The following is a 71625-nucleotide window of genomic DNA, read 5'->3' on the forward strand; positions in this document are numbered from 1 at the left end:
ATGCCGAATTTACCAGAAGACCTGCCGATAAGCAAGGCAGCATTAAATTGCCAGATTTTTCAACGGGATTCGGCGTGCTCTCTATAAAAGAGCCCAAATCCGGGCTAGCTAATACCTCATCCCAAGATTTCTGCCTCTTAGCATCCATTGCAGCAGAGGCACCAACAACAAAGCTCCTAAACACTTTGATTATATGAAGATGCAAATGGCTCAATCAATTCACAATTCTCATGCATGCAGAGGATTTTCACTGTCATTGACTGTTTAATGTGTCTTGTTTGTGTCTGTACTGAGGTAGCTTGACTGCCCACAGTAGCACTATGATTCCTAGTGTGGAAATTCAGATACCATTGGCAGTCTACTGGGAGCGTGGTACTTGTCATCTGCTGCTAACTCCGACTTCCAAGGAATCTGACTTTCTACTCTCATGTCACATCAATTGCAAGGCTATTGCCAAATGGATAACAAGGCAGAAACTGATCTTTGCCCTTGTTTGCGTTCCAGTGTCATGTGCTGAGTCCCCTCCGAGCCCTCCCTTTTCTTTCCAAGCCCTCCCTTTTCTGGCCTGTCTAGAGAAAAAAGTGACCAAAGAGGGACCAGCGTTTCTTTTGGAAAGATCTGTCAACCCTGCCAGTCACTCTGGAGTAAGACGCTTTGCCTGTCTTACCTTAAGTCACCTAAATAGACTTACGGCTTTGTCTTGTGTAAAACATTATGGAATGAATTTCCAGTAGCACTTTATTTTATGAATGAATGAACACATATATGAGTCAATGACAAAATGATAAAGGACTAAATGAATGAATTAGGCTTCTCCTGATTTGTTTTATAGGCCGTTGGTGCAGAAACGGAAGAGGACAGTGAGCAGCGGTAGTGGTCAGGTGGAGGGAACCATCTCTGCAGGTAAGATACTTGATGTTCTCTTTCAAATCTATAGAACTGTATCCATAGTCTGTTGGAGGTCATAGTCATAGTTTAGAAATAGGTTTGTCCTTTTATGAAACATGACACTGGTTCAGACACCTAATACACATATCTGTACTAATTGTAGTTGATTCTTGTCTTCATATGTCTGCAGTGTGAATTATTGCGTTATGGTAAACAACTCGACTTCCCCAATCTATAAGTTGAAGAATAACAAATTGCATTCATACATCACAATAATTCACCGCAGCCCAACATTGTCAAATAAGATATCGTAATAGGATCCTTTTATTTTTTTATTTCAGTAAAACCACTACATAATTTATGCTTCCCTGCAGCAGATGGTACAGCCAGGCTCTGCCTATCAGGCATTTTATGAATTTCTCTGACTTTTCACAGGGAGCCTCATCCCTCTTAATTATACAAACTAAAATGATAAGTTTGGACAAGGCATCTTCTTGATATAAAAGTGTGTTATTTCAAAAGTTCAGCATATAAAGAGACATATTTTTTCATAGATCAGCTGTCTAGTTGCTCTCCTCCGGGCAAATTCAGGGGTATTTAAATGGGACAGTGTCTCTGCGGTTGGCTGATAAGGAACTGAGGACACCTCCTTGTGTCCCTCCCTGCTCCCCATTATCATTGGACTCTTACCTCTCTCAAAGAGAAATGCAGACATTTATCAGACTGACCAGCCTCGTGTCAGCAGGGCAAGGGCAGCAGTTGTGTCTCCAAGGCCAGACACAAAGCTATTTTGTATCCTACTTGGAACATAAATCGCTCTATGAATGCCTGGCTTGTGCCAGCCAATAATAATAAAGCACTGTATTGTAGTTTACTAACAAAATATGGTCTTATGATGAATGTATCATCATTGTCTGTGTGATTGAAGGATAATGAGGCCTGTTCTGAAGGCCTAAAGCAAAACTGCACATGATTCATGAATTATTGAACTGAGTCGACTGATAAATGTGATCTTAGTAGTTTAGTATTGGTAAGACCATGATTGAATCAGTTGTACAGTTAGTTTGACAAGGCACCAACCCTTTGCTTGAAATGTCAAACTCCTGTACTCACATGACGATGATTATGACAAGCTAATTGAAATTATAGACCATTGCGCAAGAATTAGGTGGTATAGGGAATCCCATTTCTACTGCGATAAATCGCGCCATTGTGGTCCCAGACAGAAAGCTGGGTTGCAAGGTTCACACTCATCAAGAAATTTCTGGAATATCATTGAATTTGAGGAGGTGTATTCCAGACACGAGTATAGCAGAATGTTTACACCTGGTGTCACACATTCATTAGATGGTTTTCTGCCCAACTGGAGTGGAAACCAGACTGTTCATCCCTTTAGAAAAACAACATGAACAGACTTAGTTGTGGGAAATCCTGGAAAAGTCATGGATTTCTACATCAGGGCCACAGTGGGAACCCTGGATTTGACTTGAATGACTGTCCGCCTGGCTAAGTGGCAGGCTGACCAGGCGGCTAACCTCTCTCTCCCCGCTGCCGGCCAGCCGAGGGGGAAGCTGGGATGTGGGACGGAGCCATGGAGCCGCCGGAGGATGACGAGGGCCGCACCTTCATGGAGGTGATCAGCGAGAAGTACAGCCCAGAGAACTTCCCGTACCGCAGAGGGCCCGGCATGGGGGTGGTGGTGGTGCCCACCGCCGGCCCTCAAGGCTCCCCCATGAAAGGTGAGCTGTAGTGCAGGGATTGTTGAATTGATGGATGGATATGGGCATGTTGTGCTTCTTCGCTTGCTCCCTCCTTCCCTACACTTTTAAAAGAAAATTCCCCCCCTCACATACTTTTACATTGTTATCATCAGGGTCAGTTGCACAAACTTAGTCACTAGTCTTAGACTCTCAGGTTAGGCTAGTCTAATTAAGGCTGTTGGATAAATATTAAGACTGACATATTTGGCTAAGCTTGAGTTAAGAACTTTGTTGAGTTGGCCTAACCTTCAGAGTGGACAATTTAGATACTGTAGCTATTTCATACAAGATGGCAATCTTTGGTTTTGGAAAGAGAGAGAGTCTTTAGAGACAGAAACAACCCATTAGAGATCTACAACAATCAAGAAGAAGTGGAGAAAAAACATCCTTATGCTTAAATCTGACTTAAAGTCTGATTTAAGTCTAAGACTAGGTCTATCTTTATGCAACTGGCCCCAGTTTGTGATGGTCAGTGAATTCCAGGAGTTACTTTGTGGTTTTTTTGTACCCACTTTCCCTCAACCTGCCTCGTCTACTTCTACTTCAGTTAGTGATTTCCTATACATTTCCCAGAATGACTTTCTATAACCCCCAGAGAAGGGGCGCAAACTTGTTGCATCTAGCTGCTGTTTATATGTGTAGGTGGAGAGAGTGATAGTAAGAGCACAAGAGCGAGAGTTTTTCCAGTTGACTTTGCCCCGTATTCAAAACATGTCTTGTGGCTGCATTGCATTCTGGTCTATTGAGGCTACTGTCGGTAGAAATTGGTATCTTCTTGCCATCCTCTTCCTCCTCCCCTCCAGACCGTCTGAACCTCCCCAGTGTGCTGGTGTTGAACGGCTGTGGGATCAGCAGGGCAGGAGACCAGGCTGAGATCGCCGCCTTCTGTGCCCATGTCATGGAGCTGGACCTGTCCCATAACAAGCTGCAGGACTGGCACGAGGTGCTGTTTCTGCATCTATTAGGTCATTCCCAATAGGGGTCACCAGATAAATGTAGCAAACACTGAAGGAAAACAAGTAGTCCCATGGTGTATTTATGGTGAAGACATATAGACCTTAAACATCAGTCATCAGTCATATAGATCATTAAAGGTCCATGGCCATGAACGTGGACCATGACCACATCAGGGTAAAAAGAGCAGAGGATCAAGCTTTTTTGGTTTTCTGTTGAAATTTGTGGTTCCAAAGTGTTTTGGCTTGACCATACTTCTAGCTTGATTGGTTTAATTTTATTTTATTTTTCTCCATTGGCTTCGGTCACATTGTTGTTTTCAGATTAGTAAGATCGTGTCCAACATCCCCAACTTGGACTTCCTCAACCTGAGCTCCAACCCCCTGGCAGGAGTGGCCCCGGAGCCTCGATGTGCCGAAGCCTTTTCCCGGGTCCGACGCCTCGTCCTCAACAACACGCAAGTGTCCTGGGACACCGTGCGGCTGCTCACACGGGAGATGCCTGAGTAAGACGGATAGTTACCCTAGATCAGTGCTTCTCAACTCCTCCAGGGGCTCGTGAGGTGATTCATGAGATACCAAACTGGACAAAAGTGAAACTAAACTGTGTGATAGGTAGATTCAAATGAGCTGCTGTGCGACAGGGAGATTGAATGTGCGTGCGCAGGGTGGTTCCAAATTACGGCCTTGAAGGAATGAGCATGTGTCACATGCAGGACAAGATCAATGACCACACACATGTGTGAGTGGCCACGCAGAGTGGATCCAAATGCCAAATGCTGCGCAGAGCCGGCAGCAGCAGGACATAGTTAATCAAAAATGGGATTCAAATTACCAAAATTCTGATTTACATTTAATTTTAGTCTGTGTGCTTTCAAAGGTTTCTTGCACTATTACCAACAAATGAAATGCAATAACAGGAAGCTGTTTTCAATTTTCAGCAACAAAACTAGGGATAGCTGATAATGGTATTTTAGATTGATTGATTGGCCTTGCAGTTTGGTTGATTACCTATTTATTGTAAAATTGATCAATACACTGGTTGTGTATGGGCCGGTTGTTCGAAATTGACTGTAATGTGATATTTTGATCAGATTCCACACAAGAATATGCACAAATATGTTTTTCTTGTTCTTAAAACTCTGTGGGAAACACTGAATACTTTTTGGCATGAAAATGTTCAAATATAAATTGTTGAATGCAAAATTTCTGCTATCGGCAGCTTTAGTCCAAAAATATCGGCGTCAGCCTTCAAAAACCCACAGCGGTCGAACCCTAACAAAAACACAGGCGTAAAAATATATTGAGTGTCCTCAGAGGAGTGAGATTAATGTCTTAAAGTCTGTGAGCTTCCCTTTCCCCTTCTACACACTACCTTCCTCTGCATTGTCCACACTGCTTTATTCTGTGTTGTACTGCAGGCTGGAGGAGCTGTTCCTGTGCCTTAATGAGTACAGCAGTGTGTCAGCGTCCAGCGCGGCCTGCCCCACCCTGCGCCTGCTGCACATCACCGACAATAGCCTCCAGGACTGGGCCGAGGTCCGCAAGTTTGGTTCCTTGTTCCCCAGTCTGGACACCCTGGTCATGGCCAACAACAATTTGGCCTCCATCCAGGACGGCGAGGATATCCTGCAACGGCTCTTCCCCAACCTACGCAGCATCAACCTGCACAACTCAGGTCAGGACGTTTGCCTCTTGGCTTGCTGGCTGTGTGTGTGCATGCGTGTTGGGATTTGACTGATATTGCGTTTACCTTATTAAAAATCGGATATTGGTCAGTCAGTTTTGTCCATGATGGAGATTCCTCCCTTTACCTAACAGCTTCAGGGGTGACAGTGCGTAAAACCTTCAGAGAAACCTGCCTCACTCTGCTTTAAGCAGTAGGTAGCCCAATTAAATTTCATGTTAAACAATTTAAGTTTTAGTGTCCCATGATGGTCTACATGCTGTTTCAGAGGCTTTTCCAGTCTTACAAAAGTGAAATTCTGGGTGGAAACACTGAATACTTGATTGTAATTTTTTGGCATGAAAATTGCCAATTTTAAAGATAATGCATAGCGGTAAAAAAAAAAATCAGATATCGATAGCTTCAACCCAAACTATCAGTATGGGCCTTCAAAAACCTATATTAGTCGAACCCTAGTGTGTGTGTGTGTGTGTGTGTGTGAGTGCAGCTAATTATTTGCTTGTTGCCAGTGTTTGCATTTTATATACAGCTGTATCAGCATCAGCATGTATTGCCTTGATAATAGCTGATAAAGTTAGCACAAGCAAACATGTCATGGCAACCTAAAAGCTCAGTGTTGTTTGAAGAGCATTGCAATAGATAGTTCTCCAAGTCAGCTTTTATCTCTGGAATTATTGTTTCTATTTGGGGTGTATCAGCGGTGAATATATTTTTAGAATTCTGTTGGGACTAGAAGAGGGAACAATAATGATATGTCAAGACTACAGTTGTTCAGATTGCCTTCAATGCGTCCCTTTGTCACATCTGCTGCTTTAGAGGCATAGGTGAGGTATTAATTCTTGTAGATGTGTATTACAATAAAATGATAGGTGTAGTGTAGATTTTTTTTGCTCTTTTTTTTTAAAGATTTTTACAGAAAAAGTTGACTATGCATACTTAACACTCCCCTGCCTAGATTTTCCCAGCCAATTATATTACATTTTAAAATGGTACATAAATATGACAATTCCTCATTCCTCAAAAGATGTGCCACTTTAAACAGAGGTGCTCAGGAGACTTCAAAATCAGAACAATTTACTTTATAAATGTACAATGAAAAGCATAAGTAGTCAGACAGTGAAGTAAAATTGGTTATATTTACTGCATATTCATGAAATATGTATTTAAGATCACAATAATAGGAAACAAAAGTACAGAGTGTTAGCTTTTGTTTCTGGGTATTTTTTGCATACGTGTTAAACCAATGTCATATGTAGTGTTCAGTCCCCCAATCTCAGGTGTGCATAAGTATTGGGACAAATTAAAGTTGAGTAAAGTTAGTATTTGGTCGCATACCCCTTACATGCATTAACTGCTTCAAGTCTGCGACCCATCAACATTAGCAGACTCTTGATATCTTCCTTTGAAATACTCTGCCAAACCTTAACTGCAGAAATAAAAGCTGACCTTCTGTCTCATATTCATCTTTTGATTAGAAATACACATTTAGTATAGTAGTAGTAGAGTATGCAGCAAAAATAAATAAAAAATGATCTTTACTCTGATGCTTTTGACTGTACAAGACAGAAATAATGTCACACTATAGCATTGTAAAAGTATGAATGCTATGCTATGCTGAGAAATGATCTCGAAGTTGATTTAAAGGAGGAAACACTTCCGACAAATCATGCAAATAAACAATAACAGAAGTCAAAATTGTAGTTAATTTTATAGGAATCAATTCAATTCTAATTTTTCACTTGTCCATTTGTGGATGGATTCAGCAGATCATGGCTCAGTTTGGCTGCTCCTCTTGTGTTTGATCACTGCTGGCTCCTCTTGTGTTCCTCAACTTTTTCTGTTTCAGTTGTGTTTTTTTTTCTTTTTATTAGAGAACTACACTGACCTTTTCTGAATTTGTCCCTTACCCAATATCTGACGAGAGGATTAGCACCGGAATCATCTCTGTCTAGTGGTTAATACATGCTAACGTTTTAGCCAGGCTGTTCAGTAATCGTAGGTGATTAGCATTATCCAAAGTATGAAGTTAAACCTTTTAGTAATCCAAAGTTGGTATATTGGTTTTTCTCACTTTTAGGATAATGCTAGTCAGCTAGGTTTACTTAACATGCTGTATGCAAAATCGTTAGCATAGTACTCTTGCCTATGTATCAGGGACCAGCTTGCATTGCTACACCTGAGACCCTCTTCCTGTAAATGTCTACAGTCCCCCTTTTATCCTCCTATCTATTTGTAACTCTTCCTTTGTAATGCCTCCACATGTGCATGCATGTGTGTTCTCAGGTCTCAACCGGTGGGAGGACATTGAGAAGCTGAACTTCTTCCCCAAGCTGGAGGAGGTGCGACTGCAGGGCATTCCCCTACTGCAGACCTACACCAACACAGAGCGACGCAGCCTCATGATAGCACAGTGAGTAACAATAATGAGAGTGGACCTCCTTCATAGTAGGTCGAGAGGTTTTTTCTCCAAACGCTTAGGAGTGCTGGACATGGAACGAGAGGCGTAGCTCAGTCTTGTCCGCTGCTGAAGTGTAGCATCCAATAAGTTTCTACATTTCAGATACTCACTCTCAACCAATTCATAACATATACAACTCCACCCAGGACTTTCCCACGCAGTTCATTCGATCTAGAGCGAATATATCATGTAACACCAGCAAAAGAAGTCTGTGTGTGGTATCTGGTGGCAGGGATTCCCAGCCATTTGGAGCTGATGCACACTAAGGTAACCAAACCAATAGATATTGCTATTGCAATATCATTTTCAAAAGTATTTAGTTTTAGAGCACTTTTCCTTTTGATGTGCTTTCAAACATTTTCAGTAGCCCTACTGTAGAGGTATATTGTGGGAATACATTTGCCTGCTATGCTAATGTATCCCTGTGGCATCATGCTGTCTCCCATTGTATTTCCCTGTGGTGACCATTATCCTTATGTAGCCCTCCTATTTCAAAGCATGAATGAGGCACGCCTGCCAGACACTTCTCAATATTTCACTCACTGATTGATGTATAGTGAAAATGAATTTTAAAAAATGTCCATATTGCATCCTGTGAGCACGGCAGATATTGTGCTCTTTCACATTGCAATATGAAAACCTGTCACCTACAAATGATGCAGTTACCCTTTGGGCCAGTTTGTAACAAATGTCCGTTCTGTAACAATGCAAAAACATTTTGTAGGGCCATTTGCATTGTGTGCTAGTCTTTTCTTTTGGGAATTTGTGGCACCCCATATTGGTATATTGTACAAGTGATGAAGTCCACCCTTGGGCCAATCGGTAATAATAATAATAATGGATTTTATATATAATACTCTTTTCTAATACCCAAAGTGCTTCAAATCATCAAAGCACAGACAACAGGACAAGTACATGCACAGCCATACAACAATTTGAGGGACATACATCGACTGAGATACAAAGCATTAGCAGGTAAGCCATAAAAAAGACTAGTCAACGACAAAAGCATGGACTAGTCTCTCAGCCTCAGGTAGAGACAGAAGTGGTCTGATCATAGCAATATTAATTCGGAGGTGGAAAAATGAGGCTTTGGTTAATTTTTTTGATGTGTGTATCAAATGAAAGTTGACCGTCAAACATTACACCAAGGTTTCGTACCAGAGAGGATGGAGATACTACGGTATTGTGATGATAAGATTTAGGTGATTTGCTTTGTAGATGGATGAACCAGTGCCACTCAAAATAACCTCAGTTCTGGAGCAGTTAAGAAATGGTGCTGCAACCAATTAAATGAAAAAAAAACAAAAACGCAGGAGTGTGAAACTATTTTTCAAGAATGGTTGGAAGTCTAATATGGCGTACATTGATGGTCCTGGAGGCAAGTTTGTAGCACAAGGATAGCTGGACCAAATTTCATTGTGGGTGACAATGAATTCAATGTATTGAAGTTCTAAAACATACCTGAGCTCACTCCACAGCTCTGCAGTGTGCCTCAACCGCATGATATACTGTGTTTGACCCCACAGGCTTCCCTCAGTATCATCGCTAAACGGTAGTGTTGTGAGTGACAGCGAGAGAGAAGACGCCGAGAGGTTCTTCATCCGTTACCACTTAGACTATCCTGAGCAGGAGCTGCCTTACAGGTAGGCTGCACTTTCTGTGTCCACGCTGCCTGCGTGCAACACTATGAGTGTTTGTGTTGTATGTGCTGTGTGTAAAGCGGTGGCGAGAGAGTTCCTAAAAGGGCAAAAAATGACCATAAAATTACTCCACACGGCATAACCCAAGTGTTCTGAAGCCAAACCATTGCAGTGTTTTGGAGTAGAGTAGGACTAAAGTTTGACATCCCACTCTGCTCTTGTCCTCCTAAGATACCATTGCCTGGTGACCAAGTACGGGAAGCTGGAACCGCTGGCAGAGATTGACCTGCGACCCCGCTGCCACGCTCAGGTGGAGGTGCACTGTGAGGACAAGGTGGAACAGGTCCGTTCAACGGGTCTCATGTATGAAACGTGAGCAGAACGAATTTGTGCGTAAAACGTTTAGTAGAGGGAAATTGATGCACAAACCAATTTGTTCTTACCACCGAACAAAATTTACTCCTGACTCGGAAACTCCACAGTGCGTCTTTTACGTTGTCTTTCACTTTTATTGATGAAACTGGACGTTATTTAGGCTGCTTTGAATGTATGCCTGCTTTTTTCTCAAATTATTACGTAGCATAAAGAAAGCAATATTTTAAAGAAACAAACGATTTGTTGTAGATGCTGTTTCAGTTAATGACTGATCGATGTTCAGAAGTGAGTGGGCAGCGGGGGCAGAGATTTATTTTCCTACCCACAGTCCGACGAGGTCTGTCCCTTTCAATCCGTCGTCCGGTGAATAGTTTCAGCGCTGGGCATGATGTCACTGTCACTATCTGGAACAATGCCAGAGACCGACACATCCCCAATGATAACACCAATGCGCTCATCGATTTGGGAGAGCGCACCAGCAGCTGTTCTCTGGCCTCCTCCCACTTGAGGTTCCTTTGGTTGGCTGCGATGCGCTTTTTAGTGAACAGTTTAAAATCAAACCACTTTCTTTTAACTTCTTGCACGGTTCTCTGCGAGGATGTAACGGCGTTCACCTGTTGCATGATCTCATTCCATATGTCGTCTTTTTGTAGGCCGGTAATCCCACTGCTTCTGCTGCAGATTAGTCTTTGTTTGTTTTTTCAAAGGAGTCTTACTCCAATGTCTGCATCACTGAAGTTCTGTTGAGATAGCCAAGTTTCTCAACAGACTTGAAAAGGCATGGTTAAAGGAGTAGTTCACCCAAAAATGTCAAAAATTTTGTCCAGCTGAAAGTTTGTATCTCAATATAAGACACAATGGAGTGGAGAGTTAATGGAGACCGTTTCTTTAGAGTTCCTAAAAGGGCAAAAAATAATCCAAGTGTTCTGAAGCCAAATGATTGCAGTGTTTTGAGTAGAGACTAGGACTAAAGACAAGACAGTTTACTGTGTCACAGTAACCTACATTTGGAAACAAATCCACCTTATCACACTATTCACTTTTACTGAATTGACCTGACCCACACCATAGCATTTTTCAGGTATCATTCTTTTTCTTGACTGGTTGTGAGAGGGATCAGAAAAATTAAAACATGTTTTTTGAGATATTAACTGATATCTAGGTGTTGTTTGAGGTAGCTGACAGTAATTACCAGGCATTACCTCCACATATAGGTGCATATGTTGAACTGCCGATGTTTTAGACGCTAAATCCACAATTCTTTTTTTTCCGGGGTTAAAAATCCAAAGTAGGTGAACGTCATTGGATGTTTCATGGTGTCTTACTTTAGTTCAGCTCTATGTAATCAGATTGATTTGATAGCCGCTCCTCCTTCCCCCTCCCCCTCACTCTCCACGCCCATTTCATTGCATTTTTCAAACTAGTGGGATAGGCGGAGAGAGACTGAAACTGAGGGTCCCATCACCCTTTGAATATTTAACCATTATGTGAGCACAACCACTCATATCAGTTCTGAAAAATTGCACTCTTGTTGCTTGCAATGTTGGTGATCTCAGAATATCAGCTTATTTTACCGAGTGTTTCAAAAGTAGGTACGCTATACATGTTTATATACATTATTAATACTCACTGTATTATTTGTACACCTACGTTTTACAGACTATGGAATGTTGAATGTTAAAATTCGACAGCTTTTATTATTAAAAATTGTGTACCTACTTTTGAAACACTTTTGAAATACTGTACTTTTGCCCTCATTGTAATCCACTTAAGAGAGTCAGCTAACTGCCAGTCAGCTAAAATGTAGAAATGAATCTGTCTGTGTGTCAGGTGAACATCCGCTTGGACCAGACCGTAGCAGAGCTGAAGAAGCAGCTGAGAGCAGTGGTCCGGCTGTCCACCAACAACATGAGGCTCTATTACATCGACAAGGACGTGTGCAGCGCCTTCGGTCCGGAGGAGATGAAGTACAGCACCCGGGCCCTGCACTCCTACAGCATCCGAGACGGCGACGAGATCCTGGTGGTGCCCAAGACCAAGTGACCCGACTGGCTCCCAGCAGGCTGATTAAGATGACTGATTGATTGATTAATTGGATTATTTGTTGATTGGTTAACTGACTTTGTGAAACAATTTGAAAATGCATATAGGACAGCGTCGGTGGCACACATGTTGGAACTGAGAGACGAGAAAACGTAAGATCATGGCGACTGGTCAGTGGACTGCTGGGAGGCTCTGGCTGGAAATGGAGCCGCCAGTCTGGAGAGAGTTCTGTTTTTATTTATTTCCGATCAAGCTTTATTTGAGGGCGTCCACTGAGATCGATGGACAGATCTGTCGCAAACGGAGACCAGGCCAGGAAAGCAACAGCCAGTCAGCTGCAGGCTGAAGCAGAGGGCAGGACACTGCTGTACCAGCAAAGCTTTGTTGAAGCTCTATCTCTTAGTACACGGCATCCACCATAGCACCTGCATAGGCAAGTATTCTAAGATCACCGGCTTGCCCACCTGTTGCAAAACCTAACCCTGATCAGTCGTGGGGGCAACGATGCAGAGTGGAGCGCTAGCCTGCTGGCCTGGAAGTAGAAATACCCAACACTGGACAGGGACTACTGTTCCCTTCTGCACTTTTAGCATAGGCACAATATCAGGAAGAGCAGCGGTTCTTAAAGGAAACATGATCCACCCTGAAACACTTTAACACCGTCACAAAACAGCAGCTATCGTGTCATGTTATGTGCTGCCCTCTAAAGGCTGTGTCCCTCCATCTCCGTCCTCGCTATAATGTTGCCCTGCCACTGGCCTGCCACACTAGATGAGGCTGTTTGTTTGTGGAGAAGGAAGTCACACACACACACACACACACACACACCAGAGTACTTAAAGACAATCTGTCATTGCACACTGTGTAGGAACAGTATGAAGATAACGTCTACTTTATAAATATCATGTAAACGGGGATTTGATCAGAATCAGTTTGTCTCATTTAATTTAAACACATCATAGGAAGAGAGATGAGGGTTTTTTTTAAGTCCCATTAACTCATCTGTTCATAACCAATTTGATGGAATATGGTAGCAATGTGGTTTCGCCAAATCCCCTGCTTTTAAATCCTAAATTCGGTAAACACAACGGTGATGTGATTGTGCCGGTTCCTGCTGTCATCTTATTCTTCAGATTATGATGTGACAGCATTCACATTTTCCAAACTTGTTTAACGTGGCTTCACATTTCTTTCTTGTATAAATAATTTATTTCACTGCACCATTTGCTAATTTATTGGCCCACGTGATCTTGTATCTTGTTTTACGGGCTCTGCAATCATCAATATTCGTTATATATATTTTTTATTTGTTTTCAGGTATGTAATCAGTAATTCCCCCTTGAACAGTGACTGAGGATGTGAATCAAACTCTTGAAAGGTTTCGCGCATCCATATGCATCCACAGCGTTTTTCGGTGAAATATCCCTTTACTCCTCTACACCAGTCGCTTCATCCGCCACAAGCCAGTGTGTTGTATTTCAGTATTTCAGAAATACTTTCCCTCCACCAAAGATAGCTCACTAACATATTATTAGACATGTGGAATACATATGTATTGATTTCTATATGTTAATATATCCACCTCATATAAGAGAACCATTGATGCTTGGTGCTATATATGTTCCCACGGCAACCAACTTAGCAGAAGAAGGGAATCTCGTCGACGAGTGGTATTATAATGTGTGTGTGTGGCAGCAACTGATACGTCCAGGCCACAAAATGATCACTTTAAACTTATATTGAAATATTCATATTTAGCTGCTTGGTATTGTGTGAGCCAGATCTTTTGTTCATATGCTGATGATGAAAGAATTCCTTGAAACAGGGTATGACTGTGTTTTTAGAGGAGTGACACTAAATGGATAATAATTGGATAAATAATTGGATAAGTTTCCTCCTAGCTCAGCGTGGTTCGGCCTCTTCGTTCCGGTTTCTTTTTGCCCAAAGAAAACTGTCAGTATCTCAAGGACGTAGACGCTAGAATAGCCTCCTTCCTAACTTTGATCATCTCATAGTGTTTATTATTATATAACACTACTGCTATACTTGAATATTAGTTGATTTACTGGATGGTATCGTGATAGCGCAGACACTGTACAGCAAAAGGAATCGGTATAAAGGGGTTAGAAGGAAAGAGCGATGATATTGGCACCCGTTTCCCCGTTTTTGTTCCAGCTGTGGTGAGTAAGTGTAGTGTAGCATGAACCGCAGCCATAGGAACCTGCACAGAGAGGCAGCAGTGTCGTGCTGGCACCGACATCCAAGTCTGGACAGAAGTATTAGCTTCTGGTGTCTCTGCTAATCGGTGTGGGATTTGTTTGACGTGTGAAAATGTGTGTAGTGTGTAGTGGGTGATTTTAGGGTATGCATGTCATTTGTTGAGTTGATTTGTTTTTGCGATGGAAGTGTACACGATGCCTGTAGTTTTACAGAATAATACACTGGATGGTATACCGACTGTTTTACACTAAGCCCAATGTGAAGTAGTAGTCAGTCATGATTTCAATTTATTTATTTATTTATTTATTATGATATTTTCCTGTTGTGTTCATCCAGGTTTGTTTATTTATGAATAGTATTCACTCACCGTGTTATTTATTGTTATTGTAGCTCAGTGTCCAACCTGCCATAAGCCTAAAATGATCTCTAAGCCATGTTGCAGCCCTTAAAGGAAAATCCACCCTAAAACCCTTTAACACTGTTAAAAAACAAAACAAAAAAAAAACAGATATTGGTGATGTACCTTGCATTCCTGGGTCCATTTTGTTGTGTGGTGCATTTTTTACATCCAGTCATTTTCCAGCAGCTACAATGGCATTTGAGAGCAGAAACATTTTCAGCGATCTAAAACATCAACGGTAAACGTCAGGTTTTGGTGTCGGCTGCCATTTTGCACCGACGTCCAACAATCATACAGGAAGAAATCCATCGTAGAAGAGGAGAGAGACCAATTTATTCACTCACAGTAGCCTCGATATACCAGAATGCAATGCAGCCACATTGAGTTTTGAGTAAGGGGCACAAAAGCTCATTTTTCTTGACTGGAAAAACTCTTGTTTCGCAATCGCTATCGCTCTCTCCACTTATAACCCACAGCTGAATGCAACAAGTTCACGCCCGTTCTTGGGCTTGTCGAAAGTCATTCTGGGAAATGTAGGAAATCACTAACTGAAGTAGAAGTAGATGGCAGGTTGAGGGAAAGCGGGTACAACAAAACAGTAAATTATAACACTTGATCACAAAATAACTCCTGGAATGCATCGAATATCACAGATACAGTTTATAACGCTCTCAGAGTATTCAAGGGTGGATTTTCCCTTTAACACGATCAGGTATACCAATCATGAACCCATGATCTCCTTCTGTAGGTGTATTCTGTTCTATAACATAAAAGGACTGAACAGATAAAAAGTGAGTTGAGATACTGCACAAGCTTTTGCAAACGGGATTGACATCAGACTTGTTGGGAAAATAATCAAAACGCTATTGAGGAAACAGTTGAGACGATGAAAAACGCTTAAGACATACTCAATGTAACGCTAAAACGCTAGACCTCTGTCTACTGGCAATAAGAGCATTTCAGCCTGGAGAAACCTGGCAGCTTTAGTACAGCACATCCCAATTAGTTTGAATCCAAACACTCCCAGTAGATATTTGTTACCACGAAATACACTGCTTCCTAGTCGCCTGCCTCTTAAAGTAGTGTGTCACTTGGACCTAGTAAGGATATATTTGTCTTTGATTATATAGTGTTTCCCTTCTGGGTTGGAGTGCAGGAGACCCAGGTTTCATCCCTGTTCAGTCCTATTCACCAGTATTTAAGCTGATCAGTTCACTACATGACAAGGGACTGTTTAGAATCTGTGTGTGGAAAACGTATTCATAATCATTTTTTTGTAAGAGCTTATATGAGGTACTGAGTGCAATGATGGGGAATGTGTCGAGCAATGTCATTTCTCTCCTGTTAGTAACGTATGTAGAGAAGGATGCGTCCCAGAAAGGTAAATAAAATGGCAGTCTCCCTCCACGGTGTGTGCTGACTTCTTTTCATTCACAGCAGCATCTTCCATAGCTTCAGCTGGGTTTGAATGCGTCGAAAGCCAATGTATCGATGAATGAAAGGTTCGTATGTGTTGTGTGTTGGAGATGGTTGTTACCACCGTATGCATTTATGACTCATTCACTTTGATCCAGGCGCTTGCACACTCGAGCATGGAGAAACACTTGAGTGCTGGAGCCTGAAAATGATATTTAAAGAAAAAGATATTAGATAGAGAGGGTGCAGCTGAAAGCAAAGGGTCAGTCACTAATTGTCCCAAAGTTTGTTGCTCAGTCAAAGATGATATCTGTCTCTCACTCAGTCACCATTAAGGATTTTTGAGAGGATTGATCTCCTTTTATATTACTGTTGAAAAATGATCACAATTTAAAAAAAAAAAAAAAGAAAAATCAACAGTGAGAGATACATGAGAGGTCACAACGAAAATAAGAAAAATGCAGGAATATAAATAAAATACAGACAAAGACTAAAGTAAAATATGTTTTAATTTCTCACAATGAATATTTCATTATGGGATTTTAACAACATTCTTATTGTTGACCATTTTTCTTGATTTTGTACGATATTCAAATTCTGTCAGTAAAACATCACGCTTTGGTCATTTCTTTTGTGTGTAAAAATTCAGCAACAGTGATAATAAAATGAACATGTTTCAATGGTCTTATCTGCACTGCAATAGTAACAAGTTATATTTTTCAGAAGTGATATGAAGTATTCATTCAGTATGAAGTATTTATTCAATTAAACACAGAACTATTAAGTTTTTCCCAGAAGCCACAGACTACTTCACATGAAGAATGGTATCAAATTTTCATCTTTATCTCCACAAAAAAGAGCAGATATCATCAATATAGCAGTATAGGCCTATTTGACTTTCAATTGCTGTCCTTATGCTGCATTCAATGTCCGAATGACCGGTTAAAGCAATTGTTTGGAAGTTTTCTGTAGACTTTGATTGCCCCTGATCAGCTGTTTCACATTTTAAACACACATTGACTTAGTGAATGATGTATCTGAGTTCATGTTTTATAGAAAAAACAAGCACTGAAGTGTCAACACGAGACAGAAAATCCAGCAAGAAGTTGTATCCTGAAATAGCATTTAAGGAGTTGTGATCACAAGATGACTCATGATGAAAGTTGTTCATTTTGTTGGATATATTTGATATATATATGAATATGCCATTTCCTACACTTGACTAGATACATTTCTTTGTCAGTGGCAGAATTCAGGGAGTGAGGAAATTTGGGGAGTATTTTACCTGAAATCTGATGTGAACAGTATTTTCTTGTAGTATTTACCACCTGAAAGCTGAGGTGAACGGAAGGTCGTATCACAGTCTTTCCCATAGGTCATGAATGCAGCATTTTTTCAATGAAAGAAACGTGTGATGTTTACGTTCATCACCATGGTGACGGTGTAGGAGGCGGTTCGCTGTTGACGTTCACAGAGGGGAATAAACCAATCAGAAATTAGCTTTTTTGCTGGACTGACGTCACTCTTAAAGCGAAAAGAACCGTTACTTGGGTGCCTAAAACTCTACAACTGCAAGGAGAAGAAGGGATAGCTGGAAACAACGTCTTCTTGTTTTAAGCTCATAGACTATCTTCCCAACATTATCGATTATACTTCAACGTCAAGTGAAGTAATGGTCTAAATAGCTGCACTAGCCAGCCAGAAAGCCACTTTTGGGGGCGTTTTGCTGCCCGTTCGGATCGGGATGATCTCCAACTGTGGGGTGAGTGAATGCAGTTACCCACTCTAACGTAGCCCCGATAGGTGCTGTTCTCGCGAATGGAGACAACTGTCAGCCAAACTCCTATCAAAGCTGGCAAATTAATGATGCCTTGCTTATCAGTAAACGATTTACACATCATAGAACACTGCTTAACACATTTTACGAATTACAAAGAGCAACTGGAATATTCGGCATACAATTGATCTGCCAAACAGCACTTTATTTCAATAAAATCTCAACTTTAAAAATCGGTTCCCACTGCTCGCTGCCGCCCCCACGGTGTCTTCTGGTGGAAGAAGATTCGGACAGTAACAGGCGAGCCAATTCTAAAAGTTTAAATGTCATTGAAATAAGTGCTGCTTAGTCTGTCAGCTGTATGCCGAATTGAAGAATGAGCCCTAACTATTCGTAAAAAGAATCAAGTCATGTTCTACGAGGTGTGTATCGTTTGCCGGCAAGCAATGTAGCATTTAACTCCCATATTTGTTAACAGAGTTTGGGGTGATGTTTTCTCCATACGAGTGCTGAACGTACACCGCTGTGCCCTGACCGCTGTCCTGGCTGCAGAGAATCTTGTTCAATTGAGTTAGCTAGCTAGATAGCTAACTGTTACCGGACGTTAACCGACGTTACACAGTAGAAATAATCGTGTAATAAACGTCGTATCAACTTTGTACATTGCTGCCTCTCAGTTATCGGCATTTAAATCCCCCCCCCCTCGTCCCCTTCACGTACAGTACTGTCAAGCCTGGCCCGCTCCTATTACCGCCCAGCGTGCCTGGGGACTAAGTGGTTACCTAATCACGTGTGGAGGAGTACCCCCATATTTTACGAGGAATCTATCAAATGTATTGTTTTTGGTTTACAATTAGTCAGTACATAACCAGACAAAGGCGGCCAGAGTGCATCGCATCCGCTGTGGCTTCTACGCAAGTGTCATCCCATCTCCTCACCGTGTCTTGTAACGCTATCCCCCCTCCCAGAGACCATCAACCAGAATACTGTTTCTCTCTCTTTCCATTGTCCTGCACACTTACGTCAGCTGTTTTCCTTGACCAGTGAAACACTGAACTGTATTTGTAAGTGAACTGATGATTTACGCTGTTACTGTTTACATACGTGGGATAGACAAAATAACGGAAACACCACGTGAAATCGGGCTTTTAACTTTGAAGAAATCACAATTACAAAAGGTCGTCATATTAAGTTGAATGGCAATTAGCAGTATGTGTCAGCTTTAAAAGAGCATTGACAATCACCACTTTTATATGTTTTCAAAGCAACAGGCATCTAGTGGAGAGACAAAGAGGCTATAGCTGGTGCTTGAATTCCAGGAGCATCAGTCACATAAACAGCAAAATTATTTAATAGGGCAGTCAAGAAAATCTTGACATCGTATAGTATCTATGCCATTTGCTATAGTGCGGTGCTATTATTGGAATATCTCAGAGATGCCTGATGATGAATCATGATCATCAGGGCATGATCCACTGAAGCTCGTCTCCAATGAAGCTTGCTTCTCGGTCAGGATTTTCATTTCTGTGAAACCGGCCAACATGCTACCTACTGTAGTGTGGTCGACTTGCTGCTTACCCAGCTTGGCCTATAAAAAGCCTTAATGCTAGTCCTTTAAGAGCAAATTGGAATGCCAGTGAGTGTTGAGTGACCTGTAGAGGTCATAGGCGTCTGCTATATTTACCGGCTCTGTAACTTGATCTGTGGCATTCTGGATCGCTGTGCTCATACTATCCCTCCCTGGCTCCTCTCACACTCTGGGGCCACAGTCTCCCAAGTAGCACCCCATTGCCTTCTGTCTATTGGCCCGACCGCTCAGAACAACAAGGGTGAGCAGCCTCTTACACACCAATTCCACTGTTCTTCCCTTTCTTCTTTTAGGTACCTGCTTGTCAGTTGCCTAGTGTGTGTGTGTGTGTGTGTGTGTAGTGTGGGCTGTTTGCACAGCTGTAAGCTACACCTTCCTAGGGAGACGATGCTGGAGGATAGAGGATAACATTTCACAAAGTTCTGGATTTTTCCAGAATGAGTGGAAGAGCCTAGAACTGCTTCTCAGGTTAGGACATATCGATTGGTGTAGCATGACGTGAAATTCGCCATCGGATAGTGAAGATATGTTGCTGCGTTGGTCGCGATAGCAAGGTGCGAGCTTTGAAACAAGTGTTGGAAGAGCTGCATGATGAAGCTTTACGAACGGAGTCAAGTTATCAACTTTCTCTTTACCTGAGCCTTATAATAGAGCAACTTTTCCGGATTTGATAATACGAGCTGAAGGATGCATCATCAATCTTTAATAGTCGGACATGAAATCCGGAGAATGTGTTGACCGGTGGCCTGTACGCTCACTTGGCCTTATTTATGCTGAGGTTGTCTGCTGTAAAGTGAAGCAGTTAGCTAGGAGAGACGACACAACACTGAGCCCTATATGGAGTTGTTGATTTCTGCTGCCTTGGTCCATTTCCCAGTCATGTAGGCCTATAGGCAATATGATATTTCTCTTGAGCAACATTTGCTGTTATTTAGGGCCCTTCTGTATTTGATAAAGAGATCTAGCGATAATGTGGATTTGCTGATTTCAGCTCGTCAGATTACAGTCATCTCAAACAAATTCTCAGTCCAAGTCAAGGGGAATAGGATGCTGCCCTAGTACTGAGATATAATATTGGGGACGGTTGTTTCTCTGCCTTGTACTGTATGTTGGATGATGTGTATGTCATGTTCCTCACATGTAACATGTCTGTGTGTTTCCTCAGGAGTGATCGGTGACGAAGCCTCTGTGTGTACACTGCGGGGTAGCTACAGTAGGATGAGCTGCCCCAACGCCATCGCTGTCTGCGGGGACTGACACACACGGTACACATACAGCAGGTAGGAACTTCACACACACACACACACACATACACACATGCCCTGTTCCTATGCAGCTGACAGTGTGAGGTGAGGTCCAGTAGCTTCCTCGCTCCTTGATCACACTTAATCCGTAATGCATTAAATTACTACTTCTACGCAAGGCTTACGCAGTTGTATTGCGGCTCAGACTTGTTTATTGACCGACCGTAATGTTATTCTGGATGGATGTCAGGATAATAAAGAAAAACAACTTCAGCATTAGGTGATCATCCTACCGACGAGTCAGCTGCAGAAATGACTAAACTGGTAAATTTGATCAGGCCCTTTCCAGCTTACAACACCACTGCTAGGTAGAACTTTATAGTATCATAACATTGATATTCATGGAAGCTTTCACTGAAGTAACATTTTCATGGTGACAACATCACAGAGAACAAAAAACTGTGGAAAACAACATTCAGCATTTTTGCTTAAGCATGCATTATCAACACAGCAACATCAGTATCATCTTATCTCCTCCTATACAAGTCTCTGGCAAAGACCCCACCCCCTCCTGTCTCCTTGAATTATGGTGGCACGTAATTGACACAAACAATAAAGTCACACTGTCACAATAGAGAGGAGTAAGCTAGCTAATTAGAGCAGAGATCCAACAGAAACGTCTAGTGAAGAGGTAATATATCATCATGCTACATACTGGAATAGTAATACTGCTTTGTCAGTTGATTTTTTTGGCTTGAGAACAAGGCTTTTCAGCCTTCATAGCTGAAATGTCTTGCGATGCCGGTCGCTTGTTCGAAGCACTGTTGAAAATACCAATAGGTGGGGGGGATTGGGAGTGTCTTGAAACTCCAGTGGGTGGGTTTTTGCTCCAAAACAAACTACAGGCTGGAAAGTGACCTCAGCCCTGGTGAATTAATCATCTTGTCATTGGTAATGATCAACAACCCTATCAACCCCTACATATATATTATGGCCATTTTGTGCTATGGGACAGTACAACTATAACTTGTTTCCCCTTTAATATGTAATTGCAGTGTAAGGGCTGATGATGGTACTGAAAACATATTCATTTTCCAACATTTGCTGCCTTTGTAATCTTTAGTCGTTTAGTCGTCTTTCAAACTTTTCCAGATTTTCTTCAAAATAACCTCTTGAAAAATGTGATAATAGAAATAGAAAAAATTACATATGTTTTAGTAGTAGCAAATTTTTAGATTAGGTCTTTAAAATGAACATGAGTGACATCATCAGTGACACCCAGGCCAGCTGCTACTGGTGGTTCACTGTTCATGAATGGACAGGGCGTATGTGTGTTGAAAAGTCAAATTGTTCTACCAATGTGAATTTTTGCTTTACCCACTAGTTGCTCTACCCTTTAGACCAACTCTATGCATCTGAGCATCAGTCAGCGGCATAGCAAAGATTGATAGGTGTTTAAAATAATAATGGTGTCTAATTGAGCAAACGATTGGCTCAATGAATAAAGAATTAAGCCACTTAATCGCAGAGGTTGGAGCATCAATCAATGTAGCCTCCAGCTTCAGTCCTTTCCGAGGTCACTTGTACCTTATGGCCTCTCATGTGAGTCACTAACAGATGGTGCTTATGATAAATGCTTCCTCTCCCCTGTTTTATATTTTAGAAACTTGGTTCTGCAGTGAAGAAGTTTCATAAAGGGTGTGTTTATAATTGAGGCTTGTTTGAACAGTTTGGTGATTAGTAGGAGTAATGGCATATGAATAGAAAACATGAAAGATTTACTGTTTTCTCCTCTTGTACTCTTGAATTGCAATATTTTTGGGTTTCTTTTTTTTTGTTTTTTGTTTTCTTTTTGACAGTTTATTCAAGTAGACAATGAATAGCCAGCCTAGTTAAATTTGAACTGGACTGGATGTACTTTTTATAGGCTTATAGGTTTGTTAAAGGCTTATTTGTCAATTTTCTATTTCCATTGTCGCAGCAGATTGAAAGAGCTGCAGTGATGAGTTGTTGAGCAGTGATTTTGTTATTGCATTATACAAGCCGGGAGGTGGTCAGACTTGTCAGAATAGCCAAGCCTATATGCGAACTGGCTTGGAAACCAGCTCTAATGGGCTGAAAGGGAAGGCAGAGGCGTCAGTGTGGCCCTCACAGACACCAGCAGTCTCTTATCTGCTCACATTTCAGGGTATATATAGCCGCCTGTAAGACCAGGCCAAACCCAGCTCAGCTCAGAGGCCTCCTAAGCCTCCATGTCGATTTATAACATTATTCCCTATGAGCAGATCGCTGTAGTTTTTTGCCCGGTGGCAACTGTTCATTTATACTGATACAGCTGTTTGGGTCAAGATTGAAGTGAGGGTAACACTAGAAGGCCAATAAGCCGTCAGATGAAGTGTGTAAATATAGTAATAATTACTTTTACTAGTTTTCTTGCACGATTCTAAAAATCTAACTACACTGTTTCGTACAGTGTACGAAATGTCATTTTGAAAGCTGAGAAAGTTAAATTCTAAAATTCAAAACAGCCATCGGTTGATGGCGGCTCGGCCCCTCTAGTGTTAAACTGCCACCAATCTTGTCTCACAACAGTGAGCTGATGAAAGAGCCTACTTTACAAAGAAAGTTCTTTAAAGGGGTATTAATTATTAATTATTCATCTATGACTTTTATCCACTTCTATCAGTGACCAAGGAATTGTGTCATCGACAGGTCTCACAGCTTAGCAATTGACATAGGCCAAGTATTGTCACATTTTCACAATAGAGAGGAGTAAACTAGCTAATTAGAGCAGAGATCCAACAAAAATATCTAGTGAAGAGCTATTCACTAGATCACGATGCAAAATACTGTAATAATAATACTGCTTTATTATTTCTTTTTTGGCTTGAGAATGAAATGTGTTCGCTGGCTTGCAGCACCGTTCTCCATTGTCAGAAATCTCAGCACCTGGACAATTAATCATTGAGTTATTAGTATTGATCAACAACCCTGTCAAGGCCCCGTAGATGTATTATGGTCATTGTGTGCTGTGGGACAGTAAAACTTATTGACCCTTTACACTTTACTAAATCTGTCTTCTGTGTCTGTGTGTTGGCTTATGCCTTGTTACAGTCGGCATGGAAACAAGCATACTGGCCTGAGGTAGCTTTGGACTTGACCATTAGAATCACACTACTCTGGCCTCGAAACTGCTTTGACTCAGCTATAGAGAGTGAACCAATAATTTACAACAGCACAGCACTTCCACAAGCACACACACACACACACACTCTCTCTCACACACACACACACACACACACACACACTCCAAAGCACCAGAGAGTCCATGCTGATGTTACATTCTCCATGCAATGTCACCCCTGGGCATGGCGGCGGTGGCGGCCTGCATCATCACACACACTCTCTGAACCCTGGTTAGATCAGTAGAACACACTTGAGATTGGCTGTGCTCTTTGATAGGCTGGGAGGAGACCTGGGGGGACAATATGTACCGTAAGAGATCTGACTCACCGACTCATAATAATGATTGATATGCAACGCAAACTACATTTTAAGTGAGATATTTGCCGCAACCAAAATCTGGCAAAACAGCAAGAGAATTCAAACAACTACTCCTGTGTCAGGGTATCCACGGGTCCTTAAAAAGTCTGAAAAAGTCTTAAAATATCTACATTGAAGGCTGTGAAAGCTGTGAAAGCTTTTTGTTTCTTTATTTTGGTTGTTAAAGTTGTCTTTAATTGAATTAGGTAGCATTAAAAAGGTCTTAAATGTCTGAAATCTGCAGATACCCTGTAAGTGAAACCCCGTCTCTCCAACTCTGTGCCAACGATTTCCAGCAGTCAGCTTTTGAAATCTGCCTCCCAATCAGTCCTGCAGCAAGCTTCTCTCAGGCAATCAATTCTGCCACTAGTTTGACAGCTTTGTTAATGCAGATTTGATTGAGGCTCGGTGGACCTACCAGCTCATTTATAGAATTAGAGGCTATGTTGTAGCTGTATTTTGACTTGCTATTCCATTCTATTCTATCATATTCTGTCCTATCCTGTTCCAGTAGCACAGAGGCTCGTCAGCTGGAGTAATAGATTGTAGATTGTATTTTCTTGGTAGTTGTCTAAAGCAAGGAAGGGAATACACAGCATTAAGTGCAGCAACCAGGCTGTAGCTCTGATAGTAGTAAGTGTAAATTGGCTGTGGAATATGCCCTGCTACTACTTTTAAGTCCTTTATGCGTCGGTAGCAAGCAAACAAATGCAGCTTGTTGCCACGGTAGCTATGGTAACTACCGGTTAGCACAACCTCAGGGGAGGCTGAAAATGCAGAGTAGCCAGTGTGAGTGTGTGTTTGTGTTTGTGTGTATGTGTGTACGCGTGTGTGATGGGCGCTCGTGCGTGTGCGTGTGTTGTTGTTTCCGTGGAGACATCTCCCCTCAGAAGTGAAATCCACAGTTTGCTATCATCTTATCAATCCTGTGTGTCTGTCCATGTTGTTGTGTGTTGTGTACTCCCACGGGTGTGACTTGCTGTTTGCACTTCCCTCTTAGCGCATCGCCCACCAGGCTAGCCCGAGCTTGTTTCACTAAGCTGCCTTGGGTCTTCGACAGGGAGACAGTTGGGTACGAGTTGGAACAAGGTCAAGGTGGTGTAGTCAAGGGTTCAAAGGCTACATCTTTTAGGGTAGGGGTTCACAAATGTTTTCATGTCACGGACCCCGAGATAGACACACATCAGGGATCCATATGGAAGGATTTTTGTTGTTGATGATTAAGTATTGAATTGTAGAACTACTGTACGTGCAGAGAAAATAGTAGTGAGAGTGAAACCTAGGATTAGTCATTTTATACATTCTCTAATTGGGATAATTTCTAGTGAATTAGTGTGTAATGAACCCCCGTGGAACTCCTTCAAGGGCTGAGCCATAATTTGAGAACTGCTGCTTTAGTGAAGGGCCATATTTGTGCAGTGAAGTCACAGTTTTGTTAGAGAAAACAGAACAGATGGCGCCTTTGATCCAGGATTCTCACATTCATTTCACTCCATTTCTTTCTTTGTATCCTCATGCTGCACGCTGTGTGAGGAGCCACATAAAGCAGGTTTGCGCTACTGTGATGACGAGGATTCCTCCGTATTCATTCAGCAAATTACCACCCCTGCTGGAGAAAATGTGTAATGAAATAAGTGTTACCTTGAGTCAGATTTCCCCCCAAAACAAGCAAGGGTAACACTTCACTTGAAGTCCATGGTGATGCATTACAAGCAGGTTATAAATCCATTAGAAGCAGTGATAATCTTTTCTTCTAATGTAATCATCAGACAAACAAAGAAAATTACTTTCAATATCATGCCATTAACTATACATTTGCCTCATAAAGTATTCAACAACCTAGATTTTTTTGCATATTGTGTTAATGCAAAAAAAAAATCTAGGTTGTTGAATACTTTGTGTAACGCATATGATGCCTTATAATGCCTTATGAGCACCATTTCAAGTAAAGTGTTATAAGCCCAATACTTTACCATCTGCATTATAGTGGAAACAAAATGGAATGAAAACAGGGATGGATAAAGAACCAAAACAAAATGACATCACCACTGCTACCAAAATATAGAAACAAGGCACTGAGGCCTTACTAGCCTTGCCTTAGCTGAAGACTCCGAGCTAGGCCAGGTTTGTTGATGTTGTTAGCCTAGCCGGCTTAGCGGTAGTCCACTCCAGTGCCTTGGCAGCCTAGCCCGCCTCTGTGTGTTTTGGCCTGCAGTGTGTGTTGGCCTGTCTCCAGCACGCTGCCTGTCTGCCTACTCCAGATCCATAAGCTGAATTATTGATAAACCTGTGGTCAGAGAGGGAGAGAGACAGAGAGTGGTAGAGAGAGAGAGAGAAAGGGAGAGAGACCCAGAAGGAGAGGGGCGGGGGGGGGTTACTTTAAGGAGAAGTAGATGCACGGGAGGGGAGAAAGGAGGGGGCAGAGAGTGGATAGCGAACAGAAAGAGAGAGAGAAGGGGAGAAAGAGAGAGAGAGATTAAAGAAATAGGAGCCTCCCCCACTGAACTCAACACGGATCAACAACACCAGATACTTTTATTTATTCAGACGCTGCTCTGCCTTGTGAACAAGAGCCCGTCTCTGCCTCGGCTGCCACAGGAACACACTGTGCTGCCCGCCTGGCACAACCTCCAACACTCAGCTGGACTCGCCCGTTATAGCCATGGGACACACACTATACAGAGAGACAGATGGGGGGTGGCGTTCCTACCCTGCAAAAAAAAACCCAGGGATTTGCAATGTGAGATGTCACAAATAGCCAAGCAAGGCCCACTGTATGTGAAGGAACGAGGGTAATCCATTCCATTTTTTATTTATCTCCTCGTTCTTGAGATGGTAGGAAGGTTGGGAGCGGAAGTTCTGGTGGGATTCATAAACCAGCAACAGTATATATGGTTCCAGCTGTGGGGTCTTAAAGGGGGGTCTTAAAGAGGCGATAACTACTACTATTTTTACTGTCCCCTAGCACAAAATATCCATAATATATCCGCAGGGGGTTGATAGGGATGTTGATCAGTACCAGTGACTGAAAGATAACTGAGATTTCTGGCTTTCAAAACTCACTTTACACACCCATATTCTGTTTTGGAACAAAAACTCCCCAGCCATTGGAATTTCAAGACAAACCCAATTAGGGTTGGGGTTCAAAAGCATTTTATGGAATCTGAATCCTGTATTGAATGTGCTTATCGAATCTGAATCCTTTCAAATCCCTTATCGAACCTTTTTACGTAATTTGTTGGGGAAAAAGGACAAAGAAAATTTCCAAAACATGGCACTCTGTAACTTTTATTATGATGCTGCGTTGATAGAGCTTATTCATTGGACTTGTGTACTTAGTCGACAGGACCATGCCACAAATATTGTATTTTGCTGTTTTCTCATTTAATGTTGAGAAGTGTGCCCACGCTTGTGTCGATCCACTATGTTGACAAACACACTGGGAAGTGGGGACTGGGGAAGCAAGTGTATGACATCATCGGGGAGGACGGGGGATTCGATAAGAGGATTAGTTTGACTTGGGGATTAACGAATCCGGGTATTTTGCTGACTTGGACCCGATTCCAAAATGGAACCGGGTAATGGACCCCAACTCTAATCCCAATGCCAGAGACTTGTGTAGGACAAAATAAGTTGTATCAATGTTGTTGCAATTCCTAATGGTAGTCAATAGAAGTCGATAAAGGTGATAGATTATTTAATGACCCCTTAACCACTGCATATACCTCCTCTGGGTAGGCCTACATTTACTGTATTTAATTTGACATAAACACACAGGCTTAGGGCCTTGACACTTGATGTCCAAGTGATTATGATCACAACATGGAGTCTACACTCAGTGTACAAAATATTAGGACGACCTTCCTAAAATTGAGTTGGGCCCTCTTTTGCACGATTGTTTCAATTATCTCAAAGTTTAAAAATCCAGTTTTAATCTGTCTCTTCACCCTACATCTCCCCTTCATGACTAAGGTGTATTGTGTTTGTAATATTTTGTAAGCTCAGTATATGTAAAAATGAGGCTAACTGTGGATTCATTCCATATACTTTAGACATCATTCCACTACTACTACGGCTGTAGTAGCAAACTCCTCCATGCTCCTATTCCCAACAGGGATTCAAAACACCAGTAGAAGATGCTGTGCTGTGCCTCCCTTGTACATCAAGCCTAATGGTGCATCAGCAAGCTGATTGTGTGAATAGAGATCCAATGCTGTCTCTTCTGGATTGAATACTGATGACACAGCTGATATTGTGTAATATGCTCTTCAGAGTCACGTGATGTGGGCTCATCGTATAGCGTGTATGTTGTAGGCTGCTGTCTGCTATACTAGGTAAACCTCAGGCCTGGGCAATCAGCCATGAGCTGTTCAGACTATAAGCCTATAGATAGCATAGCCCATAATGCAGGGGGTTCTCAAACATTGTCATGCCATAGTCCCTGAATAGACACACATTCAGCCTCATGGACCCCCATTGGATAAGATTTTGTCCCAGGGACCCATATGGGAAGATTTTTGCTATTGATTTAATGTTGATTCATGTAGCTGTATAAAATGTACGTGGGGAAATAACAGTGGAGTAGTGAAATTTATGATTACAATAGTCATTCTTATACATTCTATAATGGATGGGCCCCTGGAACCCACATTGAGATCCACTGCCTTAATTAAACAGTACATTGAGCATCACTCTGTGGGTGAACGTTAGCTATTTGGTGGTATATTGCACAGTAAGCGTAATATATCTCACTTTAGATTTTACGTTCCCATGACATTAAGCCAAAAAGCAGCAAGTTTAGAAGTTGCTGATGCACAGTCTTGATTAATTTAGTCTTTTTTAAAACCACATTTATGCTAAGAGAAGCAGGGATAGATGATGTCCTAACTGCTGCCTACATTGTTACTGTAGTGTAAGTATTGATTTGATTGTTGCTGATGAACTAATACTGAGCTCTCGTCTCTTTGCTCCGGCTGCAGTCGATGCAGTCTTCCAGAGGCTCTCCCTCCCTGTGGCTGAGAACCCAGCAGCAGCAGCACCATGTCCCGCGTCTCCTCCACCGCCAAGCGCTATGCTGGCTCCTCCTACACCAGCCACTACAGCTCCTATGGCTCCTCGCTGACCCCGGGCCTTAGCTCCTATGGCGAGCGGGACAAGCTGTCCTCCTACAAGTCCCCCGCCTCTTCCTCCACCTCCTCCTCAGGTTACTCCTCCTCCAGCTACCTGAGCAGCTCCGCCGCCCGCACCCGCAACTACAGCACCTCCTCGGAGCCCGACCGCGACCGGGGCCGGACCGTCCCGCGCACCGACATCCTCGGGAGCAGCAGCATCAGCAGCAGCCGCCGCAGCGAGAGCCTCAGCCGAACCCCCGTCAAGGGCTATGGATCGGGGCTGAGCGGGGGGTCGACCTACTCCGGCTACAGTTCCTACACTTCCTCCTCGTCCTCGGCGCAGCCCAGCTACCTCTCCTCACCGGTGGCCTCCAGCATCTCGCTCAGCCGACGCAAATCCGTGTCCCAGAGCGACCTGAGCAGGGACCTGTCCTCCCTGGGCCTCACCGACCCTTCGTCCTCCTCCTCCTCCCCCTCTTCTTCCAGCAGTGCCCTGAGGAGCTACCGCAGTCGGGCCAGCGATGTGGCCGACTCGTACAGCAGCAGCTCCCGCCCGAGCTACTCAGGCCTATCGCGGAGCTCCACTCAGGAGGCCCTCTCGCGGAGCTCCACTCAGGAGGCCTTCAGCAGCAGCAGCAGCAGAGGGTTCAGCTCTTCTTCGTGGGACACGAGTGGCAACGGGCGCACCGGCTCCCCCAGCAGGGACTCCACGGTAAGAGGAACTCCACCACACTAGTACATAGTGGCCAGAAGCTTGCTGCTTTTATTGGGGATGTACCGCTCAGGAGGGGATCAGTAACCAGGGGCTGAACAAGGTGGACAGAGGAATCATAGCGGCGTGATTCCTCACCAGCTTTCATATCAGAGAGGGATACCGATATGTCATTTCTGTCTGATCACTGCATAATGCCCAAACCCTACATTTGCTTTGTGGCTACTGAGATTACCAGTTTCCACCAGGTGGGGGCGCTATTGTTCAAATTAATTGCAATGCACTTGACAGGAGTCCTGGCTTACAATAGCATACCAAGCATGTTACATTCTCACTCTCTCACACATATTCTCCAGGCCTACACAACTACTCAGACACACTGTGGGAGCAATTTTATCAATTTTGACAGCTCTATGTTATCAGAATGAGAAACGGTGCTATTCGGTCAAAACACGAGGTCAGTATTCCAGTGTACGTGAGCAGTTCCCTTACCCTGGTTATGTGACAAATGAGCTCTTAGCATGGATACCTGACCCCTTCTAGCCCAGCAATTAGCTAGCTTACACCTCTCAAAGGGAGTTGCCAGGCTATGATGAGCCAGGTCCGTGGGCCACTTGCCTCATCTCTAAGCTCAGTATTAATGACCTGAGTGGGAGTGCTTCCTCTGTGGAGGTCAGGGAGAACTGACCCATTTTGCCTCCGGATTAGCCCCGATAACCGCTTACAACACTGAAAGGAAGAGGAGGGAGGAAGAATGGAGGAGGAGGAAGAGGAGGAGGAGGAGAGGGCAGGCATGAGAAGTCAAAGCGAATAGGAGGCACGAAGAGGAATTCATCAGAGAGAATTTGTGGTAACACTTAACTTGAAGTGCTTTGTGATGCATTGCGAGCAGATTATAAACCCATTAGAAACAGAGCTTAACTGTCTTTACAATGTAATCATCAGACAAACAACATCAAACATCAGAAAATTACACTCACTTTAATATTGCATCATACCATTAAATATACCCCATATACTCCTAATGTTTTGCACATTGTGTATATCATGCTCTGATTATAATAATTGTCATGCACTCACAATGTGCTTATAATGTTTTTTCAAACATTTGCAAAATACACACCTATTCTTACTGATAATTAGCAATCTCGTCGGGCTGGGTGTTTTCTGCCATGATGCTATAAGTGTATGCAAACAAAAAACAAGCAGGCTAGTAGAAGATATTGCGAGACCAACAGAGAATGAGAGTCTATGGAGTCCAGGTATGAGATGCCAGTGATACATTCAGTTCAGTCGGCTGCAACAAAACAAAAACAGCTGTTTATGACACATTCAACGGGCAGGCTGGGACTCTAATGCGTTATGACTTTTTGACATTCGACTGAAATTTGTATATTGAAATTTGTTCTGACAGCCTTAGAAGTCTCATTCTACTATTGGACCATGCCCTTTTTCCAGTCATCAGACAAAAATTAGATTTCCCAAGTCATAAAACTTAGACTTCTTGTGAAGTCACACTCACCAAATAGTGAAAGTGTAAATTGTGTTCTTTTTCTTCTGACAAATGACACGCATAAGCTCAGGCCTCATACAGTATCTTATTATTAATAAATGTGACTTGACTTCAAGTATGACTCTAGTCTATGGGAGGAGGGAAAGAGGTGAACAACTAACTGATCTCGTGAAGGGGCTGCCTGCTGTCATGCAGCATACTTTCTCCAGGTCAGGTGCTCCTGCTTAGTCTCCATTCAGTAATAGACAAGCTTGACCTATGCACACACATTTCAAAATCCTGGGTTTTCCTGCGTATAAGATGAAGATCACAGTATCACCATGAGACCAGTGGCTGACTTATAGAATAGTGACATGTATTGAAAAAATGAAGTACTTGATAGAAAGAATTCCTTGTTAAGTCAAAACACTAAGTGGATAGTATTTCACTATCATCCTAACTGTCAAATACAAGCAGACTGTGTCATGCGGGGCTTACCATGACAACATGTTCAGAACATGTTTCTTTATTCAAAACTTCAACTCGGCCAATAAATCATCTCTTTTAGTGAGAAAAAAGATCCCCACAAATGCATTTACATGCATGATGTGATATTATATGTGTACGTGATATTATATGTGTATAATGTCTTTTCAGTGGCTGTAGCAAGCTAATATGTAGCCAGCTAGTGAGTTTAGACACAGCAAACTGTATCTATGCTTTAAATGCTGACCAGTTCTGTTTGGCCCTGCAGTGGAAATCTGGCAAATGTCAAGCTTGAACTGGACCTTGTTTTGTTCTCATTTAGCCTGTCAAGTAATCAACACCTATCCATCAGCCAGGGAGTGAGAGGTGGAGAGTATTAATTGGATGTCACCAGTTGGAGTATTCGTAGTGTTAATTAACCCCAGGCCTCTGTCACTTCAGTCAGGTTTAATCACCCTCTCTGCCCCCAGGGCTGGGTCTGGGCCTATAAAGCTGCTAACCGAGTCTGCAGAAATCAGCTTTAGTGAGGGTCCTCAGTTGAACATTACACTACAAGGAATGTTATGTGTGCATATCGTTCAGTCGTGCATACGTATATACCGGTTTGTACCGGTAATATATGCCGGTTTCTCACATGGAGAGAACGTCATGCCAACATTTTATTGAAATAAGTGCTACTTGGTGTATTGGATGCATGCTGAATTGGAAGAGTGGCGCCTAACCATTTGTTAAAGGTCTTAAGTCGTTTTGCACCAGGTGTGTATATTTGTTGATGAGCAAGCCAACATTTAACTGCCAGAATTCTTAATGGAGTTTGATGTAAACGTTCTCTTCATACAAGAGAACGATGCTTATCGAGGTTGTGGGTGTGTATGCTTGGTTGTGCATGTTCTGGCCTACATATGTTCATGTAAATACAGATATGTGTGTGGCGTTGTAGTTTGGCTGACCCATTGGAAACCACTAGAATGTGATGATGATATGTAGTTGGTGTGTGATGTGTCCTGTCCCTCCCTCGGTCATGCAATCACAAGCAGTGTGGTTAGTGCCTCAAAGTGCGAATGATGAAGGGAAATGTCCGGAATGACCTAATGGCTGATGAAAGTCAGAATGACAGCCCCTGTGACCTCTACCTGATCTCCCATCATGTCATTTTATATCAGCCATGCTCAGGCAACACACTCGAGTTGTGTTTTGTTTTCTTGGAGTTCAGGTTTGAGAGGAGAGAATCTCATATTACATGGATCCCCCTTCCCTCCCAGCAGGGCACCTCTATTACACACAGCTCTCCGAAACCTATTTCTCAACCCGAACTCCAGCTCTCTAATCATTGTTCTCCTTGTTTGGTGTATCAACAACTACACATCTCTCCACCTCAGTTTGCTCATCTCTTGCCTCCCACCAGCTCCCGATTCTCCTCCCAAAGTTATATTGAATGCAGTCCAGTGGGGGTGTTGCAGCTCAAGCTTGATCCGTGATCGAGTGCTGACTCTCTCTGCTGTGTCACAGCCAAAGATGTTACACAAGCTTTCTCATATTTATACAAACGTCTCACTTTCATTCCAGTCTTAATATGTAGAATCTCAAACTAGTGGTGAATTTTTTCTTTTCTGATTTTTTTTCCCATTAACGCTGAAGCTCATAACTGATCCATATACAAGTGTAATGGAGTGGTCATATCAGTGTGAGAGGATGACTTACAAAGTAAACGCTAGCTTTCTGCTGTTGTTGTAATGTGGATGTTCAAACTCACTTATGGCAATGTGGCAGGGTCTCTTGAAATAGCTTTGGCAAAGTAAGGTAAACACAATCCTGGTGGTTTCTTAGTAGCTTACAACACAAAAATAGCAGCTGCTGGTGCCTGGTGGTCATGTTCATCCTGTGCCATGTTTATTAGTAAGGCAAGCTAGTTTACAAGAATCTCTTCTCATAGCCATCACCATCATCATCATCCTTGCTTTTCCAGTTTTCTCTTACAGAATATTCAAATCAGACAAAATGGCACTCCTCATTAGGACATTTTTGAGAAAAAAGCCTTATGACGTATGCTTAGCTATGACTTCACCTAGCATATGAAAGTATTTAGAGTAGGTATTGGGCTTTTTTATTCATCACCACTTTCTTAGCTACTGTTAGTTTACTAACTTGTGGTCAGGTAGCTGTTGCAGTGTCTTATAATAGCTACGTTTAGTCACATAGCATACTAACTATAGACTCTGACAAGACATTTTGCTAACTTAGCTAGATAGCCAATGCAGAAGCCTTTCAAATTGTCATAACGCGTAAGATAGCTTTTTAGTTGAACTGTGCCATGTTTGATGTTATTAGGTTTTCTTCAGGTAATATGAATGTGTTATAAACTGGAGGTCATGTTAAGTGTTCCCTTGTTCTAAATTTGGAGCCAGCTCTTTGTAAAGACATTGACACACTTAAAGATTTACTCTACTTTACACTTTCACTCACTCTTTCACAAATGACGGCCCCTGTTCTTGTTATGCCCATTTCAGCAGTGCCAGGGTGACACGCCTGGGAGAAATTTGTCTCGGGTTTGCCTCAAGTCATTCTGTTGTTGCTTTGTGTCTAGACTTCTGTTGAGTCAGCAATATTTTTAGGCCGTCTAACTCCTTGTTAGGGTTGCCACCTTGGTCAGACAGCTTATGGTTTGATTAAAAAAAAAATCTGTCTGGTATGAGTTGGAGCTTTGCTGTGTTCTTTGGAAAATAAGGGCCGGTACTTTAGCAGCTCAGCTCTGCTGTAAGCGGTTATTGCGGGTCTGTTTGGATTGTATCACTCTGTGGGTCAGCATGTGGCATGTCATTCATGACAGCTAGTTCAACATCACACTATTCACAGCTGATGTCAATAACTGAAGAACCAATTCTAGGGATGCATCAATATTGATCTTGACCTCATTTCAACGCAAGGTGACTCAGTATTCTTTTCACACAGAAGGGTATTTGTGCTGTCTAAGTTTGTATTGTGTGTTCATTAAATTAATGGATTGGAGTGGTACTCTATGGCAGACAACACTTAGGATGTAATCACACCTACAGTTGGTTTTCTTCGGTCCAAACCACAGTGGAAAAGTTCACTTTGTTGCATTTTTGGTTCACTTACATTCACACTGCCTAATTACAAGCTAACCAGGGCTTGTAAACAAAAGTCACATGGACTCACAAGTAGCTTGTTTATTGGACATAGTTTTGGTAAACTGTCAATTATGTTCTCACTCTGAATGAACTACACCACAGTTTGCTTGGAAGAGGACTGAGAGCATTGCGGTGTGGTTATTTGCCATCAGAGTTTGAATGGCATTGTTCTCACCTGACCAAATGAACCGAACTAAAGGAGAAAATGCTCCAGAGTTCAAATATCTGCTCCAAACATGCATGGTGATTGCACCTTTATATGTAGTACTCAGAGAATCAGTATTGACAGTGGAAAAATATTGGTGCATCCCTATCTAATTCTGTAGTCCTACGCCTACATTCACCTTAGGTATTATTCCCATCCCAGCTCCTACTTTCTGTGATACTATATGCCTACGTGTTCCTCCCTCTCTATCTCAAAGAGTTCAAAAAGAAAGCCAGCATTAGATGAGCATAGCCAACTGTTACGGTATCTGAGCTCCAATGCTACAGTGACTGTACAGAAGGTTTTATTCTGTTCTGGAACAGTGACTCTCCCGCATATCTTGACAGAGATCATGTCAGCACTGATGTTAGCGAGTAGAAGAATCTTATGTTCCTTGCAGGAATGTTGGCTAACGGCTTAGGACTGTTATCAATGAGGAACTGTTTTAATTGCCATCCAAAACAATGTATGGCACCTTGGTTAAATTTAAAACACTTTCGTGAAGAGATTGTCAGCCCAATGTGTCTATTTTAACTTACAGAGTGGAACAGCTATCCCTAGGTATTTGCACTCTCTGACTTCTCCTAGATAACATGGCTGGGAGATTGCTTTTGTCCCATTTTTTTTTATTTTTTTTATACTAGACTACTGCTCAGCTCTTTGCCTCAGATATCAGAATACAAACATCTACTCTTTGCTCTTTCTGACTTTGTAGTTTTCCACCTCAAGGATTTAGAGAGTCAGACACACACACACATACGTACACATACTCAGCCTGGTGGTGGAATGCGTTCCTTAGCTATTTGTTGTGTACACATGCTTGAGCCTGGGTCATAAGATTGCTGCTGGGGACATGTTGCACTTTTTCCCCGGTACACATCAGTTCAGATGAAATATCTCCCACACAAATGCCGTGTTTGGTGCAATAGGTTCTTCTGCTTTAAGCCAACTGTGCAATGTAGCATACTTGCTCTGTAAGACAAGTACACAAATGCATGTTGCATGACATGGTCAGTGGCAGTGGAACCAACATTATCCCCAATATAAGGAAACAGGAACGATGGCTTTTGTTTCAGCAATGATTCAAATTGCTTTAAGTAAATTGATGGCTTTAGTGGAACACTTTGAAAACTTTTTTATTACAAAAAAAAAGATAAAAACTCTGTCATCAAGACCTTCATCAGCCATTAGGTGCTTATAATCAACAGTCTTGTGTAACCACCAGCAGTGCTACAGCATGCTAGGCCTGATATTTCCTCAACAATCCCTTCTCTTGGCAAACAGCTGCTCTATTTTGGACTATCCAGGGTGTCGAAATATAATCCTCATTTACTAAAATGGAACATGCAACAGCACATCGCCATGTGCTGCTGTGCTCAGTCAAATTGAATCACACTTTTGTTTGCGTGTACATTTTACGTTGGGATGTTATGTGTCAGGCGATGACATTGAAAAACACTGATGCAACAACAGCCATGTGTTTTTCAAATTGTGCATCCAAGGGTTCTAGCGATGATCTAGATATATTTAGAGAAAGAGAGATGAGCTTGTCCTAACCATGAGAAGAGAACCTTGTAAACAAGTCATCTTTGTGTTTCTCAAAAGTGAATCTTGCATTTCAGCTGTTGCCACTGGTGCTGTTTTCTTCCAGCGGGGCCTCTTGTTATTTTTCACTAATCCTACAGGCCCAAATCTAGCGCTCAAACTTCCCCGGTGGATTTGGAAGTTTTGGTGGTGAATGATATTAAATGCATGGACTTTGCCATAGTTTAGTCACATCATTAGGCCACAGACCCCCATTTGATCAGATTTTGTCCCAGGCACCCCCACATGGGAGATTTTTTGTTGTTGATTTAGTATTGACTTAACTGTCTACACTTGGGGAGACAATAGTGATGTGAGTGAACCCTAGGATTGCAATAGTCATTCTTATACATTCTCTAATGAGGACAGTGTATTAAACTTGAGTGAAATGTAGCTATTCCTTGTTCTGCTGGGGATTCATGAGGACACTCCTGACTACTGTCACTACTGTCACATTCATCCTCCTGTCATACACTGTAGTGCTTTTCCCACCTGTTTCATTGTACTGTGGACTATTTAGGTTAGTCTCCTATCATGGCCATTATGGAGATGAGTGCTCTCCTTGGAGTGCGCCATTAGTCCTTCAGATTATTCCCAGGAGAAAGTGGATGGATGGACTCTCTCTGTCTGACGTAGAGAACACGGCCGGAGGCGGTGGCTGACGTTTGTTGTAGGCTGACTTTACCGAGCCGGGAGGGGCGGGTCTTCAGCCCTGTAAAACGGAATGGGAAGACAATATCCATTTATTGCTGTTCACATTATTAACTGGATGCGCGCGTTGATTATACCTGCATAGAATGATACAGCAATTAGTCTTTAGGTCGTTTTATTCGTTTTTTATCTTTGCTTTATTACCAGGGTTAGTATATCCTGTAGAATAATTTAAAGGGAGCGCCACAGGTCCTCTATTCATCGTGATTTGTACGGTTGGTACCGTTAGATGAATGAATGGCAACGAGCAGAGAACGGATCAACAACTGAGAGTCAAACGCCTGTATATTTCATTCAAGCTCTCGCAGCAGAGATCAACTCAATAACCCAAAGAGCAGCGCAGCTCAGAAAATCATCCTAGGCGTCTGAATAGCTCGCACCGGTAACCGGCTTCATCCTCCGCCAGCATGCCGAGCATGCGACAGTCCTACACTGTGACCGTACCTGAGGAGCCGCCGGCCGCCGCGTTCCCGTTTCTGAAGCAGGAGATGCGGAGGAAAGGCAGCATGTCCGGCTCGGTGCTGGTGTCAACCTTCGTAGGGCTTCTCATAAACCAAGCCAAGGTAAGAGCGGCGCCCGTTACGTCCCGTTGTTTGTTTCTGGAGAGAACGTCACGCCAATCTCTATCCTAAAATCTATCAATTTAATGATTTATTGCTTATTGGCAAAGCTGCAAACATTGTAGGGCAGAGCTTTAAGAGCGTTTCTAAATCATTGGTTTCCACTGGTAAATGCGGCATACATATGATCTACCAAGCAGCACGTATTCAAATAAAATCTCTACCTTTAGAATTGGTGCGTCTGTTCCTACCATCTTCTGCCACCACAAAATACATCGCGGTGGGCGGTAGCGAGCAGTGAGAACCAATATTAAAAGTTAAAAAAAAAAATGTAAGTAAAGTGCTGCTTAGTGTGTCATATTATGCCGAATGTACCAGGACATCCTCACGATATATAAAAGTTTCTAAATCATCTTCTCCGAGGTATATGTGTTTGGCCATAAGCAAAAGAGCATTAAATTGCCAGATTTTTGAATGGACCTTGGCGTGACTTTCTCTCCACATGAGAGAGGAAGAAAGAGGATAACGGCAACAGACTTTGTACGGGAGGTATCATTCCGTTACAGACCATTTTTTGTCACTGCAAAGAGAACGCAGATTTATGCTGACAATATAATGTAGTTTATAAAAGGTCGATGGTGTCAGTTAAACGTTGAAGTGAGTCATTCCAGCGGTAAGCCGCTCCGTTAAGCCGCTGTACTGCGCTGTGCCAGGATCAGCGGGCCTGCGCTGGCAGGTCACTAGTTATATAACCACCATTTAATCCCTCTCATACACTAAACCACTAGGACAGTTGCTCTTACCATACCGCTCTGTTATGTATTGCCCCATATAAGGAAAGTAAATAAAGAAATAACTGGCTTTTAATAGCCTTCTCTTAAACTGGTATGCTCTGGAATATCTAGGATATGTATGTTGCCTCTGGCTGTTTCCATATGACCATATCCACATCTACACTGTAAATGTGGGTCTGAGTACATGATGTACAGAAAAATCATTGGCCACTCAAGGCAATGCTCCATTTAGAGTAGGGTTAGACCCATATGAGCTTTTGAAGGCAATACCAATACCAGTATTTTTTGATTGAAGCTGCCATTGGCCAATATTTTGCACTGATATTTAGAATCTTTAAATTTTACATTTTCCATACCCCCAAAAATGTTCCCAAATTGTGAGGCAGGTTTCACTACAGGTTTGACAGACTGACACCCTGAAGATATTGAGTAAAATCCTCCCACACCAAACTGAATGATTTCTTGAGTCATAAGTCTGAAATAAAAATAATAATAATAAAAAGAAACAGTCACCAGCTGTGGTCAGGGAGGAACCTCCATCATACCAGAGGTGGACGACAATGACTGACAGATATCTGACTTTTAATAAAAGACAAATTTCATCGAACCGATATATCGGTCTAACCCTATTCAGAGTGCTGATGGGATGGAAGTGGCTGTGGTTTGTGGGTCCAGTGGTTAACATGGAGCCTTGTTGCAGTTACTCTGAGTGGCTATGAGAGAGACTTGGTTTAGCCATCTGAATACTTAAAGAACACATCAGTTGCCTAATAAGTTTTAAAGCTGTCATTAATATCTTTACCCCTATACAGGTAAACAGAGCTTTCAAGTGTGACATAAATATAACTAGGCAGGGTTTGTTGTATGAAGCTGAAATTTTACAAGCCCTACTTATAAGTTGTATTCTTCATGATTTTAGAGGAGGAAGGCTTGGTGACTTTGAGTTGTGATGACCAAAGTCCTGCTGCTGCCATTATATGTATGTGTGTGTGTGTGTGCATCTTCCCCAGCTACAGAGCGGAGCGGAGCAGCTGTGTGCCAGCTTCTGTTATGTAATGAGAAATCGCATTAGAATACACTTAAGTGCTGGCCAGGCCTGGCAGCTTGGCACACTCTATGTTTTGTTGTCACTCTCCACCTGCTCCTCTCCTCCTCCTCCTCCTCCTCCTCCTTCCTCTGCTCCTTCCTTCCTGGACCACAGCGTGACGTAGTGTGTGTGTGCGTGTGTTTGCATGAATTTGTGTGAGAGAGAAATGTCTGTGCGAGTGTGCACGGGAGAATTTGTGTGTATGTGTGTCTGTGTACATGCAGATGTTTCTGCACAGCTGGCTTATTGCCTACTAGCATTGACAGCTGTAAGGTTAAAGGTTGTGCTTTCTACAGCGGCATCCTTACCAGTCTCATGTTTGGTCCATAGTAGAATAGAATATCTACTGTACCGCATTGGTTTCATTTCAGTGGGAGTAACATGGCAATAGGCCTATCATGCCAGGATAGCATGTGTAGTATTGATACTCCAACAGTTCTGAGGTGAAGGCTATTCATTTGACACATCAGTATATGTTCATGATGTGTTATTCCGATGTAGTGTCTTGTGATTAAACGTAGGCCTAGGGCCCCAGGCTTCAGTGTGATGTAAACAAAACCCTGCTGGCTAACAGTTACCATTTCTAGCATTGTGGGAGTGAGTCCTTTTCCATCCAGTAGAGATATTCATGACAGTGGACTTTATATGGTGTGAAGAATAACAGTGCTGTTACATAAGAGGCCTGTGTATTGCTTTATCATCCCATTCTTGCTGGCTGTTATCTAAACATTTTTGCTGGATACTCCCAGTGGGTGAAGACGATCCCCGAAGAGTGTCTTCTCGGATGTATTGAAACGCGACCAAGGGGCCAATTCGCGTATCATACGCTATATTTATTTATATTTCTCAGAAAGATAGCTATTTTTCTCAGTAAGGAGATCTCGCTATGTACTTATGTGCATGTATGTGTGTGTGAGTGTGTGAGAGAGAGAGATGAGCTGTGGCTTCACGTCACCTGACACTGTCACAACAAGCGCCAGTGACTGATCTCATCCCTCTGCGTTTTTTAGTGGGAGAAATAAATAGATTGTCTCTCTTTCCCTGTCAAGGGTTCTTGCCAACGCTGTGTGTGTGTGTGTGTGTGTATCTGTGTGTGCGCCCACCTATGTGTGAACGAATGTGTCACTTCTGTTCACATGGGAGAAAGTGCTTGACAGTAGCAGAAGTGGTAGCTCCTAGAGAGAGAGGGAGAGAGAGAGAGATTGTTTATGATGAGCTGCCAAATAGAGAGAGAGAGAGAGAAGGTCAGAACAAACTGTTCTCCTGCTCTCTCACACACTGGCTTGCCAGCCAATCAGTGGTCGGTATTCTGCACTGCCAGGTGGACCTAGACATCCTGCTGCTGATAGCGTGACGTTTAGTTTACTGCCCTAGACACATGGGGAGAGGAGAGAGTGGCATTTGTTGTCGCTTAGCTGTTGGGTGGCATGGTAGTGAAGCATCAGGCTGGCAGACACTTGTAACTTGAACATGGATGTTATTACTTGGTTTAACAGCATTGTTAGAACTCCCAAAGGGTTAGAGCAATATATTGGTTTGCCAATACAGCAAGTTGATATTAGCCGTTCACTGCGTCCACCTCTGATATGATAGATATGATGCAGTTTGATTGATTACATATTTATTGTAGAATTGATCAATACTACACTGGTTGTCTATGGGAAGACCTTAACCTGAATCGGTTCTAATGCAACATTTTGATCGGATTCGACACAAGTATGCATGAATATGTATTGTTATTATTATGCTGATACAGAGGCTTTTTCACCCTGACAAGAATAACATTCTGGTGGGACTCACTGAATCGTTGTAATTTTGGGAATTTTTGGCATGATAATGGTCAAATGTAAATATTGGCACAAAATATACATATATTGGCAGCCTCAATCTAAAAATGTCAGTATTGGTATCAGCCTTCAAAAACACATATTAGTCAAACCCTACTCCAAACTAACCAGTTTACCTCCAGGACTGTTTTTCCAAGCATCACCTATTCATAAATTGAAACATTTAAGAGCACAGGACAGGACAGGAAATTTAGATACATGAACTGTGAAAATAACTGACAATGCCATCCCTACTTTGAAATCCGAGTTGCACATATGCTCCTTCTTCAATTTCCTAAGTAGTGTGGACTTACTTTAAAAGAATCTGAAAACATTTTATCATTTCAGAACACCATGCTACCAAATGAGTTGTAGAGAGGTGGAAATTGTGTAAATTCACAGGCATAATGAGCAACAAAGGCATTGATGTAAAAATACCTTCAGTTGATTGGCCTATTTTTGGATTTCCCTTGTTCATGTATGCAGTGAAACGTATGTAAACGTAATAGTGGATTGTAAAGATTTCCAGAATGCACGTGTGTGCTCATTTCATATTTCTGAATAAGCTTCCAACTGGGATTTCATTAGGCTACATCACCAGTGCTCTGAGCTTGTTATTTTCCTAAACCACCTCCAGTCTCCAGAGGGTTTGGATTACTCAGGAGCTTCTGCAGCAGCACTTGTACAGTAGGTTGTTTGAAGTAGTCTTTTCTTGGAAAGATTAGGTCTAATGTTAACTTCAGTTCAGTTCAGGCAGGAAAGAAACATTTTTGCCCACAGGCCCCAGCGATGGGCACATCCCAAAATTCATAACCCATTTCCAGAAATTTTGCCAATTGGGTTTTTAATAGAATAGGACTTTCAAATGATAGTGAGTCAGCTGCCAAAGTGTAGAGTAGCATAACATTCTGGATTCATGTCATATGGGAAAGATGGTAGATACAAGCTTCTTGCTTATACCATTCACGTCAGCTTTCAGGTAGTAAATACTACCAGAAAATACCATTCAACTCAGCTTTCAGATGATGAATACTACTTGGGAACTTTGCAGATGGATGTCAATTTCTCCAACAAGGGAATACCTGTAGTCAAGTGTAAGGAATGATATATTAATTTCCAATAAAGCCAACAGAATGAACAATATTCATCGTTTTGTTATCACAACTCTTAAAATGCCATGGCAGGACACAACTACTTGCAATTTAAAACATGAACTCAAATGTCACTCAGTAAGTGCATGTGTGTTAAGTGTGATAAGTGTGAAAAAAGGTGATCAGGAGCAACCAAGAAAACAGCAATCATGGCATTTGATGGCTTCAAACGCGTTCAAATGCATGAACACTTCCAAGTTGTTGCCTCAAACGTCAAGTCGTTCCGATGGTGAATCCCATATGACGGGAATGCAGCATAGCTTACCAGCCACAGCCAACATTTACCAACCATGGTTCATAGTCATTTGTGTCTGTCCTTGGGGCAATTATCTTTTCACAGCGTTGGCTGATGTCCGACACAAAAGGAAAGCATGGCAATCACTCCTTAGACTTAGATTCCTTAGATTATGCTTGATGTAAACACAGTAAGCGTGCTCGACAGCTTTATCTCCCTGCTGTGGACCAAAGTTCATCCAGTAGCAGGCTGAACTTTTGTCCTATGAGCTTATTATACAGCATAAGGTACAGAGGTGCTCTATGCTTCTAAGATCTACGAGAAAAGGCAAAATCCCCTGACCTCGTGTAACATGACCAATTAAACTAACTCTGTCGTAGATCGTACATCTCTTAGCACATTCTAGCCATTTGGCCCATGCCCTCATTGCCCTCATTGGCCTGCCTGTTGGACTGTCCACCAAATCACCAGTCCAGCAGCTGATTTTGGATCAATGTATGGATTCACTCAAACCTTAATCGAGAGACTGTCTGCCTAAAGTCTACAAGTGCTCCAAAGCCATCTTTGGTTCATCTATTTAAAATGTTTTGGAATCATTTTTTTTGACATATGGTAGATCCGGGTACAATTTTGAAGAAATAATAACCGAAATAAACACATTTCCTGATTATTTAATTCCCAAAGTGACTTTTGGAGATGGAGACCTGGTACATACTGTAGACCCAGACAATATTGTTTTGTCATGGAAAAGTGCAGGAACCCTATCTGGCCCTCTCCCTCTTTGTCTTTCTTTCTCTCTCTCTCGCTTACTCTTATTCATTAGTTCAATGTTGTCTTCCTCTGTTTTCCCCTCCGCTCACCCAGGCAAGCAAGGCCAGAATCGGTGACTATTCATTTCTTCCAGCCTCCTCACCTTGCTCTGACCCATTTCCTCTGCTTCCACGCTACCCTCCCTCCCTCCCTCCCTCCCTCCCTCAGGCCAGCACTCCCAGATCATTGAATTAATTGAGCACAGTGGATGGACAGATATTACCTCCACCAGGCTGGGTACATGCCAAAGGGGCATTTCCTCTGTCTCTGATTCCAGGCTTTAAGAAGTAGACCCAGTTAAACCTGGTCTCTGGAATGGTTTTTAATGCAGCCCCCCCCCCCCCCCCCCCCTCTTCGTGATGCTTTTTAGCCTAGGAGGAGTAGGATTTCAAAAGTTGCTTACTAGTTGCCTCTGACATTTATGAATAGAGCATTTGTAAGGAGGTTTTCCCCCCCTGGGCTGTTCCTTTTGTGTACAGTATGTATCAGTCTCCTCACATGGATGGGCTAGAAATATGAACAGGGCATGTATGTTCCCTCATGTGACTGTTACATTTTCTCCTCTCCTCTCCTCTCCTCTCCTCTCCTCTCCTCTCCTCTCCTCTCCTCTCCTCTTCCTCTTCTTCTTCCTCTTCCTTTTCCTCTCCTCTCCTCTCTTCTGACACTTTAATGAAACCTTTCTGCTGTCCAGTTAGTTTATTTTACTGCCAGATTCATCAACTGCAAGTGTACAAATTAGAGTAATTAACCGATTTATGAGTGTTAGGTAAGGCAAAGAGGTAGTTAACTATTAGACCAAATGCTATTCATCTGTTTTTATTGTTTAATACTCCTGGGGGATTGGACTCCAGAGGGATGGATGGATGGCACGTGGAGGGGTGTTTTGAATAGCCAGTGGCTAATAAGTGATCTATGATGACTGATCAACTAGTGGCTCCTCTCAGGATGATTACCTTCTGCCTCTGTATGTGCTGTTGGCTTTTATCACTAAGCCTCCAACAGATGATCCGTTCTTTTTCTTTTGTTTTTTTTCCCAAGAGTTGGTCAGTTTTGAGATTTCCAGGAACTAGTGCCCCTCCAGGCTGCGAGCCAAGGCCCAGGTTTTGGACAAGGAGCTAATATGAGATGATGAGTATCTAAATATGGGAAAGGGAATGAATACAACACAGTTGAGAGTTGGAGCTGGCACCTTTCAGTTAGACATGGGCCGCTATCAAATTTTCATGGCACGGTTACCTTGCCTCAAAAATATTCCGGTAAACAATAATAATAATAATGAACTTTATTTGTGTAGCATTTTTAAGACAGTTGACAAAGTGTTTTCACAGTCACATAAAAGCAAACATGAAACTCTCTGTACTTTTAGTGTTTTAATTCTTTATTTAGCCTGTGGGAAAGTAGTGAGGTTTAGACAGGAGAGAAAACTGGGATTCAATCCCAGGAACATGTGCTACCAGAGTCATGGGATCCAGGCTCTCAACTATCTCTTGGCACATTTAGTGCTCTTTTAAATCATCAACTTTGCTTTCATTTGAATTTATTTGAATATTGCAACCTGTGTATAGATCATGTTGCAGGCAGCGGCGTCATTACTAGTGATGTTTTCTGCCTTACTTTCAACACACGTTTTTAACGACACACATGCTGGTTTGAGGTCTCTTGTTTAAATGGCTTATATAGGCGAATCACAGCAGAATTCACATAATCGAATTAGCCGCCATTATAGTCATGCTACAGTCAGAGATCAGAGCTTGAGCCAAATGATTCACAGAAGCTTTTCATCACACACATACATTACAGAATCCTGTTTCACACACTGTTTTATAAATAAAGGCTTAACAGGCTTGTATTATAATTGAGTTTTACACAGTGTCTGTTATAAATGAATAGACAATAGGCCTACACAAGAGGTGTATAAGTTGTACATGCTATCATAAATGATTAGTAAATACATTAGATTTGCATTTTGCACACTGTGTCCAAAGTAGTGTTAGGCCGATATATTGCAGTAAAATCAGCCATTCAATGTCGTTCACCTCCGATATGATGGAGGTTCCTCCCTGACCACAGCTAGTGAATATGTTTTTATTATTTCTATATCAGATGTCTGACCAGAGAAGTCATTCCAGTGTGGTGTGGGAGGATTTTACTCAACAGTCTGTAAAAGCTGCAGTGAAACCTGCCTCACTCACACAGAATTTTATTAGTCTGACTTTCAGTGGAGAGTTTTAGTGTCCCATGATGGTCTCAATGCTGTTTCAGAGGCTTTTCCACCCTGACAAGAATAAAATCCTGGGTGAAACATAATTGTATTTTAATTTTCTGTCATGAAACCGTAAAATTTAAAGTTAGAATATCCGCACCTCAGCACATTTTGGGTATCAGCAGCTTCAATATAAAAATATCAGTCTTACCCTAGTCTAAGATAAAACAAGTCATTCACTGCCTGTGCCTCACGCCTGTTCTCTCACTCTCACTCTGTATTGGACACACACACCACACACCGAGTCACACACACTCCTTCCATGCTCAGCCCTGTCACTGTGATGTCATGATGTCCTCTAGCCTCCATCAAAAAGTAAAAATAGCGTTGCCACGGAGACACAGCCGGGACGGCGTTGCATTGTCATGATGTCAGCCAGGCAAGCTGGAGGATCAGCCAATCGCGAGCAGACAGGCAGCCATTATTAAAAGAAAAGCAGCTATTTTTGGGTCCAGCGATAGCATTACTCAGCAGAGTCCAGCAAAGTCAGACAGACACGTTCCAACGGGGAGGGGGGTGTTGTGGAAAAAATTGGAGGTGACCAGAAAGAGGGTTTGTCCTGCTTCCTGCTTCTTGAACTAACCAATCAGAGGTCAGGGGGATGTCTCAGACAGGAAATAAATATGAACTTAATAACGGAGCGGTTTGAAGCTGGACACATGACATGAAGTGCATGTGTTTCTGTAGTTGTAATGTTTTTCTGGCAGTGGCTAATAAAGTGCTTTATTCACCACAGTGGAATTTGGAGAAAGGAGGATTTAGATAAGCTCTAGTTAATTAAACTGTTGGATTTTTTCCCTCTCCCCTCGCTAACTTCTCTTTCTCTCTCCTGAATAAGAGACAGATGGCAGATGTTATTTATATAATAGTAAAATGCCAAAGCCCTTCCTGAATCAGTACTTATAACTAGAAAAGCTGGAGGCGCACGTTAGTGATGGAACAAACTAGAACAGATGAACGCGTTTCCTACCATGTGAGCTGCCAGAAGGCCAACACCACAGCTCAGGACAGCGCTGGTCACTTTGGTTTCTGCTGTTGACAGCTATATATTTTTATTATTATTATTTTCATTTCACCTGGCTGACCAGAGAAATCATTTCAGTGAGGTGGGAGAGGATTGTGTGAGGAGGTCTGTACCCAATGCTTTGTTGGCTAGCTGATGTGTCAATGCACAAAACTTTTCTACCACAGTTGGAGCCACAGGTTTCCTCATAAAGGAATACAACTGTTGTAAAATTTAAATTGGACAAGCAACACTCCTGTCATGCTTGTGAACTGCAGTCGCTTAATCATACTATAGAAAGTATTACATCCATCTTAGCCAGTTTTTTAAGCTAACAAGTGAAGTTTTCTCATCCCATTGGCAGATTTTTCCACATATTTCAATAAATATAAGAATACACATTTACTTGTTCACTTGCTAAGATGGATATTCTTTGCAGTGTAATGTCTTGGACCCCCAACCCCAACCCCTTCTGATGCTATTACGCTCCTACTGCTCCTTTGGTCAGTGAGGCCATCAAGTATATTAACACTCATACACACTGTATATAAATGAATCCTTTTTGAAGTGCGGTCATTGTCAGGTCACATCCAGGGTGTTGTGAGTCTGCTGACCACAGGACTCAGTCATCATGAGCTACTTTCCAGCCTCTCTAAAACGTAGGCCTACATGCTAATTGTGCTTCGGTTCCATTATTTTCAGAGGCTATAGCACCCAGAACATGAAGACTTGGGGTTACATCAGTCAATTTGAAATCAAATTTTCAGAACTGTCCCCTTAATTTGATTGAAAATTAGTCTTACAGTGAGAGTACGATTAACGATTATGATTAGAACCACCTTTCTATTATTGAGCTTCACCCCCCTTTTGGACAATGTCCCAACTGTCTCAAGGCTTTAAAACTCATTTGTAAACCACCATCATATCCCCAAAGCGGATGTGAGAAGTGAAGTCGATGACAGCTTTTGCCAGGATTCACCCTTGATTCAGCCTATATCATGGTGGTCCTAACATTTCATACACTCTGTGGCTATGCTCTAGCCATGCCACAGGTGAGGGCTAGCAGGGAGCATAGGGGCAAGATACATTTCCACTGCCACTAAGATCAGGTGACTGGTTCTGAGCTGCCAGCCTCACAGAGCTGCTCTCTGCCTCTACCTAGAAAATACAAGCTCAGGTTACCGGCCTGTTTGCCTGTCTGACTGGCCACTAGTTAGCTTGTTTTTATTCTCTTATTTGTTATTTTCTTATTTAGTTATAATTATTGTGATTATTATTTCTCTGGTTGAAATGCAAAAGAAACAAGTGATTGATGTCAGTGGTTAGACCTACAGTGTATGAAAAGAGTAGAAATACCTAAAACATGATTAAATATGACGTGGCATTTGATAGCGTATGAACTTGGAATTATGATGATGTTGGAATGGCATGAAAAAATTATTATGCACAGTTAGTGTTTTACAAAGCATAATTATCTGCTGCCTCTGCTTCTTAGTTAAGGGCACAAGTGCGCTCCTTATCCGCCCCCATATCTGCTCTTTGTTAGTTCTTCCCGTGTAGCTACTCAATTATATAACTGCTGAACTTATGTAATCAAATTCAACCGTAGCAAGTGATGACACAAGCTCTGCAAAGCATTTTCTACCATTGTAAAGTTTGTAACATATTTTGCCACCTGTAACATTTAATTTGGTTGAAATTATGTTTAGATTTATGCGTTTTTTGTGGTTTCTTGCCCTGAGAATTTGCATAAGGACCTATGTATGAGTAAAGGTTAATGTGCAGAAAATCCTTATGGTGTAGTCGTTCCATGTAATCTCAGGGTATTGAGCAGATTTATGTCATCTGGGAGTAATTACCAAGAGAGGAACTGACTGCAGCATAACAACACAAGGTATTCTCTGCGAGCTGAAGAGAATGCTTACCAGGAAAAGCCTATTGTCCCTCATTCCTAGACAGCAACGCATTTGTGTAGATCATATCTTTGTCCTGGTCGTCCTGTTTCCCCAGGGGGATCATTAATGTTTCATCTAAATGTTGTTTCTTTTGTCCTCCAGAACTCAAAGAGTGCCCAGGGCCTGGTGGGACTAAGGAATCTGGGAAACACTGTGAGTACAGCAGCCACACAAACACACAATTATCCATCCATCTTCATAATGACATCTTATTCTGGACTGATTTTTGGTGGAGGGGAAAGCTCACTCTGAATACCAATGAGGGTTACACTGACATATGCTGACATATTCATTAAAAATCTGATATTGGCCAGTCAGTGTCGTCCACCTCTGATATGATGGATATGATGTGATTTGTTTGATTAGATTATTATATTATATTTATTGTAGTATTGATCAATACTACACTGGTTGTCTGTGGGAAGCGTTGAACCTGGATTGATTCTAATGAGACACTTTGATCTGATTCCACACAAGTATGCATTGTTATCATTATTATTATTATTTTCCGGGTTTCACTTGGTTTCAGTGGAGAGTTTTAGTGACCAAACGCTGTCTCAGAGGCTTTTCCACCCTGCTGAGAATAATTAGAATAGCAACAACTGAATACTGAATAATTTTGGCATAAAAATTAGTATCAGTATCTGTATCAGCCATCAACAACCCATATTGGTCGAACCCTAATCGATCCATCACAGAGTTGTGTGGTAGGTGATTAGTTTTTAGGAGAGAATGGTGGTACAGAGTATTTGCCAGGCAACAGGCAGAAGGACCGCTCCTAAAATAAACGGTGTGTGTGTGTGTGTGTGTTTCTGTCAGTGTGTGTACAGTAACCTAATCAGAGAGCTCTGGCTGCTCTCTGCTGAACTATGGACCAGGCAGGACTCATTCTCTCTCTGTCTAACTGGTCTGATCTTACCAACTCGCACGTGTCACATGCGGACACGTGTGATGGTAGCAGTGTGTACACAGTGTAGTCTTTGAGGGCGTGTGTGTGCATGTGTACGATGCCCCTTTATACCTGGTATTAACATCATGGTTCTTGCGCTTGAAAAGTACGGAGAATGAATTTGATCATTTCCAGGTCTTTAAATGTTTGGATACTGCACAAAAAGTACGGAGATGTTTGGAAAAATATTGTTCAGTCTTAATACATGTATGACTACACATTTCATAATTATAGACCCACTGTCATTGTGGTATTGGTTGTTGTGATGAGTAATCTTATATGGCCTAGTTGACTATCATATTACCCAACTACCAAAATCTTCCGAATGGAACCAAGGACTGGAAAAAGTCTGGAAATGTATAAGAATCCTGTAATCCTCCAGTGGTGGTCAGAGATGTATTTGGCCACATTAACAACAAAATGTAAATGCAATGAGTCTCTAATTTACATGTAACAAGGACGGAAATGGAAATTAGCTTAATGTGGTAGATCCAGCCAGGAAGCGCATGCAAATCAACCAGGCGGCAGGCAGCTCTGATAGTCACATACTTGTCAAAAATGGATTGTCAGGATGCTGGTGGCAAAATTAATCTGATTTCAATGTGTTTACCAGAAACGCATGTGTAAATATGATCCAGCTAAATCATATCTCAACACAACACACGATGCATGTTAATGCAAGGTGTAAAGGGGGCCTATATATGTTTTAAACCACAACAACATAGTTACATTTCTTCTAGCAGTCGTGAGTGATCAGTGAATGAGCGATGAGTCCTCTTACATTGTGAACTTGATGACATTTCATCTGTGAACTGCTTGTGTGTGTGTTTGTCTCCCTGCAGTGTTTCATGAACAGTATCCTGCAGTGTCTCAGCAACACACACAACCTGCGAGACTACTGCCTGCACAACTCGCACCGCAGAGACCTTAACAACAACAGCCGCACCAACACAGCCCTCATGGAAGGTGAGAGACGTGTCACACAGGCCCCCTAGAGTACGAAACAAACACTCCTCACACCTGCCGGCAAGTAGCAGGCTGACTCCCTCTCTACCTGGGGCGCGTTGGATTTGCCTTGCTCGGGATATCTGTTGCTGAAACAAGTGGAACTGTAACGCATAGCTGCTCCTATGCAGGTCTTGAAAAGTATTGAGAATGAATTTGATAATTTTTAGGCCTTTTAAATGTCCCAGAATAGGCTAATGTATTGTAGTTTTAATTGACACAGTTTATCACCAACCCAAATGTTGTATTTTAAATCTCATCTCCACTGTTGTGTTGTAGAATTTGCCAAGCTGATCCAGACTATGTGGACGTCGTCCAGCAGTGAGGCCGTCAGCCCGTCCGAGTTCAAAACTCAGATCCAGAGATATGCTCCCAGATTCGTGGGATACAAGTAAGCTTTGTTCCTCCCTTTCACTCAAAGTTGTATAAGCTGCCATGCGCGTTAGGCCTCTTTTGAGCTTTGCTTGTGCATGAGAGCTATCAGAAGTCTGAGACAAATATGAATGCAAGAGTAAAAATCCACTAGAGATCAGAAAGTATCCAGATATGCTTGGAAGGCAGACTGTAGAAAAGGTAATTCTCTGTGTATTTTATTAGTGTTATTACTTATTATTATTAGTATTACTTAATTGATATTGTCCTGACTGATTCTGTGTGTGTCGTACAGCCAACAGGACGCCCAGGAGTTCCTGCGCTTCCTCCTGGACGGCCTGCACAACGAGGTCAACAGGGTCACCGTCAGGCCGAGAGGCACCATGGAGGACTTCGACCACCTGCCGTAAGTCGTCTGCCAGAGTGTGTGTTTGTTTGTGTATATTTGGGCCTGTGTTTGCACTGACATTCCTCAGTGGTCAGGATCAGCAAACCTGTTTCTATATAGGCAGAGTCCGCACTGTTCATGGAACTTCTAGATTACCATGGAATTTTGAGAGGTGTATCCACACCGGGAAAAACAGGGAATTTGATCAATTCTGTGGGGAAGACCGGAATGTATCTTCCAATTGTTAAGTCATGGACGTGTTGGGACGTGTCCAGTCATGGACATGTCCAATTTAGTTATGGAAAGTCATGGACTTTACATCAGGGTCATGGTGGAAACCCTGTTTAAGTTAAAATGTAAACATTCCTAGACCGAGGTAGGATGAATCACTAACTCTTTTACTTATTGTTTAGCCCCATTTTAAGTCTGCTTGCGATAGTTTCACCACCTGTGTGAAGTTGTTGCCCCTCTGGGGCACAAATCAGCTTAAAGCCCCAATCCCTGGATATTATTTGGTGTATCAGTTGTGGTTATCTAACTGTAGCCTGTTAAAGGGTCAGCGGTAATCTCTCCAACTTTCACAATCCCACCATTACTCAGAAAACAGGTCCACTTCGCCTTAATCTTTACAAAACAATGCAAATGTAAATAAAGTATTGCCAGCTTCAAAATACGGTTCAAGGCAGGGAATGTTTACAGGGTACAGTGCACATTTCACCAGCCACTTTCACTATTTTATCTGCCACTTAGATGTTTAGAATAGAATAGGACCTCTAAATGATGGCTGGTTATCTGAGAAAGTGGCAACAAGAGGTCATATGTTTATTTCATATAATGTCAAGATGGGGTGAAAGGGGAGAAATGGGAATAAAGTCAAGACTGATTCCATTGATTTATTGAATTGGAAAAGCTGACTAATAGTCTACAGCGTCAGCATACCCAATAGTCCTGATATCAGGGGTCTGAATCCAGCTCATGACCTTTGCAGCATGTCATTCTCTCTCTCTCATCTTTTCCATCACTCTCCACTGTATATTGTCTAATAAAGCAGAAATGCCTCAACATAATCAAATGTCCTATCTGTGGTCTGTGCTCCAGGGACGAGGAGAAAGGGAAGAAGATGTGGAGTAAATACCTGGAGAGAGAAGACAGTAAGATAGTCGGTGAGTAGTAGCACACTTCAAAATCAGGTGGCATTTGTTTTTCTAAAATGGATACACATTATTCCAGAGGATTTTTCTTCTCTCTTATTTTTCATACTAAATACTAAGTACATACTGCTGAGCTTATGAGTATTCACGTTCATTGTGTTGTCCTTCCCTCTCCTCCAGACCTGTTTGTAGGCCAGCTGAAGAGCTCTCTGACCTGCAGCCACTGTGGCTTCTGCTCCACTGTCTTCGACCCCTTCTGGGATCTCTCTCTACCTATCGCCAAGGTTAGTCAACACACACACACACACACACACACACCACAACACGCCCTCTCTGTCCTATGTGGTCGTCTCAGATTATTATAAGGAAATATAATATAGACAGGTGAATGTTGGTCACGCATACAAAACATGTCTCGGAAGGTCAAAAGACATAAACGTCAGCACAATCAATGGTACAGAGGTGACTTTTTGTGTGCAGGGAGACTTTCTTTGTTATCTTTTGATGATTTGAACTTGCAGCACTGTAAGGATTAACGAATAGTGAGGTCCATGTTATCTTCTCCAGGTACCCACTGCTGATTTGTCTTAACATGAGCTATCTCTGTGTCCTTCCTGTTCTCTCACTGTGCTGTCTGTGCTGTCTGTATGTGTGTGTGTGTGTGTGTGTGTGTGGTTGCCTGTTTGCATGCTAATGTGAATGCATCTATGTTTGTGCTCAGAAGGGCTATGGTGAGGTTAGTCTGATGGACTGCATGCGGCTTTTCACCAAAGAAGACGTCCTGGACGGGGATGAGAAGCCGGTGAGTGTCCTGTACAGGGAAGCAGCGGAGGGTAAACCCGCCTGAAGTCAATTTAAACACCTTTTTATTTGTGGAATACAGTTTACGCTGTCCAACTGGCTGCTTGTAAACGATAATTCAACTAAACCTCGTTGTTCCTCTGTCCACAGACATGCTACAGGTGTAAAGCCAGGAGGAGATGCACTAAGAAGTTCACAGTACAAAAGTTCCCCAAGATCTTAGTGCTACGTATCCTTTCCTCTGGACATTGCTGCATTATATTATTATAAAGTGAGTTTAGGCTAGGAGAGGACTGCCAGGTAGGTGAATCAGGACAGTCCAGATAGTGTCAATTAAGTTGTCAATCACAGAAAAGTATGACATCATCTTTCAAATACTGGATTTTCTAAACCTGCAGGCAACATGCAGATCAATTAAAGGTGACCTATGTACTATTTTTTACCTTAATCTATCTTACAATCTTCTCAATAGGCCTAAAGTTATCCACTCTAAACAAAGAAACCTACTCTTGATAATCTTGTTTGAAAAAGAGAGTGTATGTCTGATGTGATGATTTGATTTAGATTCCTTATTTATCTTTATCTTGATAGAGTTATTAACATTTTGTGTGATTTCCTAATGGACTGCAGAAATGTCACGTCACAAAAACGTCCAAAACGTCCACGTAGAGTGAAGGATTCAGTACAGTTCAATTATTGTATGCTGGCTGCCTTGACTCCCAGTCAAAACTTCCATGTGGAGTTGACACAGTAAAAGCGCTCCAAGCAATTATTGAGAGACAGCTCCGGCAAACAGCCAGGAAACGCTGTCATTTATTTTCAACTCGGTAGAGCATAATAAGCCGCAATCAGCACTCACATCCACCCATTACCGATTGTTTATAAAAGCGCTAATCGGCCCTAATTAATTCGTCAAATCAATAAGTCGGTCAACCTCTAATTTCAAGCCTCAGTGGCCCGTGCCGCTTGAGATGAATGAAGATGAATTCCAATGTTAAACGTGGGTTTTTGTCGAAGGGTACAGATAGACTGGTGGTTCCTTGACTTCCCTTCTTGTCCAGACCTGAAACGCTTCTCTGAGGCCCGTAGAACCAGCAAACTGTCCACATTTGTCAACTTCCCCATGAAGGACCTTGACCTGCGGGAATTCGCCTCCGAAAACAGCAGTAAGTATTGAATTCAGGGTTCCTAGACGCAGCTCAGTTTGTAAACGGATGGAAAATGAATTTGTTCTAGGTCTTTAAAGGTTTGGGAACTGGCACAAAAAGTATTGTTCCACCCTGACTAGAATACATTTGTGGGGAAAACTGTACATTGAATTCCATATTAGATTAATATTGAATACCAGCACAAAATATTGGCTATCAGCAACTTCAACCCAAAAATATCATCAAAACCCATATCAGCTGAACTCTGTTCTCTAGTGGGTTGGTAACAAAATGGTAGCTACAGGATTTGACTGTGTTTTGACTTTCTGTGTTTGTTTCTTTCTGTCTTTCTGCCTTTCTTTCTTTCTGTCCTGCCCCAGTAAATGCAGTGTACAACCTATATGCAGTGTCCAACCACTCAGGCACCACTATGGGCGGTCACTACACAGCCTACTGTCGCAACCCCAGCTCGGGAGAATGGTACACCTTTAATGACTCCAGGTACGTTTGAACACCCAGTCAAAAAAATCACTGTGTATTAATGGAGCTCACATCATGTTAAAAAAAAAATCCCAATATGACATAGAAAAATTCCTTCTTCCTCTTCCATGAAAATACATACAAGTCCCTACTAAGCAAGACTGCAGAACTACAGAGGAAGGAGGGGAAAATAAACAAGTACAGGTTCTGTACTGTCCCATGGTGCATTCATGGCAATGACAAACTGTATAGACTTAATTAATGATCACTTTATTTGAATGTGATCTCAGCTCTCTGGCTCTCTAGTTGATCAGCTGCTTTCATCTCCTCTATGGAGAATACTATAACGTTAGCATATTACATACATACATAGAAGCACTGCTGATACAACAATGTGATTTATCATAAAATGCCATGTGTTGTCTTACCATCATCAAAAGTTTTACCTATATCACCATACATCACCATATGGCAGCAGCCATATAAACTAATAGATGGAGGTTTGTTACTCCGTTTTGTCATTTGCATGCAAGAAGAGTTTAGGAGATTTTAGGAGTTGTGTGGAAAAATAAGCTAAGATGAAGATTTATATTTAAACTTCAATTTTCACAATTAAGTCATTTTGACTTTCTTTTAAAGCAAGCAAAACAGAGGCAGACTAGGAAAAGGAGGAATAAAATGGGAAGAAGTGATCATCCTCCTCTCTTTCTTTAAGCTCCTCTGCTGCCTTATGAGCGTTGAGTTTCTCCCTCCATCCCTCCAGGGCTTCCCCTGCTACACTGCAGTCATTTATAACACACCACTCTAGTTCTCTCTCTCTCTCTCTCTCTCTCTCTCTCTCTCTCTCTCTCTCTCTCTCTCTCCTCTCTCTCACTGACTTAGCCCTTTGCCATACATGTTTCCTGCATTTCCCCTATCAATTGCTCTATAGTTGTTGCCCAGTATCACCATACTGCTGCTTCCATAAGAACATAACCGCAAAGAACGTGGCTTTCCTCACATGACTATGCACTCTGCTTCACTTGTGGTTTTGTCTGATATTCCATCTGGATACATTGCATACTATATGTCCTGTATACACTGACCACACAAAATATTAGTGTTATACCCCTTCTGTCTCTGTCTATCCTCAAAATCCTTCTTAAACCCACCTCCTCCCATTCACGACTGAAGAGATTTAATAGTGTACTTCAATAAGGGATGATAGCTTTCACCTGGTCAGTCTGTTTCATTGGAAGGAGCAGATGTTCTAGATATTTTGCACACCCGTATACAGTTAGTACATGTATGGATTTAGTTTTACATGGAAAAATACAACCCAAGTGACTTTGGTGGCCCCAAATGGCAGCGAGAGGTAACTGTTTGAATTTTGAAGACTTCCAAAACCCAGAAATCATTTAACATGACATCAGCGTCCAGCTTTCTCTGGACGGAGCGCCCTCCCTCTGCTGTTTAAGAGACAGCTTTGGATTTCACTCTTAAATTTAGATTTGTCAATTCCTGTGGGTGAAGTGTCTGTACTACACACCAGAATTTAATTTGGTCAAAAACGGTGAATCTACAGCATCTCAGTTAGTGGGGATGGGACGCTCTTCTCTGTTGCAGCCCCACTTTGCGATTTAGACTGATAAGACCAAGGCAGCATTAATTAAACGGGCAGATTTTTGCATGGAGTTTGGTGTAACATTCTCTCCATACAAGCGACAGTGACAAGTATCAGGGTCAAGAGTTGCGTTGTCTTCACCACAACTTTCACTGCAGCAACATACTGACCTGCCACCTCATCTCTCTCTCTCTCTCTCTCTCTCTCTCTCTCTCTCTCTCTCTCTCTCTCTCTCTCTCTCTCTCTCTCTCTCTCACTCTTTCCAGAGTAACGCCAATGTCCTCCAGCCAAGTGCGCAGCAGCGATGCCTACGTCTTGTTCTACGAGCTGGCCTCCTCCTCGCGGATGTGAAGCCTCCTGGAGGACACCGGGCCACGGCAACCACACTGACAGACGGACGGATGGATGGAGAAGGGGGAGAAGGAGAGTGTTGGTGGAGCCAGGCCTCATTTGGACTTGTATTTGGACGTACATCACACACACACACACACACACACACACACACACATAAAGACACACACTTACACCAAACCCCGGCGGCTGCTTCTCTCTACAGAGGGGAGCGAGAGAGGTGAATCCTTCTGGAAACCACAGGAACCTGATCTGATCAACCCAGCCCTTCTCTCTTTCTCTTTCTCTCTCTCTCTCTCTGTCTCTCTCTTCTACTCTTGTTGTCTCGCTCATTCTGGCTGGAGGTGTGCGTTTACAGTCTGTGTGTGTGCGCGTGCGTGTGTGTGTGTGTGTGTGTGTGTGTGTGTGTGAGGCTGACACAGGGCAATAATCCCATCCGACCGACCGACCGGTGAATCCGTCTCCATCTCAGAAGTCCCTCTCTATGCACTGCGAACCGAACTCTCATCCCGACTGCGCCTTTGTTTTTTCTTAATCTTGTTCGCCTCAAAACATTAAAAAGAATAAGAGACTTGTTGCATTTTTTGAAATTTTTTTTTTTCGCTTTGGATTTTTGTTTTTGTTTTGTATTACCCCAGTATCATCAGCATCATCAGTATCATCATCATCATCATCACCACCACCACCACTTTGGACTATGGATAAACTGGGCTTAACAGAGTACGAAGGCAGCAGGACTGGTTCTGGTTACACAGCGCTCACAACCCACCGGCCCGCTTGGTTTTCCCGCCTTTCTCTTCCACCGCGTTACAACACTCCCATGTCTCCTCTACTCATCTTCCTCTTCCTCTCTCTCTCTCTTCCTCTCTCTCTCTTCCTCCGAAGGTGGTCGGGAGGCCGGTGGCACTGTGAGCGTCACTTGTTTCGGAGGACAACCTCTAACTCGTGTTTTATTTAATTTGTTTTCTCCCCCCCCCCTCCCGTGTGGCTGCTACTGATGTTTTAAAAGTGCTGTGAATGAATGAATGGACAATCCAGTACGGATCTGCTAAGGATTAATAATATAGATGATAATAACGGTAACAATCCTCATCCTCGGTATGAGGTCTTTTCTTCCTCTCTTGTTTCATGCCATTGAACAACACGGAAAGAATGTTTTAAAGATGACAAAAAAAACACTATATCTGTATATTTTTATATCCCGATGCAATATAGAGAATGTACTATTCAATGGTGCTGAAAATGACCCATAACTGTTTTCAGTTGGTTAATTTAACAGGTTTCAAGAGAGAAAAAAAAGTTATTATTTATGCTTACAGGTGATAATGTGATGAGAGTCACACTTTTTAACAGTGGCAGTCAAACACATGAGTGTATATATATATGAATAAATAAATTCTATAAAACGGTGGTTTTACTTTTAATCTGTGTTGTCTTTTTTGATTCATCTGAAGCAGAAGTTTTGTATGATAGAGAATCTATACTGGATTATGCAGGTTTAGGTCAGACCAGAGGCAATGGGAACATTTGAGGGTGTAAGAAATCATTAGTTTTCCTCTCCACTGTTAATCAAGCTAATATTATTATTATTATTATTATTAATTTTCTGGGTTTCAGTGTTTTAGTGTCCCATCTATGCTGTTTTCTAGCTTTTCCAAACTGTAAACTGATAAAATTCTGGGGGAAACACTGAATACTTGAAATACTTGTATTTTGGAACTTTTTGCCATGAAAATGATCAAATTTAAATCTTAATGTTTCAATCCAAAAATATCCATATTGGCCTTAAAAGCCACACTGGTCTAACCCTACCTACAGCTACACATTTTATTATGATGCTGAGCTCAACAGGTTTTCTCATCAGGTTTCTAACACCATATAAACATCACTATTTCCTTATAATGGATCTCTAAGTAAACATTATGGAAGTGTTGTGGCCTGGCCTACTTCCTGGCGCTCCATTATCCGTGGCCTATTTCTGTGGTTCGCGCATTGCAGCCTCATAGTGTGATCTGATACCATGTAAGGTCCAGCAGCCAGGAATAGCTCCACAGACTCACACCCCGGAAGCTGCTGAGGAAAATCCTCCCACAGCACACTCTCTGGTCACACATCTGATATGAAAATAGTAATAATAAAAACACATTAATGTATACTTGTGTGGAATCTGATCAAACTGCTGCATTAGAGGGAGGAACCTCCATCATATCAAAGGTGGACGACACTGACTGGTTGATATCTGCCCCATATATTGGCAAACCCGACACAATCTTTGCAAAATCAGCAGTATTTAATCTTAAAATGTGAGTAATTTGGCTTTGAAAGACTGTGCAGAACCATGCTTTAGAAATTTGAAGCACTCACTTGTCATTCTAACACCTGGGGTTTGGACTTAGTTTCTTCACATATCCCTCCCAGACCCAACATACAAGTGCAGATTTCAAAAGAAGAGTCAGAACTGAGTGTCAGGCAGAAGCAGGTAGGGGTTCGATGTCTTGCTCAAGGACACTTTAACAGGAATGGATACATTGGTTTTGCTGGGGATTGAACCTGGGACCACCAAGGCCACCCTGCTGCCTCCTAACAAAGCCAATGCCATGCCTATGCCTTTTTTCAGTCAGTAAAGAGCGAGGTGTCCAAGCATGGAAACACACAACCTCATGTTCCTATTTCCATTCAGAGAATTCCACACAAGTACTATCATCACCAAGCCAGATGGCGCTAGAGAGATGAGAAGGAATTAGCTTCTGTGTGTGTTCATTATGTCATTCATCAACCCTTGTTTATGGTCTGACTTGCTTTATTGACTCCATGCCAGTTCTCAAGAAATTCCCCTTTGCGGACTTTGGAACTCATTATGAACATGTGGCCTGGCCAAAGCTTGATATTCAGCTCATATAAAGGCTGTTTTTGTTTCATTCGTTTAATTAGTGGGAACTATGCTGAATAAAGAAGGAGGAAGTTAATCCAGTCCAGGAATCAACTGGACACAACCTTGTTCAGAGCACCGCCAAGGTAGACGGCAGATTTCAGACCGAACAAGGCTTTGACCCACATACTGATTGTGGATTTATTTCCTAAAAATGCAGTCATTATTTCTGTAATGCAGGATCAGGAAACTTTGAATGGCAACCTCTTGTGGTAAGTTACTGAAATGTAAGCAAGTAAGAAAGTGTGTGGGACATTTGTCTGTTTCTGTGTGTTTCTGTGTGTGTGGACTGGTGGGTATCATGAACGTTTGTGTCCAACCCTGCCAGATCCACAGCCAAGCCAGTCCAAACTGGTCCTGCTGTTACTAGGTGAGAAGCAAAGTGGGAAGAGCTCTGTAGGAAACACCATCCTGGGCAGGAGAGCCTTTCAGGCAGCGACAGCTCGCAGCTCCAACGAGAACGGCAGCATCTTTGGAAAACAGGTGGATATTCAAGTTCACGTCTCAACTGGTTTTGCAGCAAATATTAAAAACAACAGTACATAAAACCATAAGACTGACAGGCACAACAACAGGCACAGCAACACAAGGTGTGATGCAGTTTTCAGGCAAGCAGATTGTCATCATCATCATTATCATCACAACCCTGACCACTATCACAAGCAATCATTGACATATTGATTGACTAACCATCCTGGCCTTTAGGAGGCCTAAGGCAGCAGGGATAAGTGGGTTCTTCTACCTGTTTTTTGGCAGTAGAGAAACTGAAACACTGGACAGACGGTTGTAACTTAAACACAGAATATAAGGGTATTTTTTCTGTTGTATATGTCATTCAGGCTACTGAGATGAACTTCTGCTGTCTTACTGGCCACCTTCACAATCTTCACTAGTGTTCTTCTCTCTAATGTCTAGATGACCATAGCCATAAATAAGGGAAAAAGTCAGTACCAACTCAATATGAGCTTTATAATACAGGATCATATGGTCTTATCAACCTGGAACTTAACAAGTTACCTTAGACAAGGCAGGTGGTGCTGTCATTTTTTCCCACATTTCAGTGTTACAATCAAATCAATCATATAATTCATGTTGCGATACATGACTGTTAGGAAAATCTTTGTTTCCCTCTCAAGGCAAATGTTCGAGAAATTTAGTGAGACAGTCCCTGATCTGATCCGTATTTGCGTCTTGTGACCAGTGGCTACATTTGATCCACCAGGTGACAGTAGTGGACACCCCAGGGTGGTCGTCCCGGTCCACCAGTCCAGACGAAGTGTCCCAGGAGCTCTCCAGAGCACTGGCTCTCTGCCACCCAGAGCCCCATGCCATCCTACTGGTGCTGCCCACCACCGCCACCTTCCGCCAAGCGGAGTGGGGGGCCATGGAGGCTCAACTCAGGCTGCTCAACATCCCCATCTGGCAGCGAGCCATGGCCATCTTCACCCATGGAGATATGTTAGGTGACTAATGTTCATTTGCTTGTGTCTGATGTGTTTCCTCTTACATAACACATTTGAAAACAGCTCAGTTGCCCCCCATGATGAAATTGGGGTTAAACAAAACATGGAGGAATGATGCATCTCACGACTGCGTTCTAGTATTTTCAAAATTACACCGATTGGCCCAAGGAGGGCGCTACATCATTGATTTGTTTGTTTGTTGTTCATTAATTTCTTTGTTCATTTGATGGTTTGCATATTGCACATGATATCCATGTGTCATGTGCAATATCTCAGACGCACTGATTGGATTTTCAGAAAACTTGGAGGAATGATGAATCTCACTACTGAGTTCAGGCATTTACATAATTACAATGATTAGCCTAAGGGGGCGCTACAATTACAGGTTAAACAATGTGACATATTTGTTGTCAAAGGGAGACTACAGCATTTGTGGGGGACAACAAAATATAAATGAAAAATATAAATGAGAGTAGATAACTTAGTATGGCTGGATTGTATTTTGCCAGTTAGTAGCAGAGCGCTAGGCTTCATAATATTAGCTTCCTACTCTCCTTTGCCTTTTTCTCTGGGCTTCAGTCTAATGTTACATAGCCAGAAAAACTGCAGTTCTTTGGCTCTGCCGACTGAGGTTTAACTCAACCAATGAGATTATTTCTGCCTCCAGAGCAGCTCTGCCTTGTATAACTAAAACTCCAATCTGCTGCAGGAGGCCTGCCCATCCAGGAGCATATAAAGCGACAGGGGAGGACTCTGCAGTGGCTGCTGGAGCGATGTGGCAACAGGTACCAGGTTGTGACCAGCCGGTCCGGAGCCTCAGACACCCAGGTGATGGAGCTGTTCAAGAAGATCCACAAGATGGTGGATGACAACATGCGACCCAGGGACATCCAGAGGATGTACACCCTGCTGAGACAGGATGTGAAGATGGAGTATGAGAGGAAGCGGCGGGAAGGACAACAGGAAATAGAAATGGCAGTGATTCATGATGGGATGCGGAGGCAGAGGCAACAGATGGCTTCAGGACCATTGTACCTGCCCACAGGTAAGTTCCTCCACATGGAGCTGTAAAGAGGACAGGAGCGACATCAGAAGTTAAAAGGACAACATGGATAAGGAGTGTGTGTATGAGATGAGGTGCAGAAGTTTGTTTTTAGGCTGTGTTTGTGTTTATGTGGTAGGGCATTCATTCCATGACTGTTGCTGTGTTAACGCATGTGTCAAGGCTACAAAGTAGACTGAATACAACACTGTAGTGTACACCGAGAAAAAGGAGGGTTCTTCAAGGGTTCTTTGGTTCTGGTAGTGGTTTTATACAAAACTGGAATGAAGCAAAGAACCTTATGATTTGCTAAAATAAGAAAAACTGGCAAATCAGAATTAGATTCTAAGTTCTTACTGCTGATTTGGAACATTTTATGTATTCTTAAATGGCTGTTTACAACACCATAAAGGATCTATGTAGAACCATTTGAATATAGGGCCATGGAAAAACCTTTCCAAAAGGAAAGCACCACAAAGGGTTCTAGTATGGTACAAGCCTGAAGAACCATTTTCTGGTGCTATATAGAATTGTTTTGTTAAGCGTGTGGTGGGTGAGTGATTAGGCTTGGGCGATATCCAAAATGTAATATTGCGATGCTGTTATATTTGATACTGCGGAAAATATAGCAATATTCGATATTATCGAATATCAGCCCAAGCCTATTAGTGTTATAAAACCATAGGTTAGATATTGCTACATTTTCCTAGTAATGGCCCATAATCAACAAGCCCACAACTGGAAAAATGATTTGTTAAGTGTGTAAAATATGTGTAACTGTAGGCTTCCCACCAGGCCCAGCTGCTCAGAAGCCCGGCCTCGCCCTTATCCTGCTGGGAAGGAGAAAGTCGGGGAAGAGCTCGGCGGGCAACATCATCCTGGACAGGGGGGAGTTTCGGAGTGGCAAAAAGACGGTGAGGAGCACCGCGGGCCACGGGAAAGCGTCAGGGCGCTCTCTCACGGTGGTGGACACCCCGGGGTGGAGTCTGTTCGGGCTGGCCGACCCTGAGCAAGTCAGGCTGGAGATCGGACGAAGCCCTTCCTTCTGTCCCCCGAGAAGTAAAGTGGCGTTCCTGCTGGCTGTGCCGGTGGACTCTTTCAGGGAGAAGGACAGGAAAGCGGTGGAGAAGTACCTCGGCGTGTTGGGGCCCGGGGTTTGGAGAAGCACTGTGGTGCTGTTCACCTACGGCCAGGAGCTGGGAGGAGCGACGGTTGAGAAGCACGTTGAAGAGAAGGGGGAGCCTCTGCAGTGGGTGATGCAGAGATGTGGCCACCGGCATCATGTGATTGATATGAACACAGACCAGACTCAAGTGTCTCGACTGCTGGAGATGGTGGAGCGACTATAGGAATGATGTGTGGAGACATCACTATTTACTAAAATTAATGTTTCTTGTGTAATAAAATACGCTGAAGTCTATATTTCAAGAAAATAAATGTGATCATTATTCCATTAAGATAAGATGAATATTTAATAATCCATGTGGAGAAGCTGGCAAATAGTAACTGGATACAGCACAATAAAAATATTATATAAATAACAATAGAGCAATTGAGGGTATTTAAACATAATGCAACCAGCAATTACAAACGGATGAATGTGTATGAAAAAATAAACTCTAGTATTATGAAGGTGTGCAAAATAGCAGAGGTAGAATATATGAAGATTATGAAAAAATGAATGGAAAATATATATGATATATATAAATGCAATATGAAAATATGTAAAAAGGTATGCAGTATGGGATAAGTGAAAAAATATGACAATATGAAGAAAATGTGAATTTAAGGCACATAAAGTAGTATGTGAAAAATGTTCTACAGAGGGCCATAGAAATGTCTAGGCGTGCATTTTTCTGTACAGCTAAATAAAATGTATGTATGTATGTATATGTATGTATCCATGTTCCATGTTATCGTTATCTTTTAAAAACACATGTATTCACTGCACTCATTTAACCTCTAATATGAAGCCAATAAAAGGCTATTGAATGCGCATTGGTTCAAAGCGCATGCCTTCCAGCCAATGACAGCCCTCTAAATGACATTTGACACAGTCTATCTTCATAACAGGGAAGTCCAGAGACACTTGAACTTCAATAACTATGTTGACGTGCGGGTTGCCGAGTGTTGCATTGTAATTAGGTCCACCGTCATTTGTTACTTGGACTATTTATTTTTTATTTTTATTTTTTTTTCGGTCGTGATATCGGCTTCAGTAGGAGGAAGAGATCGCCTACAGTCAGATAATGTTTACTGCCTTGGTTTGTGGAGCTGTGTTTTTCCCGGGGCTTTTCTACAGCTTCAGGAAAGTGCTAAAATCCACTTTGACACACTGGAGTGATGCGGACGTGGTTGCTGTTAGTGAGAGGTTAGCCCTGACACGAGCCGTTATCTTTCGTATGGAAAGAACGATACGCTGAACTGCATTAAAAATGTTGCAGTTTAATGTTGCTTTGCTTGTCGGCAGACAAGACACCTCCTACAACACGATTTAAGACGTTTTTCAAAATTAAAGAGGAGACGCTGGTAAATTCGGCATGCATATCATCCACCAAACAGCTACTGTGTCAGTAAAATTTCACCTTGTATAACCGGTTCGCCTCTTACTTCCACTATCATCTTCCACCATCATGCACAGAGAGGAGTGCGGGTGAACCAATTCTAAAAGTTGAAATTTTACTGAAATGTGTGCTGCTCGGTGGGTAACATGTAGGCCGAAGTCACCAGTGGCTCCAAATGATTCGTTAAGTTCCGAAGTCATCTTTTACGAGGTGTTAACGTTTGCTAATAAGCAAGGTAGCATTAAATTGCCATGTTTTTAATGGAGTTCGGCGTATAATTCTCTCTGAACGATGGAACGGCACGTGGGGGCTGGTGTCTAACAGGTTTTCGTTACATGCATGTTTTTTGCTAAACCTCTGCTTCTTCAGGCTTGTTTCCTCCATCCACGCGTCCTTGGCTGCTACAGCGGGAGCAGTTATTGTGACCTCCTGCAAGGATGTGATGAGTGACAGGTAGGAGAAGCACCCAGTCAAAGAAACACAGGTGTCAACCAGATATAGAAAGGTTTGGCACCTATAACACCTTTGTGCGTTTTTAGCATTATAATGAAGAGCAAAGATCAAGGACAGATTGCCACAAAGCTATTTTTTAAAGAATGCCATCAGTGTTCCCTGTAATCTGTGCATCTGTGCCATGTTGTACAGATGCACTCAGATTACAGGGTAACCTACACTCTGAACAAAATGGTTCTATATAGCACCAGAAAATGGTTCTTTAGGCTTGTACCATAGCAGAACCCTTTTTTGGTGTTACAAAGGTGCTCTATAGTACCATGTTCAAACGGTTCTTAGACCCTTTATGCTGCTGTAAAGAGCTATTTAAGACTGTGAGAAATGCTTCAAATCGGCAGCATTACAAGACAAAGTTTGGTGGCAAATGATATTAATTACAGGGACTTTGCCTTAGGTTCAGTGAATTGACACCCTTGGTATGAATCGGTGAATAACACATTGTATTACAAAATTAAACAGAATTTAATGACAAATATGATGAAGTAAATTGACTTCTTACTTCTTTCTATTCACAGCAATTTATCATATTTCTGGGTTGCAGATATCTATAAGTCTTCTTAAACCACATTAATTCAAGTGAATATGCTTTCTGTCTGTCGATCACATACACAGTCACTGGCTGGTGAATGAGTATATTTTCTTCGGGGCCCCCTACATGGCTTATGACATCTATGCCATGTACCTGAACCACTACCATACTCAGAGGGTCAAAGGTCACGGCGGCGCGTATGCAGACCACTCCCTGCGGACAGTGAAGGCCTTCCTCCTCAAAGACTGGATGTTCGTCCTCCATCACCTGGTGCTGCTTGTCGTTTTCATGCCCATCACTCTGGTAAGGAGGAGGAATCTCTCTCTCTCTCTCACTCACACACACACACACACACACAGTGAAAAGTGTGTTTTTGTGTTATCATTCTGTTTGACCCTGACTGACTGCACAGTGTGCCTGATTTCCAGCTCCTCAGAAGAGGACTAGGTGATTTCTTCATCGGCTGCATGTTCATCACAGAGTGCAGCACTCCTTTCATCTCCTTAGGAAAGATTCTCATCCAGGTAAACCACCGGCACAGATGCAGCCATGACAGCTCTACATTGGTATTGATAGTTGTTTGCAGCATGGAATAACGCTACATAAATACTCTAGTGTTTAAACTGTTGGTTGCGTTAGTTTAATCTGGTCTGTTTTCTTGTTCTGTTTCCCCCTGCCTCTCTGCCTTGCTCCTGGTACCCAGCTGGGCCTTGACGACAGCAGGCTGCACAGGATCAATGGCGTCATTGTTCTTGTGAGTTTCTTCACTTGTCGCATCCTGATCTTCCCCTTTATGTACTGGATGTACGGACGCCAGTATGGGATTCCCCTGCACAGAGTGGCTTTCCATCTGCCTCTCTGCTGCAACATGGGCAACCTGGCCATCCTGGCTCCACAGATCTACTGGTTTACCCTCCTGTTGAGGAAAGCGCACAGACTCTACCTGAGACAGAAGAGAGGGAAGGGGGACGGCTGTAAGGACGGGCCAAAGGCAGAATGAACAGTCTGTATGGCTTTTCTGGAGACAACCTGATCTACAACTGTGGAAGTCTCAACAGTTTAGCTTTGTAGTGCAAAGCATGTTCAACACGTTTGAATAACCATGTGGATTTTAAAGTGTGGCCTTTTATCTGAGTAGATTGTGTTGAGTTGTATTTGTATTGCAATGTGAATGTTTCCTCTCAGGGATCAGTCAGAGTGTTTGTCAGCTGTTACAATGAAGCAAAAAACGTAAACAATTTACTATACTATTTGCTGAGAAATATATATTTTTTATTTTTGTGAATAAATTCAATTTCTACTTCTCCTAATAATGAAATGAATAAATAAAATTATATAATTTACTTAAAGATAGTAGAGTCATTCTATGCTCCTGAAACAAGATCATGTTCATGTTTGGATTATTGATTACTGCGGGTGTGCAGGGCAAGTGTCCACATGCCCCAAACCACCGGTGCCCCGGGTTTGTGTGTGGATAAATTTGTAATTAAATCGCAAATTTACCCTATCATACAAATTTGCGTACTATCAACTATCTTTATTCAGTCTTGATCAAATCTTTAACAATTCAATTTCAGAGCAGAATTTAATATTCCCTAGGCCTAGTCCTCGGGATTCAGAGTACTGCTGGTTTTTCCCACGGTGCAGCCAAGGTTCACATTCAGGTCAGGCAGTCAGTCAGCCATCAACGCTTCGTCAGATGGCCTCTAGAGGGCCATCTCACAGCCAAAGAGATGCAGTGTTTCCTATACACAGGCTCATCTATGGCTGCCACCACAAAATAGAAAGGTGGTCAATGTGTAGAAATGATAGATTTTATTTTAATACTTATTTACTTTATTCTTCATTGATATATACACTATATTCTGTATATATGCATTTGTATACACGTACATATATATATGTGTGTGTATGTATATGTATATACTGTATATATAATATACATATATATATATATATATATATAGCCCAAAGCAAAAATTGACTAAATTTGCTGTCAAATAACATTTTATTCACTCAAATTCCTAAGAAATCAATTCATATTTTACTGTTTGAAATAAACAGTGACTGCAGCATATTACATTGGTTGGTTGGTTAGAGTCCTTGCTAAGGTAGGATACCAGGAATCATGCATCTAAAAAAATCTACAGACAGAAAGTAGGATGAAAAACACTACTGACAAAAATGTCAATGACACTGATTTTCTAGTCTTGACAAAGCGTTGACCAGTCATGCACCATGTATGTCAGTTGACATAATTTAAAAAGTGACACAAAGATGACATACTAGGGTGTGCTATCTTAAACACAGCACCCTTAGTCAAAGAAATCAATTAATGGCATAATTAATAGAATGTACTACTCAGTGCACTTTCTGACACAATAGACATTTTAAGCAGTAGATGAGCTGGACCACACATCCCAAGCTAAGAAAAGCAGAATCCCTGAACCTTAAACCTCCAATGAATTACATAGACGAGGAATCTGAGGCGAGTCAAGCCGCTGACGACACGAGCTGAGCGATCTTCTGCTGCAGCACAGCCTTCATGTCTTGGTTCTCCAGGTTGTCTGTGATGGTGGAGAAGAAGTGCCGGGTGTTGTCGATCTCCAGCTGGGTGCTGCTGTCCGGGAAGGCAGCCGTGATGGCCTCGTAGAGGCTGAGGATCTCCAGACAGGACAGGAACAGAGGCTCACGCTGGCCCCCCGGCATCATCACCTGGGAGAACAAGGCAAAGGAAACCACTGGGACTCAGTCTAAGGAACGTGTAAAACCAAAAGAGCCTATTCCATTGTATAGATTCTTTAAATGATGTTCATTATTGCCACTGTTAGAACACTAGGGTTTGGCAAACCAATATATATTATGTTATATTATATTACTATAAACCAGATATTAGCCAGTCAGTGTCGTCCCCCTCTGATATGATGTACATTTGTATAATTGATATGGATGCACCAATCAGGTTTTTTAGGGCTGATTCGATTACCAATTTTGTAGTAGTGTGTTGGACGGATCACCGAATGAAATGATGCATTTCACCCTGACTTTGTAATTTTGTGACCAGCCGGTAGGAATGGTCCTTGGCCATTGGCAATAACTCCTTTAGAATGTCTATCAGTTGATTATGATCAGTGGCTGACTTATTGGTGCATCCGTAATAACTGATCAATTCTACACTGGTTGTCTATGGGAAGCCAATTATTATGCACAAATTTCATTATCATCATCATCATCCTTAAAAATACCCACTATTGACACAAAATATCAGCTATTGGCAGTTGCAATTAATAATATATATATGGATATTTTGGCCTTTAAAAAGCCATATCGGTTGAACCCTAGTTAGTACTGCATATTAATAATTCAAACCTGGACATGTTGAACATGGCAGAAGAGCTGGCCGAGTACAAAAAGAACCTCCTTGCTGGGAACTGTCCGGACTTCCTCGTCTTTTTGTGGCTCCACAGATGGGACGGCGGTTGTGCTGGAGCCTTTTGGTGACCTGGAGTGGGCGGTGACACCCTGAGGACTTGTGACAGATTTCAGAGGAGAGACTTCTTCCACTTGTTTAGGGTCTTTCAGAGGGTCCTTGGACACTGTGGAAGGTTTGGGTGAGGTGGAGGGAAGGTCAGAGTCTCTGGACACTGGTGTTTTGGGAGAGACGGTCGAAATGCCGGACGAAGGGAGAGGCAGCTTGGCTCTAAGAGAGTCCAGCATCTCCCTCACAGCGTGGGCGTACAGCCTCCCGACGTGGGCCCAGCCGTCCTCCAGCAGCCAGTGGGAGCAGCTGGACCCGCAGAGCAGCTGGAGGACCCGAAGCAGGAGGACCGACAGGCGGAGCTCGCAGGAGAAACCCCTCAGATCCAGGAGGGGCAGATAGTCCACGTACTCCAGGGAGTAGGGAACGTGGAGCCGACCCGAGACCAGCAGCTCTCTCAGCGCTCTCAGCAGCCTGGACCACTGGGACACGGAGCACCAGGGCAGGGTCTGGGTAAGGGCCACCAGCAGGCCTTTGCTGAACATGTTGACGTGGTCGGGCCGGCGCCGGTCCAGGGAGAGGCAGGACAGCATGGTGGACTGGAGGGAGTCTGATATAGAACAGCACTCCATCCAGGCCAGCAGGCCCGTTCCCTGGCCGTACTGGGGCAGCTCCAAACCTGACCACTCCTACAGAGGTCAGGAGGAGGCGGGCAGAGAGGATAAAAAAAGACAGATTTATTACTACAAAAAGTTGGTACAGAAGTCAAGACAAACACAAGAAGGCAGTGGACAAGCAGTGGATATGTCGTCCATCACAAATGATGCAGCCCCCCTCTGGGCCAATCAGACAGTCACCTTGTTTTCTTTTTTAAAGATTATTTTTATGGCATTTCTGCTTCATTGGATAGTCACAGTGAAGAGAGACAGGACAGATGGGAGAAAGAGAGAGGGGAATAACATGCGAAAAAGGTCCTAGGCTGGATTCAAACCCAGGACGTTGCGGGTACATGGTAAGCGTCAATCAACTGAGCCACCAAGTCACCACATCACCTTATATTGATGTGTACTTGTAATATTAGCAGTAGTGTATCAGTGTAATTTTGAATATGCGGGAACGCAGTGGTGAGACGCATCATTTCGCCAAATTTTGTCGAAATCTGAGATGGACAGAGATCACTTCATTGTCACTCCAAGATGAAATAACCAGTGAGGATAAGACAGATAAGATTTACACCCATATAGGATAGTCCACAATTTTTCATGAATAATTGGCAACTGTGAATAGATTACGTGGACTCTAGTTGTTCCTACAAATCATTAACTTGAAGAGGACGTCTAAAGAATAGGTTTATGGAGGTGGGAGCAGGTCAGTGAGAGGTGACATGGAAATGTTGCGGGGTCAAGGGAGAGATAAACATTAGTTTGATCTCTGCTGTGGGCTGTGGTTTTTTATTTTGCTTCGGTTGGATGAGCATCATATGTTTACACTACCGCTGAGTAGACAGGCATGTTTGCATTTTTGCAGGTAGACTTGGTTTGTGTGGTCTATACACGTCAGATGTTATTTATTTATCCCTGACAGAATTATGGCTCTTTTTGGAACGTCATTGCCCTTTGAAGGAAACAATAAAGCTATTAACACATGTACAAAGTCAAAGTCCCACCTGCTCGGGCAGATCGCACACAGCCAGCAGAGATGAGGGCACCTCGTTTTTGAAGTGCTCCCCC

The 71625-nt window shown here is 42.4% G+C and overlaps 4 protein-coding genes across 6 annotated transcripts in view; 3 read left to right on the plus strand and 1 right to left on the minus strand.

Annotated features, from left to right (window-relative positions):
• Positions 1–2464: 2464 nt before the first annotated feature.
• Positions 2465–11807, plus strand: tbcela (tubulin folding cofactor E-like a). Its single transcript, XM_071904090.2, has 8 exons — positions 2465–2627; positions 3452–3591; positions 3926–4107; positions 5023–5279; positions 7572–7698; positions 9276–9392; positions 9621–9732; positions 11595–11807. The coding sequence occupies exons 1-8, from the start codon at positions 2465–2467 to the stop codon at positions 11805–11807; spliced, it is 1311 nt and encodes a 436-aa protein (XP_071760191.1).
• A 7626-nt stretch (positions 11808–19433) lies between these two features.
• usp2a (ubiquitin specific peptidase 2a) lies at positions 19434–58782 on the plus strand. Of its 3 annotated transcripts, XM_071904085.2 has the most exons (14): positions 19434–19449; positions 20374–20488; positions 28975–29818; positions 49232–49282; positions 50921–51044; positions 51363–51474; positions 51751–51861; positions 52942–53006; positions 53175–53278; positions 53716–53796; positions 53946–54024; positions 54857–54961; positions 55324–55444; positions 57293–58782. In XM_071904085.2, the coding sequence occupies exons 3-14, from the start codon at positions 29036–29038 to the stop codon at positions 57375–57377; spliced, it is 1821 nt and encodes a 606-aa protein (XP_071760186.2). In that variant the 5' UTR covers positions 19434–19449; positions 20374–20488; positions 28975–29035; the 3' UTR covers positions 57378–58782. The 3 variants fall into 3 exon arrangements, with proteins under 3 accessions (XP_071760186.2, XP_071760187.1, XP_071760188.1); XM_071904086.2 differs by lacking the exons at positions 19434–19449; positions 20374–20488; positions 28975–29818 and adding an exon at positions 37502–38008; XM_071904087.2 differs by lacking the exons at positions 19434–19449; positions 20374–20488; positions 28975–29818 and adding an exon at positions 37502–38008 and having other exon boundaries at positions 53719–53796.
• A 6114-nt stretch (positions 58783–64896) lies between these two features.
• LOC139915449 (TLC domain-containing protein 3A-like) lies at positions 64897–67760 on the plus strand. The gene is made up of 5 exons (XM_071904089.2): positions 64897–65182; positions 65745–65828; positions 66501–66720; positions 66846–66941; positions 67121–67760. The coding sequence occupies exons 1-5, from the start codon at positions 65061–65063 to the stop codon at positions 67415–67417; spliced, it is 819 nt and encodes a 272-aa protein (XP_071760190.1). The 5' UTR covers positions 64897–65060; the 3' UTR covers positions 67418–67760.
• A 674-nt stretch (positions 67761–68434) lies between these two features.
• gemin4 (gem (nuclear organelle) associated protein 4) overlaps positions 68435–71625 on the minus strand; it is a 7614-nt gene continuing 4423 nt past the window's right edge. The window contains exons 4-6 of the mRNA XM_071904081.2: positions 71562–71625; positions 69787–70584; positions 68435–69132 (exon numbers count right to left, since the gene is read on the minus strand). The exon at positions 71562–71625 is cut by the window's right edge and continues 207 nt beyond it. Of these exons, the coding sequence (XP_071760182.2) occupies positions 68911–69132; positions 69787–70584; positions 71562–71625 (1084 nt within the window). The 3' untranslated portion in view covers positions 68435–68910. The remainder of the gene's footprint in view (positions 69133–69786; positions 70585–71561) is intronic.

This window comes from Centroberyx gerrardi, chromosome 6 (assembly GCF_048128805.1).
Source record: "Centroberyx gerrardi isolate f3 chromosome 6, fCenGer3.hap1.cur.20231027, whole genome shotgun sequence".
Classification (NCBI taxonomy): domain Eukaryota; kingdom Metazoa; phylum Chordata; class Actinopteri; order Beryciformes; family Berycidae; genus Centroberyx; species Centroberyx gerrardi.

What these genes read in the sequence shown, in the direction of transcription:
- LOC139915449 (XM_071904089.2), top strand. Translation starts at nt 65,061, where the DNA reads ATGTTTACTGCCTTGGTTTGTGGAGCTGTGTTTTTCCCGGGGCTTTTC. An exon ending in AAGGATGTGATGAGTGACAG is followed by an intron (nt 65,829 to 66,500) that starts GTAGGAGAAGCA and finishes TCACATACACAG; the next exon opens with TCACTGGCTGGTGAATGAGT. An exon ending in TAGGAAAGATTCTCATCCAG is followed by an intron (nt 66,942 to 67,120) that starts GTAAACCACCGG and finishes CCTGGTACCCAG; the next exon opens with CTGGGCCTTGACGACAGCAG.
- tbcela (XM_071904090.2), top strand. Translation starts at nt 2,465, where the DNA reads ATGTGGGACGGAGCCATGGAGCCGCCGGAGGATGACGAGGGCCGCACC. An exon ending in CTCACACGGGAGATGCCTGA is followed by an intron (nt 4,108 to 5,022) that starts GTAAGACGGATA and finishes GTTGTACTGCAG; the next exon opens with GCTGGAGGAGCTGTTCCTGT. An exon ending in CGCAGCCTCATGATAGCACA is followed by an intron (nt 7,699 to 9,275) that starts GTGAGTAACAAT and finishes TTGACCCCACAG; the next exon opens with GCTTCCCTCAGTATCATCGC.
- usp2a (XM_071904085.2), top strand. Translation starts at nt 29,036, where the DNA reads ATGTCCCGCGTCTCCTCCACCGCCAAGCGCTATGCTGGCTCCTCCTAC. An exon ending in CCCAGATTCGTGGGATACAA is followed by an intron (nt 51,475 to 51,750) that starts GTAAGCTTTGTT and finishes TGTGTCGTACAG; the next exon opens with CCAACAGGACGCCCAGGAGT. An exon ending in TGGACGGGGATGAGAAGCCG is followed by an intron (nt 53,797 to 53,945) that starts GTGAGTGTCCTG and finishes CTCTGTCCACAG; the next exon opens with ACATGCTACAGGTGTAAAGC.